Source organism: Staurois parvus, unplaced genomic scaffold (genome assembly GCF_062004578.1).
Source record: "Staurois parvus isolate SC_StPar_1 unplaced genomic scaffold, SC_StPar_1.0 ptg002113l, whole genome shotgun sequence".
Classification (NCBI taxonomy): Eukaryota; Metazoa; Chordata; class Amphibia; order Anura; family Ranidae; genus Staurois; species Staurois parvus.
Genome location: NW_028319909.1, coordinates 4,011,126 through 4,081,814, shown reverse-complemented (window position 1 = coordinate 4,081,814; position 70,689 = coordinate 4,011,126). Strand labels below are relative to the sequence as shown.

At 43.3% G+C, this 70,689-nt stretch overlaps 1 protein-coding gene across 1 annotated transcript; it reads left to right on the top strand.

Annotated features, from left to right (window-relative positions):
* The first annotated feature begins 14,676 nt into the window (after positions 1 to 14,676).
* On the top strand, positions 14,677 to 67,690 carry LOC149432748 (B-cell receptor CD22-like). Its single transcript, XM_089665033.1, has 15 exons — positions 14,677 to 14,756; positions 25,202 to 25,266; positions 26,702 to 27,079; positions 33,598 to 33,885; positions 36,501 to 36,758; positions 43,535 to 43,792; positions 45,477 to 45,776; positions 50,662 to 50,922; positions 55,217 to 55,477; positions 56,703 to 56,799; positions 58,557 to 58,626; positions 59,642 to 59,677; positions 63,618 to 63,742; positions 65,091 to 65,157; positions 66,161 to 67,690. The coding sequence occupies exons 2-15, from the start codon at positions 25,206 to 25,208 to the stop codon at positions 66,302 to 66,304; spliced, it is 2,604 nt and encodes an 867-aa protein (XP_089521159.1). The 5' UTR covers positions 14,677 to 14,756; positions 25,202 to 25,205; the 3' UTR covers positions 66,305 to 67,690.
* Positions 67,691 to 70,689: the final 2,999 nt, after the last annotated feature.

The window sequence follows — 70,689 nt, the reverse complement described above, 5'->3', positions numbered from 1 at the left end:
GCAGATGTGCAGACCTTGGTTCTCAGCTTAGGGGTGGTGGGAACTCCTAACAATGGGTGCAGCAGGTATACAGACCTGGGAACTCAGCACAAGGATGATAGGAACTCCTTACAATGGAGACAGCAGGTGCACAAACCCGGAACTTAGCACAGGAATAGTGGGAACCCCTCATAATGGGCACAGAAGGTGTACAGACCTGGGAACTCAGCAGAGGGATGGTAGGAACTCCTTACAATGGGTACAGCAGGTGTTCAGACTTGAGAATCCAACACAGGGAAGGTGTAAGCCCTCATTATGGGCACAACAGGTGTTGAGACCTGGGAACACACTGTAGGGATGGTGGGAATCATAATTGGTATCTATCCACCAGGAAGATTTGGGTGTTCCCATACAGTCATGGCCGAAATTGTTGGCACCCTTGATATTTTTCCTGAAAATCAAGTATTTCACACAAAAAAGGTATTGCATTAACACATGTTTTGCTATACACATGTTTATTCCCTTTGTATGTATTGGAACAAATATAAAACAGAGGCAGAAAAGCAAATATGACATAATGTCACACAAAACCCCAAAAATGGGCTGGACAAAAGTATTGGCACCCTTAACTTAATATTTGGTTGCACACCCTTTGGAAAACATAACTGAAATCAGTCGCTTCCTATAACCATCAATAAGCTTCTGACACCTCTCACCCGGAATTTTGGACCACTCTTCCTTTGCAAACAGCTCCAGGTCTCTCTTATTGGAAGGACACCTTTTCCCAACAGCAATTTTAAGATCTCTCCACAGGTGTTCAATGGGATTTAGATCTGGGCTCATTGCTGGCCACTTCAGAACTCTCCAGCGCTTCTTTGCCATCCATTTCTGAGTGCTTTTTGACGTATGTTTGGGGTCATTGTCCTGCTGGAAGACCCAGGATCTTGGACGCAAACCCAGCTTTCTGACACTGGGCCCTACAGTGCGACCCAAAATCCTTTGGTAATCCTCAGATTTCATGATGCCTTGCACACAGTCAAGGCACCCAGTGCCAGAGGCAGCAAAACAACCCCAAAACATCATTGAACCTCCACCATATTTTACCGTAGGTACTGTGTTTTGTTCTTTGTAGGCCTCATTCCGTTTTCGGTAAACAGTAGAATGATGTGCTTTACCGAAAAGCTCTATCTTGGTCTCATCTGTCCACAAGACGTTTTCCCAGAAGGCTTTTGGCTTACTCAAGTACATTTTGGCAAACTGTAGTCTTGCTTTTTTATGTCTCTGTGTCAGCAGTGGGGTCCTCCTGGGTCTCCTGCCATAGCGTTTCATTTCATTTAAATGTCGACGGATAGTTCGCGCTGACACTGATGCTCCCTGAGCCTGCAGGACAGCTTGAATGTCTTTGGAACATGTTTGGGGCTGCTTATCCACCATCCGGACTATTCTGCGTTGCAATCTTTCATCAATTTTCCTCATCCGTCCACGACCAGGGAGATTAGCTACAGTGCCATGGGTTGCAAACTTCTTGATAATGTTGCGCACTGTGGACAAAGGCAAATCTAGTTCTCTGGAGATGGACTTGTAACCTTGAGATTGTTGATATTTTGCCACAATTTTGGTTCTCAGGTCCTCAGACAGTTCTCGTCTCCTCTTTCTGTTGTCCATGCTTAGTGTGGCACAGACAGACACACAATGCAAAGGTTAAGTGAACGTCTCTCCTTTTTATCTGCTTTCAGGTGTGATTTCTATATTGCCCACACCTGTTACTTGCCCCAGGTGAGTTTACAGGAGCATCACATGCTTGTAACATTCTTATTTATCCGCAGTTGTGAAAGGGTGCCAATACTTTTGTCCAGCCCATTTTTGGAGGTTTGTGTGACATTATGTCGAATTTGCTTTCTTTCCTCCCTTTTTTTGTTTTGTCCCAATACACACAAAGGGAATAAACATGTGTATAGCAAAACATGTGTTAATGCAATACGTTTCGTGAGAAATACATGATTTCCTGGAGAAATATCAAGGGTGCCAACAATTTCGGCCATGACTGTATGTCTTTGTGTGTGCCAGCTCCACCTGTTACAGTTTCCATATTATGACATAAATAAATCCATCTGGGATGGTGGAAATCCCTCATAATGGGTGCAGCAGATGTGCAGACCTTGGTACTCAGCTTAGGGGTGGTGGGAGCTCCTAACAATGGGTGCAGCAGGTATGCAGACCTGGGAACTCAGCACGAGGATGATAGGAACTCCTATCCAATGGAGACAGCAGGTGCACAGACATGGAACTTAGCACAGGAATAGTGGGAACCCCTCATAATGGGCACAGAAGGTGTACAGACCTGGGAACTCAGCAGAGGGATGGTAGGAACTCCTTACAATGGGTGCAGCAGATGTGCAGACCTTGGTTCTCAGCTTAGGGGTGGTGGGAACTCCTAACAATGGGTGCAGCAGGTATACAGACCTGGGAACTCAGCACAAGGATGATAGGAACTCCTTACAATGGAGACAGCAGGTGCACAAACCCGGAACTTAGCACAGGAATAGTGGGAACCCCTCATAATGGGCACAGAAGGTGTACAGACCTGGGAACTCAGCAGAGGGATGGTAGGAACTCCTTACAATGGGTACAGCAGGTGTTCAGACTTGAGAATCCAACACAGGGAAGGTGTAAGCCCTCATTATGGGCACAACAGGTGTTGAGACCTGGGAACACACTGTAGGGATGGTGGGAATCATAATTGGTATCTATCCACCAGGAAGATTTGGGTGTTCCCATATGTCTTTGTGTGTGCCAGCTCCACCTGTTACAGTTTCCATATTATGACATAAATAAATCCATCTGGGATAGTGGAAATCCCTCATAATGGGTGCAGCAGATGTGCAGACCTTGGTACTCAGCTTAGGGGTGGTGGGAGCTCCTAACAATGGGTGCAGCAGGTATGCAGACCTGGGAACTCAGCACGAGGATGATAGGAACTCCTATCCAATGGAGACAGCAGGTGCACAGACCTGGAACTTAGCACAGGAATAGTGGGAACCCCTCATAATGGGCACAGAAGGTGTACAGACCTGGGAACTCAGCAGAGGGATGGTAGGAACTCCTTACAATGGGTGCAGCAGATGTGCAGACCTTGGTACTCAGCTTAGGGGTGGTGGGAGCTCCTAACAATGGGTGCAGCAGGTGCACAGACCTGGGAACTCAGCACAAGGATGATAGGAACTCATTACAATGGAGACAGCACGTGCACAGACCCGGAACTTAGCACAGGAATAGTGGGAACCCCTCATAATGGGCACAGAAGGTGTACAGACCTGGGAACTCAGCAGAGGGATGGTAGGAACTCCTTACAATGGGTACAGCAGGTGTTCAGACTTGAGAATCCAACACAGGGAAGGTGTAAGCCCTCATTATGGGCACAACAGGTGTTGAGACCTGGGAACACACTGTAGGGATGGTGGGAATCATAATTGGTATCTATCCACCAGGAAGATTTGGGTGTTCCCATAAGCCTTTGTGTGTGCCAGCTCCACCTGTTACAGTTTCCATATTATGACATAAATAAATCCATCTGGGATGGTGGGAATCCCTCATAATGGGTGCAGCAGATGTGCAGACCTAGGTACTCAGCTTAGGGGTGGTGGGAGCTCCTAACAATGGGTGCAGCAGGTGTACAGACCTGGGAACTCAGCACAAGGATGATAGGAACTCCTTACAATGGGTACAGCAGGTGCACAGACCCGGAACTTAGTACAGGAATAGTGGGAACCCTTCATAATGGGCACAGAAGGTGTACAGACCTGGGAACTCAGCAGAGGGATGGTAGGAACTCCTTACAATGGGTACAGCAGGTGTTCAGACTTGAGAATCCAACACAGGGAAGGTGTAAGCCCTTATTATGGGCACAACAGGTGTTGAGACCTGGGAACACACTGTAGGGATGGTGGGAATCATAATTGGTATCTATCCACCAGGAAGATTTGGGTGTTCCCATATGCCTTTGTGTGTGCCAGCTCCACCTGTTACAGTTTCCATATTATGACATAAATAAATCCATCTGGGATGGTGGGAATCCCTCATAATGGGTGCAGCAGATGTGCAGACCTAGGTACTCAGATTAGGGGTGGTGGGAGCTCCTAATAATGTGTGCAGCAGGTGTACAGACCCGGGAACTTAGCACGAGGATGATAGGAACTCCTTACAATGGAGACAGCAGGTGCACAGACCCGGGACTTAGCACAGGAATAGTGGGAACCCCTCATAATGGGTACAGCAGGTGCTCAGACTTGAGAATTCAGGACAGGAAAGGTGTAAGTCCTCATTATGGGCACAACAAGTGTTCAGACCCAGGAACACACTGTAGGGATGGTGGGAACACCTCATAATGGGCACAGCGGGTGTATAGACTCAGGAAATCAGTGCACACATCTGAGCAATAGAACCCTCCACCCCCCAAGTATGAAAACTAGTTCCCAGGTGAATTGATTCCCCAAGCATTTATCAAAACTGAAATGTCAGTTCTTGTAAATTGGCCCTTTTCAAGCCAGCTTTCCCCAAAACTGAGTTGTGTAGTGAATGGCCATTTGAATCAAGATCAGGGGCGGATTGACCATTCGAACATTCGGGCACTGCCCGAGGGCCCGGGGTCAGTAAGGGGCCCCACGAGATGCCCTTGGTACCTTTTTATAGGTTTTTTTGGGTGTGCTTTGAGTGTGGGAAAGGACACAGGGGGCCCCATGATCCCCTGAGTTGTCAGTCCACCCCTGATCAAGATCCGCATTCTTCCAAGGGTTCCAATGGTGAGATACTCCACCATAAATCATGGCACCACTGAACTGTGCAGGTAGGTGTTGGGATCATGGGCACATAATGGTTTCTCCACAATGTGCAAAAAATAAATAACTGACGTCTCATGCACCTTTGTTATGGCTTTGCCTGTGGAGGGACACAAATGACTCTAGGCAAATACGACCATGACAGTTTCCAAGAGCCTTAGGGCTTGTTCATACTACATCACCATAACCAGGAGTGGACTGACAACTCATGGGGCCCCCGGGCAATAGGGGATCATGGGGCCCATGTGTACCATGTACCCCATCCTCATTCACATAGGGGGGCGGGATCTGGGGGCCCCCTTGTTAAAGGGGCTTCCAGATTCCAATAAGCCCCCGCCCACAGCCAAAGACCAGGGTTGTGGGGAAGAGGCCCTTGTCCCCATTAACATGAGGACAAGGTGCTTTGGGAGGGGGAGCCCCCCTGCCACAAAGCACCCCGTCCATGTTGAGGGCATGTGGCCTGGTATGGTTGAGGGGGAGACCACTTGCTTATCCCCCCCTTTCCTGACCTGCCGGGCTGAAGAATATATTTAAACAATATATTTTTAAAAATATATATTTTTTAAATATATATTTTTTAAATATATGCTTCAGTTTTTTTAACATATAAAAAAGTCATTTTAACATATATTTTTACATATATTTTTCATTCAACACATTCCAAAGATGTAGATTTGTATTTTTAAAGACATACAGTATATTTGAAATGTATTTTTAAAAATATTTTTTAATACATTTTGTAATAAAATCACATTTCAACATGCAGTATATATATGTATATATTTATTGAAATATATTTTGAAATATATTGAATACATCCAAAATTGTAGCATTTCAAATATATGTCAATATATTTGGTAAGAATATTTTTAAAATATATTTCAAATATATTTTTCTTCCATGTGGGTTTACCCGACAATTTCACCATGTCATGGAGCCGACCCTGACTATTTCAGTTACGGTGACACTAAAAGCAATACTGACTTGTATAAAAATGATCTCTGACAAAAAAAAAAAAGTACTTTGTGAATTTTCCACTATTACATTCACTGTATAAATTGGTATGAGCATATAAGAGTGTGATGATTTTTTAATCAATTTTATATTTGAAAAATGTTACATTTTTGCCTTCATCTAAACCCAATAAAACATATTTTAATAGAAATATTTTGTGTTCTGTATAATTGGGTTGACTTGGATTTATTTTGCTCATTGTGAGATTGCTCAGGTCAACCATTGTTAAAAAGTATATTTTTATCTATACTATTTTTATATATTTTGTGTTAAGATCTTTGGAATGTTTAGACCTTAAAATCAACAGTATTATTATTATTATTATTATTATAATCATCCTCATCATTATTATATTACCCTGTCAATCAGGGCTTTTTACAGCGGGAATGTGGGGAAATGCAGTTCCTGCACCTCCAGAGCCAGAATGCATGTAGTGGTGAGGTGAACTGGAAGGTCTATTGTTGCTGACTGCTGGGAGATCTATTGTATTTCCTGAGGGCCTTATGTTGCTGGGGGGGTCACCTGTTGCTGGGAGGGATCTACTGTTGAGGGCAGTAGTGTATTTATGTTTGGTGCTTCCCTAGGCAACACAAAAATCAGACGCCCCCCCTACCCCCCTCCCTGGCAGAGAGAGAGAGCCTGACACCGACCAACACCAGACCCCCCACCCCACGGAGACAGCCTGACACCGACCAACACCAGACCCCCCCACGGAGATAGCCTGACACCGACCAACAGCAGACCCCCCCCCCCCACGGAGAGAGCCTGACACCGACCAACACCAGATCCCCCCCCACCTCGGAGAGAATCTGACACCGACCAACAGCAGCCCCCCCCCCCTCGGAGAGAGCCTGACAGAGAGAGAGAGCTTGACACCGACCAACACCAGACCCCCCCCCACAGAGGGAGCCTGACACCAACCAACACCAGACCCCCCCCCCCCCCTACCTCGGAGAGAGCCTGACACCGACCAACACCAGACCCCCCCCCCCTCGGAGAGAGCCTGACAGAGAGAGAGTCTGACACCGACCAACACCAGACCCCCCCACAGAGAGAGCCTGACACCAAACAACACCAGACCCCCCCCCAAAGAGAGAGCCTGACACCAACCAACACCAGACCCCACCCAAGGAGAGAGCCTGACAGTGATCAACAACACCCCTGCTCAACCCCCACTCAGGAAAGATTTCCACTACCCCCCCCCCCCAAGGCGACAGAGAGAAAGACACTCTGGATATCGTTGGGCTCTGCATACACCATCAAGCATCCTGCAGCCTCTCTCAGATCCCACCTGGTCCCAATGCCGCATATGTCCCTTCTTCCAGGGGGCAGTGCTACCCCCCTAAAATATGCCACCCTAGGCATATGCCTTGTTTGCCTTGTGGTAAATATGCCCCTGGTTGAGGGTAAGGTCTATTGTTGCCCGCCGCTGAAGGGTCTGTTGATGCTGGCTTCTGGGAGATCAATTGTTGCTTGTGGGGATCTAATGATGCTGGGGTGGATCTATTGTTATTGGGGGGTATTTTGTTATGGAGAGGGTCTATTGTTGTTGGGTGAATCTATTGCTGCTGGCTGCAGGGGATCTATTTTGCTGCTTTTCTTTTTAACAAATTTCATACAAATTACTTAGCACCACAAAGGTGGGTAGGGGGTGGAGACAAGGGACAGTGCTAACACAGACCGCGGCCTCCGCTCACCTCTCGCTATGCGGCAATGCCCAAAGCAGGGCAGACAGGAGGAGTGGCAGTCACGGCTCCAGCGACAGGCAGGAAGCGCAAATGAGGACACAGACACCTCCCTGGCCGGCCGCTGCACACAGCCGCACTGAAGGGATAACGGCGGCCTCTCTGCCGCTGGCACACTGTGACAACTCGGCGGTGGATTGGGTCTCTTTGCTGGATGGGCTGTCTCTTTGCTGGATGGCTGTCGCTTTGCTGGATGGGGCTGTCGCTTTGCTGGATGGGGCTGTCGCTTTGCTGGATGGATTGGGTTGTCTCTTTGCTGGACGGTTGTCTCTTTGCTGAAAGGGCTGTCTCTTTGCTGAATGGGCTGTCACTTTGCTGAATGGGCTGTCTCTTTGCTGAATGGGCTGTCTCTTTGCTGAACGGCCTGTCTTTTCTGGAGATAGGCAAGGTCTATAAAGACATGCATGAGGGAGTTTGGATTGGAGGAACTTGACTGGCCTGCACAGAGTCCTGACCTCAACCCCATAGAACACCTTTGGGATGAATTAGAGCAGAGACTGTGAGCCAGGCCTCCTCCCCCGACATCAGTGCCTGACCTGACAAATGTGCTTCTGGAAGAATGGTCCAACCTTCCCATAGACACCCTCCTAAACCTTGTGGACGGCCTTCCCAGAAGAGTTGAAGCTGTTATAGCTGCAAAGGGCGGGGCCAACTCAATATTGAACCCTACGGACTAAGACTGGGAGGCCATTAAAGGTCATGTGCGTGGAAAGGCCGGCCGACCAATACTTTTGGCAATATAGTGTACAATACAAGACGTCAGGCAGCACACAGCTGAACTATACAGAGATACTGAAAACATCATTAGAGGAAGTGAATGTATAACCTCAGATACAGATCGCTGCACATGGAAAGGAGTGCAAAATAAAGATAAAAACAGTATTTGTTAGATCATTTGTATCCTGTTTTTGTTGTTAAGCATGCTAGCAGCTGACCTAAGGCGATTTTGTGTACAAAATGACCCAGCATATAAATGCATAAACCAGGGGCGGACTGACAACTCATGGGGCCCCCGGGCAATAGGGGATCATGGGGCCCCTGTGTCCTTGCCCACACTCAAAAAAGCCTATAAAAAAGGTACCAGGGGCATTTCATGGGGCCCCCTACTGACCCTGGGCCCTTGGGCAGTACCTTGGCCCCCCCACCATGCATGCACATTCATTTTGAACGGCACTTGAATACATTAGGCATTTTGTACACTGCTGTGCATGCATCCGGGCATTTTGGCGCACCCGGAAAGCACAGGTGCAGCATCCAGCCCCACTGCCTGCAGCCAGGCAAAGTCTATGGTCTGAAGTACACTGCCGCTGGATGCTGTACCAAGTGGTACTCGCATCTTGGGCCCTAAACATGAGTACCACTCAGTACCGCGTTCAGCCGTGTCCACCCTGCCACAGACATTGGATACTGCGCCTGTGCCTTCTAAGCGCACCAAAACACAGGGATAGATGCACAGCAGCTAGATGTCCTCCTGTGCGAGGGATCTCAGCCCTGGTTCCAGAGGCGGACTGACCATTCAAGCACTCGGGCACTGCCCGAGGGCACAGGGTCAGTAGGGGGCCCCATGAGATGCCCCTGGTACCTTTCATTGGCTTTTTCATAGGCTTTTTTGGGTGTGGGCAAGGACACGGGGGCCCCATGATCCCCTATTGCTCGGGGGCCCCATGAGTTGTCAGCCCGCCCCTGCCTGGTTCACACCGATGCAACTTTTCATGCGATTTGTCAGTGTCTAAACACATGACAAGTCGCACCGCACCCTATCATGGGCAATGGAACCATGCTAATTGGCGCAACTCCAACTTTTGTTGGAGTCACACCAGTTTGAAAAGTAGTTCCTGCCAGGGGCAGACTGACCATTCGAGCTCTCAGGCACTGCCCAAGGGCCCAGGGTCAATAGGGGGCCCCATGAGATGCCCCTGGTACTTTTCATAGACTTTTTTGGGTGTGATTTGAGTGTGGGCGAGGACACAGGGGCCCCATGATCCCCTATTGCCCGGGGACCCCATGAGTTGTCAGTCCGCCCCTGGTTCCTGCACTGGGTTAGTTAGGGTGGCTATCCAGTGTTGTAAAGTGTACAATGGAGGGTTAAAGTGTTACTAAACCCCAGACCCTGCATTCACTATATCAGGTCTCCCCGGACCCTGCATTCACTATATCTGGTCTCCCAGGACCTGCATTCACTATATCCGGTCTCCCCGGACCCTGCATTCACTATATCTGGTCTCCCAGGACCCTGCAATCACTATATCTGGTCTCCCCGGACCCTGCATTCACTATATCTGGTCTCCCAGGACCCTGCATTCACTATATCTGGTCTCCCAGGACCCTGCAATCACTATATCCGGTCTCCCCGGACCCTGCATTCACTATATCTGGTCTCCCAGGACCTGCATTCACTATATCCGGTCTCCCCGGAGCCTGCATTCACTATATCTGGTCTCCCCGGACCCTGCATTCACTACATCTGGTCTCCCCGGACCCTGCATTCACTATATCTGGCCTCCCAGGACCCTGCATTCACTATATCTGGTCTCCCCAGACCCTGCATTCACTATATCCGGTCTCCCCGGACCCTGCATTCACTACATCTGGTCTCCCCGGACCCTGCATTCACTATATCTGGCCTCCCAGGACCCTGCATTCACTATATCCGGTCTCCCTGGACCCTACATTCACTATATCCGGTCTCCCCGGACCCTGCATTCACTATATCCGGTCTCCCCGGACCCTGCATTCACTATATCCGGTCTTCCCGGACCCCGCATTCACTATATCCGGTCTCCCCGGACCCTGCCTTCACTATATCCGGTCTCCCCGGACCCTGCATTCACTATATCCGGTCTCCCCGGACCCTGCATTCACTATATCCGGTCTCCCCGGACCCTGCATTCACTATATCCGGTCTCCCCGGACCCTGCATTCACTATAGCCGGTCTCCCCGGACCCTGCATTCACTATATCCGGTCTCCCCGGACCCTGCATTCACTATATCCGGTCTCCCCGGACCCCGCATTCACTATATCCGCTCTCCCTGGACCCCGCATTCACTATATCCGGTCTCCCCGGACCCCACATTCACTATATCTGGTCTCCCCGCACCCTGCATTCACTATATCTGGTCTCCCCGGACCCTGTATTCACTATATCCGCTCTCCCCAGACCCCGCATTCACTATATCCGGTTTCCCCGGACCCTGCATTCATTATATCTGGTCTCCCCGGACCCTGCATTCACTATATCTGGTCTCCCCGCACCCTGCATTCACTATATCCGGTATCCCCGGACCCTGCATTCACTATATCTGGTCTCCCCGAACCCTGCATTCACTATATCCGGTCTCCCAGGACCCTGCATTCACTATATCTATATATCTCCTAGATTGTAAGCTCGAAAGAGCAGGGCCCTCGATTCCCTCATGTTTTGTATTGTATTTGTATTGTTCTGTCACATGTTTTGTCCCCCTTTGTAATGTACAGCGCTGAGCGAACTATTGGCGCTTTATAAATACTGTATAATAATAATAATATCCGCTCTCCCCGGACCCTGCATTCACTATATCTGGTCTCCCCGGACCCTGCATTCACTGTATCTGGTCTCCCCGGACCCTGCATTCACTATATCCGCTCTCCCCGGACCCCGCATTCACCATATCCGGTCTCCCCGGACCCCGCATTCACCATATCCGGTCTCCCCGGACCCTGCATTCACTATATCTGGTCTCCCCAGACCCTGCATTCACTATATCTGGTCTCCCCGGACCCTGCATTCACTATATCTGGTCTCCCCGGACCCTGCATTCACTATATCTGGTCTCCCCGGACCCTGCATTCACTATATCCGCTCTCCCCGGACCCTGCATTCACTATATCTGGTCTCCCCAGACCCTGCATTCACTATATCTGGTCTCCCCGGACCCTGCATTCACTATATCTGGTCTCCCCGGACCCTGCATTCACTATATCTGGTCTCCCCGGACCCTTCATCCACTATATCCGGTCACCCAGGACCCTGCAATCACTATATCTGGTCTCCCCGGACCCTGCATTCACTATATCTGGTCTCCCCGGACCCTGCATCCACTATATCTGGTCTCCCAGGACCCTGCATTCACTATATCTGGTCTCCCCGGACCCTGCATTCACTATATCCGCTCTCCCCGGACCCTGCATTCACTATATCCGCTCTCCCCGGACCCTGCATTCACTATATCCGGTCTCCCCGGACCCTGCATTCACTATATCTGGTCTCCCCGGACCCTGCATTCACTATATCTGGTCTCCCCGGACCCTGCATTCACTATATCTGGTCTCCCCAGACCCTGCATTCACTATATCCGGTCTCCCCGGACCCTGCATTCACTATATCTGGTCTCCCCAGACCCTGCATTCACTATATCTGGTCTCCCCGGACCCTGCATTCACTATATCCGGTCTCCCCGGACCCTGCATTCACTATATCTGGTCTCCCCGGACCCTGCATTCACTATATCTGGTCTCCCTGGACCCTGCATTCACTATATCTGGTCTCCCCGGACCCTGCATTCACTATATCTGGTCTCCCTGGACCCTGCATTCACTATATCTGGTCTCCCCAGACCCTGCATCCACTATATCTGGTCTCCCAGGACCCTGCAATCACTATATCTGGTCTCCCCGGACCCTGCATCCACTATATCTGGTCTCCCAGGACCCTGCAATCACTATATCTGGTCTCCCCGGACCCTGCATTCACTATATCTGGTCTCCCCGGACCCTGCATCCACTATATCTGGTCTCCCAGGACCCTGCATTCACTATATCTGGTCTCCCCGGACCCTGCATTCACTATATCCGCTCTCCCCGGACCCTGCATTCACTATATCCGGTCTCCCCGGACCCTGCATTCACTATATCCGGTCTCCCTGGACCCTGCATTCACTATATCTGGTCTCCCCGGACCCTGCATTCACTATATCTGGTCTCCCTGGACCCTGCATTCACTATATCTGGTCTCCCCGGACCCTGCATTCACTATATCTGGTCTCCCCAGACCCTGCATTCACTATATCCGGTCTCCCCGGACCCTGCATTCACTATATCTGGTCTCCCCAGACCCTGCATTCACTATATCTGGTCTCCCCGGACCCTGCATTCACTATATCCGGTCTCCCCGGACCCTGCATTCACTATATCTGGTCTCCCCAGACCCTGCATTCACTATATCTGGTCTCCCTGGACCCTGCATTCACTATATCTGGTCTCCCTGGACCCTGCATTCACTATATCTGGTCTCCCTGGACCCTGCATTCACTATATCCGGTCTCCCCAGACCCTGCATTCACTATATCTGATCTCCCACAGTACACACAACATGGAAATGCAATTATTTTAGTAAATATAAACTGCTAAATACCTTTTCTCATCTTCTCATCAACAGTTAGAGCAGTCTTGTGACTTCTATCAGTGTTCAGCCGAGCACTGGTAAATCTTGTAGAAGGAGTTTTCATCCTGCTCTAGGAGGATGCAGAACTCCGGACCTCTGTGTGGACAGTGCTGATTGGCCCTGTGCTGATTACATGCACTCTCCCAAGAAAAAATAAAAAAAAACTCTCTAGCAATACACACCAAACTAAGCATGTGCAGCTTGCCCCAAAGGCTCTGTTGGATTGGGGGCAGTAGAAGAAGGAAAGGATCAGAGAAGACAGGATCAAACAGCCATTTTATACAATGCAGAGGATTAACCCCTTAGGTTCCACAGTGACTATAACAAGCATGCTTTGCTGCATATACAGACTGTTGCGGGTTTAGTAACACTTTAAGATTGGGTTCACACTGATGTGGCGCGGTACATCGCATGCGATACGCACAGGAACCGCACCGCGACCCCTGTGCCAATCACATGCGATTTCTGTGTGGTGCAATTTGAGCCATACATTTTATATGGTTTTTATTACAAAATATATGAAAAATATTTTAAAAAATAAATTTCAAATGTACTGGATGTCTTTATTTTATATGGTTCAAATCGCACCGCATCCGCACCAAAAAAAAGTGCAGGACCCAGAATCAGATCGCGTGGTTATTCACACCCACGCGATCCGATCCTGCACATCGCACCGCGTTTTGTGAACCGATTTTGTGGTGTTTTTAACCTAACATACGCAGCCGCTGCGATTCTCATGAACGGGGTGCGATTCTGATGCGCGGAAACCCGTTTGAATCCCGCCCCGCATCAGTGTGAACCCGGGCTGTGGCAGAGGAATTGCAGCGCAAAAGTGCAGTGATGTCATCACCCTGGTAGTCCATTGATTAATGCGACCAGACCCATCACCCAACATCCATGCTTCCCTATGGACCTGGGGCTGGAGGAATAGTCTACAGGGGCTTGTGGATTGCCCCCATGAAGCACAGGTAACAACTGAAATGCTTTGCAAGGCTTCAATGCAAAGAAAAAAATTTTGGATTTTTTTTTTTCTTGAAACATGGGTGCATTTTTTTTTTTGCAACATGGGTGCATTTTTTTTTTTGCAACATGGGTGCATTTTTTTTTTTTGCCACATGGGTGCATTTTTTTTTTTTTTGCAACATGGGTGCATTTTTTTTTTTGCAACATGGGTGCATTTTTTTTTTGCAATATGGGTGCATTTTTTTTTTTGCAACATGGGTGCATTTTTTTTTTGCAAAATGGGTGCATTTTTTTTTTTTCGACATGGGTGCATTTTTTTTTTTCGCAACATGGGTGCATTTTTTTTTTTGCAACATGGGTGCATTTTTTTTTTTTTTTTTGCAACATGGGTGCATTTTGTTTTTTTTTTGCAACATGGGTGCATTTTTTTTTTACAACATGGGTGCATTTTTTTTTTTTTTTTGAGGGCAGAGAACTTTCTTCTTTTCCCGTCTAATGACTGTACTATGAAATGTGGAGCCCCAACACCCCATCTGTACTCTGTGAACATACAGCCTCGCAATAAAAAACACAACCTATCACACCGATTTTCTAATGCTTGAATAAGCACAGATTCAATTTTAATTTTTCAGTTTCTTTTTTTTGCAAAGGCAGGAAACTCAGAGGGTGGGTACTTGGGGGTAATGCTCTACAGTTCCACTCCAACAGCACACAAGCGCTGTGGCTGAGCTACGTGAAGCAGTGGAAATCAATCGCAGGAATTGCTGAAGGGGAACTTCCAAAATCTTCAGGAAACCAGGTAAAATAATTAAGATTTAAAATCCATGGGATCAACTTTTTCTCAATGAGGATGTGCAAAGAGTTGCAAGGAAAGAGAGCATAGCAACCAATAGGATTAAACCTTTCTCAGGTTTGGAGCAGGGAGAACACTGAGAGTACAATTCTGATTGGTTGTTAAGGATTCCCACATGAAAGAAAAATATATTTTTAAAATATTCTTCCCAAATATATTGACATATATTTGAAATACTAAAATTTTGGCCGCATTCAATATATATTGATAAGATTGGTGATGTAATTTACAAATATATGTAAAAATATATGTTAAAATGACTTTTTTATATGTTAAAAAAAAAACCTGAAGAATATATTTAAAAAATATATATTCTTAACAATATATTGTTTTTAAATATATTCTTCAGATTTTTTTTAACATATAAAAAAGTCATTTTAACACACATATATATATACAGTATGTTGAAATGCATTTTTATTACAAAATATAGGAAAAATATTTTTAAAAATACATTTCAAATAAACTGTATGTCTTTAAAAATACAAATCTACATTTTTGGAATGCTATTATTATTATTATACAGGATTTATGGCGCCAACAGTTTGCTCAGCGCTTTACAATATAACAGGAGACAATACAGCAACAATACAAGAGGGTTAGGAGGGCCCTGATCCTGGGAGCTTACAATCTAAGAGGGAGGGTCTAGGGGTACAAAAGGTAATAACTGTGGGGGATGGACTAGTAGGAGGAGTAGAAGATTCCATATTAGCTGAGGACAGGATAGGCTTCCCTGAAGAGATAGGTTTTCAGAGATCGCCTAAAAGTGAGCAGAGTAGTCTGATAAATTGGGGTAGAGAGTTCCAGAGGATGGGGGGAATCTCTGGAGAAGTCCTGGAGATGAACATGGGAGGAGGAGAAAAGGGAGCTAGAGAGCAGGAGGTCGTGAGAGGAGCGGAGAGTACGGTTTGCGTGATATTTGGAGACAAGATTGGTGATGTAATTTACAAATATATGTAAAAATATATGTTAAAATGACTTTTTTATATGTTAAAAAAAACTGAAGAATATATTTAAAATATATATATTCTTAACAATATATTGTTTTTAAATATATTCTTCAGATTTTTTTTTAACATATAAAAAAGTCATTTTAACACACATATATATATATATATATACTGTATGTTGAAATGCATTTTTATTACAAAATATAGGAAAAATATTTTTAAAAATATATATTTTTTAAATATATTCTTCAGATTTTTTTTAACATTTATGGGCAGCACAGTGGCTAAATGTTTAGCACTTCTGCCTGGCAGTACAAGGGTTGTTGGTTCGAATCCCAGCCACTGCACCTCCTGCCTGGAGTTTGCATGTTCTCCCTGTGCCTGCGTGGGTTTCCCCAGGTACACCAGTTTCCTCCCACACTCCAAAGACATGCTGGTAGGTTAATTGGCTCCTGTCTATATTGGCCCTAGTATGTTTATGTATGAATGTGAGTTAGGGACCTTAGATTGTACACCCCTTGAGGGTTAGGGACTGATGTGAATGTACAATATATATGTAAAGTGCTGCGTAAATTGACGGCGCTATATAAGTACCTGAAATAAACATATAAAAAAGTCATTTTACCATTTATTTTTACATATATTTGTAAATGCATTCCAAAAATTTAGATTAAATGTATTTTTAAAAATGTTTTTCATATATTTTGTAATAAACATGCATTTCAACATACAGTATATATATAATATAATAAAAAGACAAAAACAAAATGTACACTATTGTTTCTGGGCTGTACTACGTGTACAAACAACAAATAACATACACATATATGCAGGGGCGGACTGACAACTCATGGGGCCCCCGGGCAATAGGGGATCATGGGGCCCCTGTGTCCTTGCCCAAACTCAAAAAAGCCTATGAAAAAGGTACCAGGGGCATCTCATGGGGCCCCCTACTGACCCCGGGCCCTCGGGCAGAGCCCGAGTTTCCAAATGGTCAGTCCGCCCCTGCATATATGGTGCGATATATCGCTGCGATCATCAAGAGCTGGAGAATTTATTTTGGGTTGTTCTTTGGTGGTAGGTTATGGTAGTAACAAGAAACACACAGCTAAATAAAAAAAATGATTTTTTTTTTTTTACTATTTTGGGCCAGTTTTCCTTTTATAATAAAAAGCAGTCAGGAGATATCCGTTACCATTTACCACCAATTGAAAGTCCAAATAAAATAGGGCAAGCGAGCGCAAAACATGAAGTATCGGCGGCTAGCAAACAAGGCAATCCTCAGCACCTTAGATCAAAATATAAATAGTTGGGGTATGCAGCGCCATAAATAAATGTAAAACACAAAGTCTCAGAATAATCGCTGGAACATAATAACAAACTCTTGAATATAAAAGTCTGGTGTATAATAAATGTAGCACAAATGTTCCTATAGATTGAGCACATATACAATGTACCCCAATATCAGGACCTTCAGACGTTCGTAGAATCTAGTACAATAATGTGCTTACCACAAGAACATACAATCTGAGCGTTGTATGCATGTCATCAGGTATACCATCAGCACCTGGAAAAATGGCCTGGACAGCAATGAAGACAGCAACCGGTCATCCACGGTAGACACTCCGGGGGCCTCAGCAAACACTCGGGGGTCGCATCTGGTTCACCGGTGGGTCCAACGGCGTCCAGCCTCCTGGTGGTACTTCTCCTCGGATGGTCCACCTTGCACGGCTCGTGAATAACGAGCCAAAAGGCAAAAAGCACTAATGGTGAAGTACGTCTTTATTTAGATAAACAGCTAAAATCAGTATAAAACTCACACTTAGAGTTTCAGGAATTTCTCAAACATCTTCCAAATATTTTTCAAGCTATACAAGGATCCCTGGTGGCCAGTGGTTCCCTGGTGGTTAATGGCGTCTGCTGGGTGGATCCCCTAGCAGACCCAGCAGACGCCATTAACCACCAGGGAACCACTGGCCACCAGGGATCCTTGTATAGCTTGAAAAATATTTGGAAGATGTTTGAGAAATTCCTGAAACTCTAAGTGTGAGTTTTATACTGATTTTAGCTGTTTATCTAAATAAAGACGTACTTCACCATTAGTGCTTTTTGCCTTTTGGCTCGTTATTCACGAGCCGTGCAAGGTGGACCATCCGAGGAGAAGTACCACCAGGAGGCTGGACGCCGTTGGACCCACCGGTGAACCAGATGCGACCCCCGAGTGTTTGCTGAGGCCCCCGGAGTGTCTACCGTGGATGACCGGTTGCTGTCTTCATTGCTGTCCAGGCCATTTTTCCAGGTGCTGATGGTATACCTGATGACATGCATACAACGCTCAGATTGTATGTTCTTGTGGTAAGCACATTATTGTACTAGATTCTACGAACGTCTGAAGGTCCTGATATTGGGGTACATTGTATATGTGCTCAATCTATAGGAACATTTGTGCTACATTTATTATACACCAGACTTTTATATTCAAGAGTTTGTTATTATGTTCCAGCGATAATTGAAAGTCCAATTTGTCCTGAAAAAAACTCGGTATAATCCACCTGGATGTACAAAGTAGTTGTGATGATATGGACGGTTTTACTAACACATGTCAACATTGCAAAATTGTGCTTAGGCGTTTAGATTTGTTTCACCCTTAGGCGTGAAGGGGTTAAAGATTTTGTTATGATTAAATAAGCATTTATAATTTTGTGATATTTTATATGAATAAAATGGACGTTCTCTGATCATTATTTTACAAATGTATTTATCTTTTTAAAAAATTCATATTAGTGGTCCGCGGGATTTAACCGCGTGCCGCCCAGCCACTGTACATATACGGCGGCAGGGCGGCACTCACAGGCAAAACCACGTTTTAAGACGTGTGTTTTGTAAACAAATAGGGGAGCGCGCGAGGCGCGCCGCCGCCCTATTTGTCCTGCAGATGTCAGTCGCCGGGTCACAGCCGCTCCTTAGCGGCTGTGTTCCGGCGATCGGCGGCAAACAGTGACAGAGAGCACAGCTGCAGTAGCTGTGCTGTCTGTCACTTCCCTGTCCGCTCGAGGATGAGCTGATCCAGAAAGAAGAGTTTCTCTCTTGATCAGCCTTGTCCCGCCCAGCACACACCCCCGCCCCCTAGTAAAACACTCCCCTCACTCCTATAACCCTTCCCTGCAAAATAAAGTTAACCCCTTCCTCCCCAGTGCCATTCGTACAGTGTCAGTGGGGTTTTTTTTGCACTGATCACTGTATTAGTGTTTTTGGGGATGTCAGTGACCCCAAGTCAGTACCCCCCAATGTCAGAATGTCCGCCGCAGTCCCGCCATAAGTTGCTGCCATAAGTCCCTGATCGCCGCCATAATTCGCTGATCGCCGCCATTATTAGTATGAAAAAAACCCTAAAAATCCCAGTATCTTTCCCGCCATTTGTAAACGCTATAACTTTCATGTAAACCAATTAATTTACACGTATTGGGTTTTTTTTTAGCAAAGACATGTCGCAGAATGCATTTTGGCTGAAATTTATGACGAAATTTGATTTTTGCATTTTTTTTTTTACTGGACATGTTTTATAGCAAAAAGTACAAAATATTGTTTTTTTTACCTCAAAATTGTCAGCCTTTTTTTTATAGCGCAAAAAATAAAAACCGCAAAGGCGATCAAATACCACCGAAAGAAAGCTCAATTTGTGGGGGAAAAAGGATGTAAATTTCATTTATGTACCATATTGCATGACCGCGCAATTGTCCGTTAAACTAGCGCAGCGCTGTATAGCAGAAAAATGGCGTAAATTGCAGGATTTACACCACAGTTTGTAGACGCTATAACTTCCACACAAAGCAATCAATATACACTTATTGGGATTTTTTTTTACCAAAAACATGGAGCAGAATACATTTTGGCCTAAATTTATAACCAACTTTGAGTTTACTATATATTTTTTATAGCTGAAAGTAAAAAATATTGTTTTTCTTCAAAATGTTTGGCCTTTTTATGTTTATAGCGTGAAAAATAAAAAGCGCACAGATGATCAAATACCACCAAAAGAAAGCTCTATTTGTGTGAAAAAAAGGACGTAAATTTCGTTTGGGTGCAGCATTGCATGACCGCGCAATTATCAGTTGAATTAGTGCAGCGCCAAGTAGCAAAAAGAGGCGTGGTCATTAAGGGGGGTAAATTCTCTGGAGCTCAAGTGGTTAAAACGATGAATTTAGTGGTCCGTGAGGTCCGAGAGGTTGGCGACCGCTGCTTTAATGGCATTTAAAATCTCCATCCAGTTTCCAGTTATAGTGTAGAATTTGCATAAAGACGATGTTGGTTTTTCACAATGACGCGGTGAAGAGACAGTTCGGTGATTTTGTGACCGGTATCTCACGCTTGAAGTAACAGGTTTTGCTGATACCGGAGGGCACAAACTTTCATGACCAAAAATTTTCCATCTGTGGGGGAGAAGTTACATAGACCAGAACTTGGGTAAGAAAATGATGGTCCTGCATCAGCGATCAGACAGGAACTTCACAGAAAGGAACTACACATTCTTGCACAAATCATAGATGCATCTCATTCTGCAGAAAGCAAATTATGTAACAATTGGACCATATCTCTGATAACCAGGGCCGGACTGACAACTCATGGGGCCCCCGGGCAATAGGGGATCATGGGGCCCCTGTGTCCTTGCCCAAACTCAAAAAAGCCTATGAAAAAGGTACCAGGGGCATCTCATGGGGCCCCCTACTGACCCCGGGCCCTCAGGCAGTGCCCAAATGGTCAGTCCGCCCCTACTGATAACTTGGTTGTAAAAATTGTATCTATATTCCCATGGCGGTTTCTACGGTATCTAAAGCGGTTTTAAATCTTTTGAAATGTGAGCAGTTTTAATAAAGTTTCTTTGTACTTTACTTTGGCGGTATTACACTATTTGTCCCTCATATGCTTTCTATCTATATGGTGCCATTGATATGGAGATATGGAAAATCCTGCTGGAATAGTGCCCTGAATACAGTGGAATCTGGGGGAGCACTTTAGGAGGATCCCATCCATAGGATAATTATTGAAAGCAGGTTTATGGAGGAGTGTTGGTAAGGGTATATATTCCTTACTATAATAGAAGTGGCACAGTGTGGATTTGTTTTTGGAGCACTGGAAGAGTGATTCACAGTACACAGTGTTTTGCACTAATTAATTTATATATTTTTTAATTAATTAAATTGATGCACTTGGTTCACTTTTTACACTAATTACTTTAAAAAAAAAAAATAAAACATATTTTATTTTGGATAATCACCAGAGTGTTGTCACGAATATTTTATTATATTATAAAGATAATACACTATGTGATATTTTCTTTTGTTTGAGGTTTATCGTGAGAAAGGAGGATTGAAAAGGATTTCTCAGTCTCATTTTTATATTTATAATTTTTGGAATTTGTTTGAATTTATATTAATTTTGCTTGGACTTTTTTTGGGACTTTTTCTTACCTTTTTGAATTACTTTTTTTTGGATGTTTTTTTGAATTATTTTTTTGAACTTCTTTTTGAATATTGATATATAGTTACTTCATGAGGTGAATTGTACAAGTATTTATCTATTTATGTAATTTTGGCACATTTTCACATTGTTATTTTATATCTTCAAGGGTGAAGGTTTTATTTGTGCTATGGGGAATTAAGCTTTGCTGCATATTGGTTTTTTTAATTTGTCACTTATTATACTTAAGGAAGTGGTAGTTATAGATATATATTCCCATCGCACACATTCCTGGAAATCAGGGCCGGACTGACAACCCATGGGGCCCCTGGGCAATAGGGGATCATGGGGCCCCTGTGTCCTTGCCCAAACTCAAAAAAGCCTATGAAAAGGGTACCAGGGGCATCTCATGGGGCCCCCTACTGACCCCGGGCCCTCGGGCAGAGCCCGAGTTTCCAAATGGTCAGTGCGTCCCTGTTGGAAATACGGCTCATCAATGGCAGGTGATGTAGGCAAAGCTGCTGTTAGAAACAATGGGGCCCCATACAGCCAACCTGACGGCCCCCCCAAAAAAAAAAAAAAGTTCACTATGCTTCAGTTGTAAATGAACACAGTAAGTGATTGGTACCGATCACTCATTGTGTTCATTCAGGAAAGGAAGGGGCTGGTAAATGGGACATACCGGCATACCTCGGTTTACGAATTTAATGCGTTCTGTGGGAATTTTCGTATTGTGAAAACTTCGGAAACCGAAATGCGGTTTTCCATAGGAATGCATTGAAAAGCAATTAATCCTTTCTGGAGGTCAGAAAAAAGTCAAAAAAAGTTTTATCTGTTCAAAACTCTTTATACAGTGCACTTTAAAGGCATGAAGGGACATGATTTAAAAAAAATTCATAAATGCATTGAAAACCAAGTAAAAAAAAGTATTTTATCCATTTAAAACTTTTTATAAAATGCACTTTAAAGGCATAAATACTGTACAGGGATATGAATAAAAATGAATTTATAAATTCATTGAAAACCAATGAATCCGTTCCAGAGGTCACAAAAAAGGAAAAAAAAATGTTATCTGTTCAAAACCCTTTTATAAAGTGCACTTTAAAGGCATAAACACTGTACAGGGACATGATTAAAAAAATTTTTTTAAATGCATTGAAACCCAATTCATCCGTTCGTATTGTGAAAAAAAATTGTAAACCGAGGTATTATTTTCAATGGATTTTCGTTCGTAAACCAAAAATTGCGTTAACAGAGGCATTCGTAAACCGAGGTACGCCTGTATTTACTAGACCCTTCCCCCACTCTCCATCCTGAAGGATCCTATTGTGTGCTTGCAGCTGCGGGTGGGAAGGAGGGAAGCCGGCAGCACTGCAAGGGTGGGGGCACACAGGGGGGGCCTTGGCAGGAGGGGGAACTGTATGGTGCACAGGGAGGGTGATGGGTGCGGCGGGGGGGGCAGTTACTGGAATAGATCCCCTGTCTGGCTCTCTCTGCAGCAGCTGAAAGCTAGAGGGATGGAGAAGAGAAGAAGCCAAGTTTCAGCTGCTGCAGAGAGCCATACAGGGGATCAGTTCCAGTAATTGCCCCCCCCACCATGCCACTCACCCTCCCTGCCCTCACCTGATTAACCCAGGGCCCCCCCTGCTGGCATGGGCACCGTACAGGAGGACTGGTGGTACCCCCTTATCCACGGCCCTGGCTGTGGAGACTACCAGCCCTTATCACATGCCTGACGAAGGGGTCTTGCGTGGCTCCGAAACGTTGCACTGTCTTCTGTGATGTGATCTTTTTGCAATAAAAACCTCTTTGGTCCATATTGAGAGATCCGTGGTGTGCTGGAGAATATGTACGTTTGCCTTTGTTGTGAACATGACAATTAGGACATCGGGAAAAGCATGTAACTTCGTAATCGGTCATAAAACAGCCATGGAAGAACCCATTCTAAAAAATGCTAGTGTAGCACTACCCCCTTAGGAGCCGCTGAGTTTTTGGGTCCCCCTGTAGTCCTACACAGCCAAGCAACACGCATATTTCTTCCACACTTGCACACTGGAGACAGTAAACGGTCCTTAAGCTTGTTTTTGTAGTTTTATTAAACTAAACCCACAACACTAAAATCAGTCTGTAGATGCAGTAAAGCATGCTTGTTATACTCACTGTGGAACCTAAGGGGTTAATCCTCCACATTGTGTACAAAAGGCTGTTTGATCCTGTCTTCTCTGATCCTCCTCTTCTTCCAGTGTCCCCCTCTTATCTCCTGATAAGATATATTGTGTGGAGACACTCTGCACATGCTCAGTTTGGTGTGTATTGCTAATCCCCAAGCAGGAGGCATGGCAAGGGGCCAGGACAGCCCTTAAATACAGGAGAGCCTGATCAGGAAGTGGTCAGTGTCAGGTGGAGGATGGAGTGAGAGGGCTGGAGTGTGGAGCCTGTGAGAGGGCCCAGGGAAGGGGCCTACCTGCAGGCAGGAGCTGGAGAGGAGGATCTCTCAGCCTCACCATCCCTTGAGAGAGGACCACCTGTAGTGCCGGTAAGGAGCCAGCTCAACCCACATGCTTACAGGAGAGGACTGAGTGAGTAATCCTGCACCCCCGGGCCCAGATAAGGGGAGAGGGCAGTCAGGTGGCAAACCCAACTAGCTCCTCTTCTGGGGCTACTTCGCTAAAATGGCAGTTTCAGGGTCCCCTTGCTCAGGAATTCCCCCAGGCAGCTGGATGAAGAGGAGAATTCACCTGGGGTCTGAGGAGGTACACGAGAAGGGCTGAAGAGTTCTTCAAAGGACAGACTTCATTCTCTTTGTCCACATCTGTACATATTGTAGTTGCTAAGGAGTTTGTTCTCAGGTTTCTACAGTTTCTTGGGCATCCCATTCACCCCTCAACCCCATCCAAGTTAAATATCTCTTAAAATGTTACTAAACCCCAGAGACTGCATTCACTATATCCGGTCTCCCTGGACCCTCCATTCAGCATATCCGGTCTCCCCGGACCCTGCATTCACTATATCCGCTCTCCCCGGACCCTGCATTCACTATATCCGCTCTCCCCAGACCCTGCATTCACTATAGCTGGTCTCCCACAGTACACAGAACATTGAAATGCAATCATTTTAGTAAATATAAACTGCTAAACACCTTTTCTCATCAGCAGTATATAGCAGTATTGTGACTTCTATCAGTGTCCAGCAGAGCACTGGTTAAAACTTGTAGGAGTTTTCATTCTCCCCTAATTGTCCTATGAGGCTGCAGGACTCCTGACCCTCTGTCTGGACAGTATTGATTGGCCATGTGCTGATCACATGCACTCTCCCAAGAAAAAAAAACTCTCTAGCAATGCACACTAAACTGAGCATGTACAGCTTGCCCCCAAGGCTCTGTTCTATCAGCAGATGGAATGGGGACAGTAGAAGAAGGTGAGAATCAGAGAAGACAGGATCAAACAGCCTTTTTACACAATGCGGAGGATTAACCCCTTAGGTTCCAAAGTGAGTATAACAAGCACGCTTTACTGCATATACAGACTGAGCATGTGCAGCTTGCCCCCAAGGCTCTGTTCTATCAGCAGATGGATTGGGGACAGTAGAAGAAAGGGGGGTTCAGAGAAGACAGGATCAAACAGCCTTCTTACACAATGTGGAGGAGTAACCTCTTAGGTTTCGCAGTGAGTATATCAAGCATGCTTTACTGCATCTACAGATTGATTTTACTGTTCTGGGTTTAGTAACACTTACATTTTCAGAGATTTCCTATCACTTCCTGTCTGGCTATGGGACAGGAAGTGAAGGGAAATCTCTGCAATAGGGCACAAATGGGATGAAAGAAAACTGACAGGGGTCATAACCCTCCGTTACTCTATCCAACATGAAAAAAAAAGTTTTGCCTCTAGTTCTACTTTAATCCAACAGCTGACTGAGGGCAACACAACCAGTTTTTATTTCAGGCACCTTAACATACATTTGATATCTGAATTTTTCTTTCAGGTTCATGACGAATATGAAGGGCAAGGTCATATGGACTTGTGGGCTCCTAATATTATTTCTTAAAGGTAAGCGAAAGCAGAGCAGTTAGTGGGCGAATGACCAAATACAAGTGGAGAGGGAATCAGGTCCTGTTTAATGAAAATCCAGTTCCTTCTAAAATGTATTTATTGTCTATATAGTGTATTATTATTATTATTATTATTATTATTATTATACAGGATTTATATATTATTATTATTATTATACTACAGGATTTTTTTATTATTATTATTATTATACAGGATTTATATATTATTATTATTAATTTTTTTTTATTATTATTATTATACAGGATTTATATATTATTATTATTATACAGGATTTATATATTATTATTATTCTTATACAGGATTTATATATTATTATTATTATTTTTATTATTATTATTATACAGGATTTATATATTATTATTATTATTATACTACAGGATTTTTATATTATTATTATTATTATACAGGATTTATATATTATTATTATTAATTTTTTTTTATTATTATTATTATACAGGATTTATATATTATTATTATTATACAGGATTTATATATTATTATTATTATTATACAGGATTTGTATATTATTATTATTATTATTATTATTATTATACAGGATTTATATATTATTATTTTTTTTTTTTTTTTATTATTATTATTATACAGGATTTATATATTATTATTATTATTATTATACAGGATTTATATATTATTATTATTATTTTTTTTTTATTATTATTATTATACAGGATTTATATATTATTATTATTATTATTATACAGGATTTTTATATTATTATTATTATGCAGGATTTATATATTATTATTATATTATTATACAGGGTTTATATATTATTATTATTATTATACATGATTAATATAGTGCCAACAGTATGCTCAGCGCTTTACAATATAACGGGAGACAATACTGCAACAATACAGTTCAATATAAGAGGGATAGGAGGGCCCTGATCCTTGGAGCTTACAAGCTAAGAGAGAGGGGCTGGTGGTACAAAAGGTAATAACTGTGGGGGATGGACTGGTAGGAGGAAAAGAATATTCTATTATCAGCTGAAGGCAGGATAGCCTTCCAGTGTCAGTGCTAAAAAAAAAGCACTGACACTGTACTAATGGCACTGGGCAGGAAGGGGTTACCATGAGGGGCGATCAAAGGGTTAACTGTGCGCAGGGAGTGTTTCACTAGGGGGCGGTGTCTGTGTGCTTCACTGTAATCACACTGCACAGCACAGCACAGCCACCCAGAGCAGTGTGCGCAATCTGACATGGCGGAGAACTGTTTGTAAACAAAACAGTTCTCCTCCCCGTCGGTGATCGCCTGAAATCACCGGGCGCCTAGACCTACGGTCTATTCAAGGGGGAAAACAAAGATGGAGAATTAAAAAAACCTGCAGGGTTAAAGAAGACTGGAAGACTGGTTTCAACAAAACTCATGATATCGTTGTTTGTTGCAGGTTGTTTCAGTAGAGAAGTTAAAGATGACCATGTGACCCTCCTGGATAAAGTTGAGGTCTGGAAAGGTTCATGTGCGACGTTACCGTGCAAGTACAAACCAATAGGCACCTCTAACACATTGACATGGTATTATAACACAAAATACGATGACAACAAGAAGGTTTATAATGGAACGATTGTCTACACCAACAAGGATGAGACTAAAGCGGACCCTTTGTTTGCTGGACGAGTGAAGTATGTGGGGAAGACAAACACAGAGTGCACCATAGTAATAGAAAATATTCAGAAAGAAGATGTAGGCAGTTACAGTCTGAGGCTGCTGGGCGCTCAGCCAAAAGATAAGTGGATGTCACAATCTTTAACCATCGCAGTATCTGGTAAGTAATTTGCATGGTTTATTACTATTGTTCGCAATAAGGAGGAGCCTTCCTGGAGGTCCTTCTTTCTTTTTTTTTTAATTATTTTTATTCAGATTATTCATTTTTTGTGTTCACAAGATAACAAAAAGAACACAGTATACAGGATCCCGATACATAGGAACCAGGCAGAAGACAAAAACAACAAATGAATGGCAGATCAACCGAATAACTAAATGGAATGTTCTCTGCAGGACAAATATGCAGAGAAGAGCTTGTCATTTACAAGTGAGACACATCATATTCATATATATACAGTGGGGATCGAAAGTTTGGGCAGCCCAGCTAAAAATTTGTATTAATGTGCATAAAGAAGCCAAGGAAAGATGGAAAAATCTCCAAAAAGCATCAAATTACAGATTAGACATTCTTATAATATGTCAACAAAAGTTAGATTTTATTTCCATCATTTATACTTTCAAAATAACAGAAAACAAAAAAATGGCGTCTGCAAAAGTTTGGGCCCCCTGCAGAGTTAATATCTTGTACTGCCCCCTTTGGCAAGTATCACAGCTTGTAAACGCTTTTTGTAGCCAGCCAAGAGTCTTTCAATTCTTGTTTGAGGTATCTTTGCCCATTCTTCCTTACAAAAGTCTTCCAGTTCTTTGAGATTTCTGGGCTGTCTGTCACGCACTGCTCTTTTAAGGTCTATCCATAGATTTTCAATTATGTTGAGGTCAGGAGATTGTGAAGGCCATGGAAAAACCTTCAGTTTACGCCTCTTGATGTAATCCCCCGTGGATTTCGAGGTGTGTTTAGGATCATTATCCATTTGTAGCAGCCATCCTCTCTTTAACTTCAGCTTTTTCACAGATGGCATCAAGTTACCATCCAAAATTTGCTGAAATTTTATTGAATCCATTTTTCCTTCTACTCGTGAGATGTTCCCTGTGCCACTGGCTGAAACACAACCCCAAAGCATGATTGATCCAACCCCATGCTTAACAGTTGGACAGAGGTTCTTTTCATTAAATTCTGTGCCCCTTCTTCTCCAAACGTACCTTTGCTCATTCCGGCCACAAAGTTCAATTTTAACCTCACCGGTCCACAGAACTTGTTTCTAAAATGCATCAGGCTTGTCTATATGTTCATTTGCAAAGTTCAAACAATGATTTTTGTGGTGAGGACGTAGAAGGGGTTTTCTTCTGATGACTCTTCCATGAAGACCATATTTGTACAAGTATCTCTTTATAGTGGAATAGTGTACCACAACTCCAGTGTCTGCCAGATCTTTCTGGAGGGATCGTGCAGTCAAACGTGGGTTTTGAATTGTTTTGCTCACAATCCTGCGAGCTGTTCTGTCTGATATTTTTCTTGGTCTTCCAGATCTTGCTTTAACTTCCACTGTTCCTGATGACTGCCATTTCTTAATTATATTCCGAACAGAGGATATTGACATCTGAAAACACTTTGCTATCTTCTTATAGCCTTCTCCAGCTTTGTGAGCGTCAACTATTTTCAGTTTGAGTTTTCTAGACAACTGCTTAGAAGAACCCATGGTGCTGATTGTTGGGGCAAGGTCAGATGAGTCTGGGCATTTGAAACCTTTGAGATTGACATCACCTGGTCTTCCCAGACGATGATTGAGAACAATCCATGACACTGGCATGTCTCAGCTTTGCAAAGGGGGCAGTGCATGATATAAATTCTGCAGGGTGCCCAAACTTTTGCAGATGCCATTTTTTTGTTTTCTGTTATTTTGAAAGTGTAAATGATGGAAATAAAATCTAACTTTTGTTGACATATTATAAGAATGTCTAATCTGTAATTTGATGCCTTTTGGAGATTTTTCCATCTTTCCTTGGCTTCTTTATGCACATTAATACAAATTTTTAGCTGGGGTGCCCAAACTTTCGATCCCCACTACATATATTTATAGGAGAGAGTCAAGCTCAAAACTGGAGAGCATGACCAGGGACGGACTGACCATTTAGGCACTTGGGCAGTGCCCGAGGGCCTGGGATCAGTAGGGGTCCCCATGAGATGCCCCTGGTACCTTTCATAGGATTTTTTGGGTGTGGTTTGAGTGTGGGTGAGGACACAGGGGACCCCATGATTTCCTATTGCCTGGGGGCCCCATGAGTTGTCAGTCCGCCCCTGAGCTTGACTCCGTCCCAAAGTGGAGCATCTTGGTTCATATTCACAGAAAGGAGACTGCACATGGATAGGAGTACATTTACAGAAAACAGATTCCCAAGGGTGAGAACAAACATTCTGAATAATATTCCCTGAGGGATAGTGATAGGGTCATGGGCCAACTACTCTGTTTGCCCTATAGGTGTAGGAGAAAGTCCCCCAGGGTGAGGAGGGTCATTTCCCGCAATGTTAAATGTAGAGTCTGAGACCTTCAAGCGGCCCAGGGTATTAGCCAGGTTGGATTTAGCATACCAAGCGGTGTATTGAAATGTAACCATAAGTTGATTTATTTCCGGTTGAGAGAACGTATGTTTGATAAAGGCCCTCCAATGTGTGAAAAAACGCTTGGTATGACCAAAATTTTGGACCAGGGTATCCAATTTTCCCAGGTATAAAAGTGGCTTCAGATCTTTCTTGACAGAGGACAGGGTGGGGTGTGAGGAGATATCCAGGCCTTTAGATAGAAGACATAGATGGACCCAGGAGGGTAAGGGTTTGGGCCGATCTGTGCTATGTGGGGCGGTAGGCATGAGTGGTGAGACATAATAGCGGGTCATGCGGGATATGTATGCGAGTGATGCCATAAATATAGTTGACAATAGTGATCCAGCAGGTTTGAATAGGTGAACAATGCTAGAATCTGTGGAAAAGGGTGAGCCTAGGGTCTCCGCACCAAGAACATACTGCTAGAGTCGGGGATGATCCATTCATCAATGCTGGAATGAAAGCCCTGTGAATAAGCTTGAATTGATTTTCTCTCCCATGTTCATTAATAATGATCTTGCAGATCAGAGTATAGCCCACCAAAAGCCTGGAGAGGTCATCTAACTCTGGGATGTCCTTGGACCAGCCTTGGAATAGTGAGTCACAGAACGAGGGTAAGCGGCAATCTAAAAGCTGTGAGTATAGAGAGGATTATTGGTTGCATTTGAGTGCACTATCTATCAACGGACGGGAGAGAGCCGTCCTATGGAGGTCCTTCTTAAAGCATCCAAAGCCAAAAAAAAAAGAAAAATGCAACATATTGCAGCTGAATAATCTTGAAATGTGTTGGCTGCATTTGTTTTCTGTTCTCACCTGCTGATCCACACATCCTGTTCAAGGATGACAACACTCGTTCATTCTTCTGTATCATGACAACACAAACAGGAAAGCCCCATAGGCCTTCTCCTATTGTCCATTACATAAGGGCACATGAACCCTCATTTTAATTCAGTACATTCCTGCTATGTCAAAGCAAAAAGTGACTTTTGGATCTCTTTTTCTTTCTAAAGCAGCCACAGTCTGAGAAGCCTGACCCCTGGCATGCTGCAGAGAAGAAATCTTGCTCTCTTTGTGGAAGCAGTGGTCTCTTTGCAGAGGTCATATACACAAGCTCCTTAGCAGGGGTTATTTTTTCAGTGGGATTGCCGGGGAACGCAGTTCCGGCACCTCCAGCACGGAATGCATGTAATGGCCAGGGGTGCTGGGGTGTGCACAGGGGCGGACTGACAACTCATGGGGCCCCCGGGCAATAGGGGATCATGGGGCCCCTGTGTCCTTGCCCAAACTTAAAAAAGCCTATGAAAAAGGTACCAGGGGCATCTCATGGGGCCCCCTACTGACCCCGGGCCCTTTCCAAATGGTCAGTCCGCCCCTGGGTGTGCAGGAGGGTCTATTGATGCTGGCTGTCGGGGAATCTGCTGTTGCTGGTGGGGGGAATCTTTTAATGAGGGAGGGGTCAATTGTTGCTGAAGGGTCAATTGTTGCTGAAAGGGATCTAATGTTGAGGGAGGGGTCTGTTGTTGCTGACTGCTGGGGGATCTATTGTTGCTGGAATGGGTCTATTGTTGCTGGGGGTTGGTTTTGTTCCTGGGGGTGCTTTTGTTGCTGGCAGCAGGGGATCTAGTCTACTGCTTTTTATGTAATATTTAGCAAATTCTATACAAATAACTTAACACCACAAAATGATACTTGGTTCTGTTTTCACTAAAAGGGGTGGCACTGGAAGGTGGTGGAACCAAAGGATGATGCTCGTAGGTGGGTAGGGGGCGGAGACAAGGGGTGACTCAGAAGGGGGGAGTTCCTGTACCTGCTTCTGAGTCAGACCTATAGCAAATCTGCAAATCATCAAAGTTCATGTTCCCTGCTAATTGGAGAGCACTAGCTCTGACCCAACAATGGGGTGTTCAGGACTCTGCAGAGATGTCATGCTTACCTTGATGTGTCTCAGTTCAATTGGGCTTTAACAGAACAAAAAGGAACCAAATACGGGACATTCATTGTTAAAGCGTTAGTAAACCGCTGCCTTTTTTTTTTTTAAACCTGACAAAAATGGCATGATGGGCTAGTATGCATCATACATATACTGACTACATATTGTAATGTTCTAATATTTATGTCTTTATGAAACTCGTTGGGATTTTTTTCAAAGCAGAAGTATAGTAGGTGAAATTCTTGCGCAATCTTTCTGCCACCAGCCAGCAGAATTATCTTTGTCTAGTAATGGGGACTTATTGTACCAGAGCTCACATTTTAACTTTTTTTTTTTTTTTTTCTTTTTAACTTTTAACAAATAAAATGTGATTCTATTTTTATTGTATTTTTGTATTCATTTGTGCTGCCAAAAGGTCCAAGGGTGAAATTTTGTTGTCTTGGTAGACATCCTTACATATACCCAGTGAAGTGACTGGCCTCAGGTGATACACAGAGATTATTATTATTATTATTATACAGTATTTATAAAGTGCCAATAGTTCGCTCAGCGCTGTACATTACAAAGGGGGACAGAACATGTGACAGAACAATACCAATACAATGCAAAACATGAGGGGATTGAGGGCCCTGCTCTTTCGAGTTTACAATCTAGGAGATAAAACAAATCCTCCTACCAGGGGCAGACTGACAACTCATGGGGCCCCCAGGCAATAGGGGATCATGGGGCCCCTGTGTCCTTGCTCAAACTCAAAAAAGCCTATGAAAAAGGTACCAGGGGCATCTCATGGGGCCCCCTACTGACCCCGGGCCTTCGGGCAGTACCAGAGTTCCCAAATGGTCAGTCCGCCCCTGCCTCCTACGTAAGTTGTAACTGTTTATTTACAGTCTTCTCTTCTCTGCAGCTGTTCAAAGTGCAGAGTTTGTAAAGCTTGTCTGAGGTTTCAGAAGAAAGGAGGTGGAAAGCTGAAATTACACAATGCAGAGCTCAGTGAAAAAGAGCTCTGAGGGCTGATTGGAGGGAAGGGGCACACCCCCCTCCACACAGCTCATAGGAACAGAGCTGAGGCTTTCAATCTGCTGGAGGTCCCTACCCTGTCACCATTTTTCTCTTGGTGTCAGGAAAACTTATCAAATGTGACTCATACTGATAGCAGAGGAATGAAGCAGAAGACAGAAATGACACTTAGGGCTCTTAATTGAGACAAGTACACACTATAGAGGGATATGTTTTGTTTATATTTCATGTCTGAGGTTTACAATCGCTTTAAATAAAATTTCTAAAACCTACATATATTTACCTTCACAATCCATCCACGGGCAGATTTGTATTTTATTCTCTTTGCAATTATTTGTTGGTTCCGCCAGTTTCCACTTGTGCGTTAGACTTCTGTTGACAGGCCAAAAAGGCTTTTTGGCTGCCATCGAAATTCCTGACTGCCATTGTATTGTCTCAGCATTGTCCACCCTTCTTCCAGCTCACAAGCTCCAATAGTGAAGGCCAAACCCTACAGCTTCTCCTTTTCTGCTGTAATTCCTATGCCCTATTCCTATACAGCACACCACTTCCTACCTTTAAGCCAGCTCCTGGAAATTTACGCCCATCACCCAGAGAAAAAGGAAGATTAGTGATCACATGAATTTATAAAATTAAAGTGGAAGTAAACCCCTGTGGTTGATTTTTACCCATAGGTAAGATTATAAAAAGGCCTATGATATCTCCTATTTACTAAAGAAGCAGCCGGTGATGTCACCAGCACATGCGCTCTGAAGCCCTGTGCCGTAAACAATGATGCGGAGTGACGTCATCGTGTCCTAGCCATTCATACTACTGAAGCCCGCGAACCCAAAAGGAAGACCAGTTGAAGATGGAAGCGCCTACAGTGGTGGCAGCTTGCCACTGGAGGGCTTCCTTTTCAGGTAAGTCTGCCATAATGTGCTAGTATGCAATGCAAACTAGCACATTATGACTTAAACTGCCCGGGGAAATTTTTTCTTTTTTGTTGCTGCGGTTTACTATTGCTTTTAATAGAAGGTATTTACAAAGTGACTCAAGAGACCAACCAATGCCAGAAGGTGTCATTGGGATGTTTGTTTTATGTAGCTTTTACATCTACTTTAATTCTACTTAATCTTTTTATTTTTCTCAGATGGCTCAAGCTTAAAAATTCACCCTCTATCGAAAATCAAAGAGTTGGAGACTGTTACTTTAACTTGTTCAATAAGTTATTACTGTCCATTCAACATTAGTTTCTATTGGATTGAAGACGTAAACGGGACCAGCACAACAGATTTCAAACAAGGCACTGACGAAGTAAGCACCACAACCAGCTTGACGTTCCGTCCATCGTGGAAAGACAATAAGAAGAACATCACATGTGTGCTTCACCGAGATGATGGAGAAACGGACAATAAAACAGTCCAGCTCAATGTCACGTGTAAGTTCTTCATATTGTAATGACCGAGACGTGGAAATGATAGGGCCTGACTAACACACTATGGTACCTATTTACAGAGCCTGGCAAAATAACACTGTTTTCAACATATTTTTAACATTTTTTCCACTTTTTTTTTTATTTACACTAAACATTGTGCACTTGTCAATGTTAGCCAAAATTTTTAAATTTGTACAGTGTTAAAATACAGTTCATATGCAAGACTATGGATGCAGATACACAATATTGCCATGAAAAGTATTGGGCCGCCTGCTTTTACACACACATGAACTTTAATGGCCCCCCAGTCTTAGTCCGTAGGGTTCAATATTGAGTTGGCCCCGCCCTTTGCAGCTATAACAGCTTCAACTCTTCTGGGAAGGCCGTCCACAAGGTTTAGGAGGGTGTCTATGGGAAGGTTGGACCATTCTTCCAGAAGCACATTTGTCAGGTCAAGCACTGATGTCGGGGGAGGGGGCCTGGCTCGCAGTCTCCGCTCTAATTCATCCCAAAGGTGTTCTATGGGGTTGAGGTCAGGACTCTGTGCAGGCCAGTCAAGTTCCTACACCCCAAACTGGCTCCTCCATGTCTTTATGGACCTTGCTTTGTGCGCTGGTGCTCAGTCATGTTGGAACAGGAAGGGGCCATCCCCAAACTCTTCCCACAAAACACTCCAGAGAACACGTCTCCTCTGCTCTAGAGTCCAGTGGCGGCGTGCTTTACACCACTGCATCCGACACTTTGCATTGCACTTGGTGATGGAAGGCTTGGATGCAGCTGCTCGGCCATGGAAACCCATTCCATGAAGCTCTCTACGCTCTGTTGTGCTAATCTGAAGGCCACACCAAGTCTGGAGGTCTTTAGCTATTGACTCTGCAGACAGTTGGTGACTTCTGCGCACTGTGCGCTTCAGCATGCGCTGACCCCACTCTGTCATGTGACGTGGCCTACCACTTGGTGGCTGAGTTGCTGTTGTTCCCAGTTGCTTCCACTTTGTTATAATCCCACTAACAGTTGAGCGTGGAATATTTAGTAGCCAGGAAATGTCACGGATGGACTTATTGCCCAGGTGGCCACCTATCACGGGACAACGCTTGGAGTCACTGAGCTCCTGAGAGCGACCCATTCTTTCACCAATGTTTGTAGAAGCAGTCTGCATGCCTAGAGGATGATTTTATACACCTGTGGCCATGGAGGTGATTGGAACACCTGAATCACATGATTTGGAGGGCTGGCCCAATACTTTTGGCAAACTAGTGCAGGGGCGGACTGACCATTTGGAAACTCGGGCACTGCCCGAGGGCCTGGGGTCAGTAGGAGGCCTTATGAGATGCCCCTGGTACCTTTCTCATAGTCTTTTGAGTTTGGGCAAGGACACAGGAGCCCCATGATCCCCTATTGCCTGGGGGCCCCATGAGTTGTCAGTCCGCCCCTGAACTAGTGTATATACAAGGTATATATATATATGCGGCACAGTGGCTTAGTGGTTAGCACTTCTGCCTTGCAGTAATTGGGTCATGGGTTTGATTCCCAACCATGGCGCCTCCTGCATGGAGATTGCATGTTGTTCGTGTGGGTTTTCTCCAGGTACTCCAGTTTCCTCCCAGATTCTGAAGACATGCTGGTAGGTTAATTGGCTTCTGTCTAAATTGTCCCAGTTTCATCCCTGGCCATGGGGGATCTCCTGCATGGTAGGGGTTGGGGAAAGACCTGGCAACCTACCCTGTAAAAATAATCGCTAAGAGAATTCATGGAAGAAGTCACTTGCGAGTGATGGTCCATGCAATCGCCAAGGGTCGGATACGACTGAATGGATATATATATATTTTTTTATTTTTTTTATTGTATTTTATTTTTTTTTTAACACATCTCCAGATTACAAAGGTGTGCTCAGTTGTGTGCATGGGCATAACATACAGCTGCGTTCAGATAAAAAAAAAACAAAAACATATGCATTGTGGAACTGAAATCAGACCTGTGTACATGAGCCCTTATACTGATTATTATACTAGAAATGAAAAATAAATGACAGAGATTCTAGCCTTACCCTACTCCCTTCCGCTGGAGAGTTCCCTTCACTTCCTCTCTGGTAAAACATTATTAACCTCTTCGCACCGGCCGCACGCAAATGTGCACCCTCCCGGCGTCTGGGCTTTGATGCTGATTGGCCGCACATTTGAGTGCAATTAAGAAAAACATATGTGCTGAGACCGTGCGCCCTGCGCACTCCCAGCACACGTGTCCGGTACTCACAGAAAGGTCCTGATCGAAAGAGGAGATCGGGACCTTGCCCAATCATGTGACCGCCGTGATGGCCAATCACGCCGGTCACATGACCCAAAAACCCCGCCCCACCTCCCGGCTTCTGAAACCCTTAAAAGGCCGGGAGGCGCCGGTGCCAAGGGGTTAATAGGACAGGAAGTGAGTGTAAAATGCTCTAACAGAGCCCTGCATAGCATAAACCCTGACAGAGGTTCTAACCCTTTCCTGTTCTAGCCATAACTGACAGAGCTGGATCAATACTAGTCGTGTATTTAAATGTTCTTTATTACTTGTTGTTTATTATGGGGTTTTTTTTATTACCTACAAAATAATTATGACTTTCATTGTCGTTCCAGATGCTCCCAAAAATGTTCAGATTTTTTCTAACGCCACCATAGAAATAAAAAGAGGGGAGTCGACGACTTTGACTTGTTCTGTTGAAAGCAGCAATCCACCAGACTATGACATCACATGGTTCAGAGATAATAATCAGGAACTGAAAAAAAAAGGAAGTGACGACCGACTGGAAGTCAGAAATTCAGGAAAATATTTCTGTAAGGCAAAAAACGAAATCGGCGAAACAAAATCAAACTTAATTGGAGTGTCCGAGCTGTGTAAGTAGTCGATCACATACTGGAATGTGGTTCATTTTGTTATTGGTTATACAGTGGGGAAAATAATTATTTGATCCCCTGCAGATTTTGTAAGTTTGCCCACTTACAAAGAAATGAAGGGTCTATATTTTTTATCATAGGTGTATTTTAAATGATAGAGACAGAATATCAACCAAAAATCCCCAAAAAATGTTATAAATTGAGTCGCAGTTCAGTGAGTAAAATAAGTATTTGATCCCCAAGCAGAACATGACTCAGTACTTGGTGGAGGAACCCTTGTTGGCAAGCACAGAGGTAAGACGTTCCTTGGAACTGGTTCTCAGGTTTGCACACATCTCAGGAGGGATTTTGGTCCTCCACTCTTCTTTACAGATCTTCTCTAAATCCTTGAGGTTTCTTGGCTGTCACTTTGCAACTCGAAGTTTCAGCTCCCTCCATAAATTTTCTATAGGATTAAAGTCTGAAGACTGGCTAGGTCACTCCATAACTTTAATGTGCTTCTTCTTGAGCCACTCCTTTGTTGCCTTGGCGGTATGTTTTGGGTCATTGTCATGCTGGAAGACCCATCTATGACCCATCTTCGGTGTTCTAGCTGAGGGAAGAAGGTTCTCGCCCACGTATTTTACAATACATGGCCCCGTCTATTGGTCCCTCAATGCGGCACAGTCGTCCTGTACCTTTAGCAGAGAACCAGCCCCATAGCATAATGTTTCCACCTCCGTGCTTGACTGTTGGGATGGTGTTCTTAGGGTCATAGTCAGCATTTTTTTTCCTCCAAACATGGCGAGTCAAGTTATAGCCAAAGAGCTCAATTTTGGTCTCATCTGACCACAGCACCTTCTCCCAGTCCTTCTCTGAATCATTTAGATTTTCATTAGCAGACTTGAGATGGGCCTGTACATATTCCTTCTTGAGGAGAGGGATCTTGCGGGGGATCTTGAGGGCGCTGCAGGATTTCAATCCATGGCAATGTATTGACGGCAAAGCGTGGTGACGGACTTCCGGCGTAGCACCATTTTGGTACACCTTTTCATGCAATACACCCAATACATGAGGTAAAGGCTTGTACATTTTTTACAGAATGTGAGTGCATTTTTGGCTTATCTATTTTATTGGATTAAAAACGGTTTTACACTATGGAGGATGTTTCTTTCTCTTGTTCCATGGGCTTATGAGAGAGTATTATTGTGAGGATGCCTACCTGCCTATCTACTTATGCAGGCCATAGATGGGGAGAAAAACGGACAATTTTTCTTTTAAAAAACGAAAAATCGGTCGTTCAAGCGGCCGACGTTACCACCAATGGTAAAAAAAATCGGCCGATTTTCATCCCGTCTACAGTCGGCAAAAAGTGTCCCTGCAGAGAGCTCTGCTATTTCTTTGACAGTTCCTTGACATTTACATAGGTTGCAACAATGTATCTATTTGTATCCATTTAGGATACAGATGTTTTTATTCGGAAACAAATAGATACATTGTTGCAACCGCTATAAATGTCAAGGAACTGTCAGAGAACTGTCAAAGAAATAGCGGAGCTCTCTGCAGGGACACTTTTTGCCGGACTGGAATTCCTCTCATTTTTCATTCTTCTTCATCATCATCATCCTCTTCTTCTTCTTCTTCTTCTTCATCATCATCATCATCCTCTTCTTCTTCTTCTTCTTCTTCTTCTTCTTCATCATCATCCTCTTCTTCTTCTTCTTCTTTTTCTTCATCATCATCCTCTTCTTCTTCTTCTTCATCATCCTCTTCTTCTTCTTCTTCTTCATCATCATCATCCTCTTCTTCTTCATCATCATCATCATCATCATCCTCTTCTTCATCATCATCTTCTTCTTCATCATCATCATCCTTTTCTTCTTATTCTTCTGCTTCATCATCATCCTCTTCTTCTTCTTCTTCTTCTTCATCATCCTCTTCTTCTTCTTCATCATCATCATCCTCTTCTTCTTCTTCATCATCATCATCCTCTTCTTCTTCTTCTTCTTCTTCATCATCCTCTTCTTCTTCATCATCATCCTCTTCTTCTTCTTCTTCTTCTTCTTCTTCTTCTTCTTCTTCTTCATCATCATCCTCTTCTTCTTCTTCTTCTTCTTCTTCTTCTTCGTCATCCTCTTCTTCTTCATCATCATCATCCTCTTCTTCTTCTTCATCATCATCCTCTTCTTCTTCATCATCATCATCATCCTCTTCTTCTTCATCATCATCCTCTTCTTCTTCTTATTCTTCTTCTTCTTCTTCTGCTTCTTCATCATCATCCTCTTCTTCTTCTTCTTCTTCTTCTTCTTCTTCATCCTCTTCTTCTTCCTCTTCTTCTTTTTCTTCTTTTTGTCTTCCTCTTGCAGGTCACTGCTCATGCGCAGATTTTTTATCGGTAAAAAATCGGCTGATTTGCCCATTATTGCCGCGAAAATCGGCCGATCGGCAAAATTGGCCGATTTTTTTTCCAACTTAACCGATAAAAAAAATCTGCCAAAATACCGAAAAACGGCCGAACAAATAGCCCACTAACGATCCGAAAATCGGCCAATTTTATTTTCGGCCGAAAAATCGGCCGATTTTCGACCCATCTATGGCCTGCATTACCTGTCCAGAGGAAGTAACAACAGTGGTGCTGCAGGATACCAGTGTGGTTATAGTGCCCAGGAAACCAGGCTGAAGGGAGTGCATATACAGGGAGGATCCAGAGGTGGCTTTGTGGCCCTGTGGGGTCGCCGAGCGGAGGTGAGAGGCCATTGCAGCCATTTTAGGATCACGTATCGGTATGTTGTGCATCCACACTGTATATGTTGCATGACCAGAAGGAGTGAGGCACTTTGTTTTTTTGGTTTCACAGAAATTGGGCTTTTTGCACTATTGTACCTTTGTTATAATTATTTTTTCACGTATAATATTAATATTTTAGTATTTTACCAGAGTGTCTTTTACTTTTTTGAGCACAGAGTTTTTTATCCCTCAATAGGGATTCACATTATTTATGCAATATATTTCCTATCAATATTGGTTTGTGTCCCAGTTTATTGGGTACCAGGGGTCACGTCATTTGTGGTTGTATCCCTATAGGGATTGGGTTCACATTTATTATTATCATTATTATATCACTTTGCATAGGTCACTTTATTTGGTCCAATGATAGGACCTCGTGTGATTTGAAGCACGTTTAGTCACTATGTTATATTGGTATATATTTATTGTATGTAGCGCTACACTATTCTATATTGTAATCAGGGGCGGACTGACCATTTGGAAACTCGGGCACTGCCCAAGGGCCCGAGGTCAGTAGGGGGCCCCATGAGATGCCCCTGGTACCTTTTTCATAGGCTTTTTTGAGTTTGGGCAAGGACACAGGGGCCCCATGATCCCCTATTGCCCGGGGAGGAGATTTACTAAAACCGGAGAGTGCAAAATTTGGTGCAACCCAACGTGGGCTCCTACGAACACTTGACTTTTACTCTTGAACTTCGGAACCTCTGTACAGGATGGGGATGGGGTGCAGATTTGTTTGATTGCTATGGGAGACAGAACGTGGCATAGGGAGTGCCGACAACATCTCCCTCACGGCTAGAGGCAGTTCCACCTATAACAGGTACACGCTATCGACAGGCTGCTCGCGGACTGTACCTTCACTGCCCATGGCAACCACACGTGTGACTTGTGTTAGGATGACTCTTAACATGCTGACTCTTTATACCCCATGTGCTAGTGACGCAAACTGAACACTCAAGGTAGAACTGTGCCGGTTACTTGCAATGCAACCCTTCAGACCAGGCAGTATCAATTTTTTCAGATGCAGCATGGGGGTCCCCCCAATCCCTACCAGGCTCTTCGGGTCTGCTATGGATTTTAAGGGGAACCTCATGCTTATTTTTTTTTTGCAAACGGCATGGGGTCCCCCTCAAATACATACCTGACCCTTAGGTCTAGTATGGATTTTAGGGGGACCCCCATGTCTTTTTAAAAAAAGATTGGTGTGGGGTTCCCTCAAAATCCACACCAGACCTCAGGGCCTTTTTTAAAATTCTGGCATGGAGTTTTCCTTAAAATCCGTACCAGACCCGAAGGGACTGGTATGGATAAGGGGGAACCCCCACACTGTTTTTTTTTCCATAATTTTTAATTCCCAGCATGTTTTGATTATATTCCGCTGGCACCTGATGAGTCGTCCATTGTTAGGACGCCACGGCTGGGCTGGCTTCCTTAACCACTTCCAGTCCGGACACTTGCACCCCCTTCCTGTCCAGGGCAAATTTCAGCTTTCAGCGCTATCACACTTTGAATGACAGTTGCGCGGTCATGCAACACTGTACCCATATGAATTTTTTACCATTTTTTACCAAGCTTTATTTTGGTGGTATTTATTCACTGCTGGGATTTTTATTTTTTTTGCTATGTAAATGAAAAAGTCCAAAAATTTTGAAAAAAAGTGTTTTTCTTATAAAATGTTGCAAATAAATATTATTTCATCATAAATCTTAGCCAAAATGTATTCCGTTATCTTTGTAGTAAAAAAAAAAAAAAAAGCCAAATTAGTTTATAACCAAAAATTATAATTTTTAAACATTTTTTTTTACATTTTTATTTTATTTTTTATTTATATTATTATTTATGTGGGGTTTTTTTTACATACAGTCACCCAGGGGCGGACTGACCATTTGGAAACTCGGGCACCGCCCGAGGGCCCAGGGTCAGTAGGGGGCCCCATGAGATGACCCTGGTACCTTTTTCATAGGCTGTTTTGAGTTTGGGCAAGGACACAGGGGCCTCATGATCCCCTATTGCCCGGGGGCCCTATGAGTTGTCAGTTTGCCCCTGCTGTCACCCTAGCAGTACAGTGTCACCATGGTGACACTGTACTACATGTGGGGGGTGATGGAGATTTTTTTTTTTTTACACTGATTGCTTTTACACCGATAAAGGCTGTAAAAGCAATCATTCCTCCTTCTCTCTGGCTGCATTCTTGCAACCATTGAGAACTACTGAGTGAGCTGTGATTGGTCACAGCTTGTCACATGGTACAAGGCTGTTGTGCATAGCCTTGTACCATGTGATCTCTGTGATCATTCACAGATTTCACACGTAGTAAGCAATGATGTCCAAAGTGACATCTTGCTTACTACTTTGCATGTGATCACTGATTGGCCAATCAGTGATCATATGATCGGGAACTCGTACAGAGGTCCCGTCCGCCGATCGGTGTTTCACTGTGTCCGGAGGACACAGCGGTTACCAGATCGCGGTTCTGCACGTTCCCAGGGAGCGTGCCCAAGTAGAGTGCAGGGTGGCCGTTTATAAACGGCCACCCGACCCTGCAGTGCCACCGTCTGGCCGTTTATATACATGGGCTGGAGGCGGGAGGTGGTTAACAACCTCTTCTTTTCTCCATGCTCCATGTGGCACACAGAGACACACAACTGAAAGGTGGAGTCCATTTTTCACCATTTTAACTGGTTGCCGGTGTGATTTCTATATTGTCAGCTTCCGGTAATTGATAAGGGTGAGTTTAATTACAAATTACAGGAGCATCACAAACTGGGAATGCAATTATTTTTTGAAGGTGCCAATAATTTTGTCCAGTCCATATTTGGGGTTTTGTGTGGAATGTGGCAGATTTGACTTTTTGTTTCTCAACTTTTTTGTGTCATACCAATACAAATAATGAATTGAACATGAGAATGCTGGAAAAATTTGTATTTGCAACAATTTTCTGGGTGAAGTGGTGCATTATCTGACAGAAATGCAGGGATTCCAATATTTTTGGCCATGCCTGTATGTGCTGCCCTGGCATACATGTAAAAGGTAGAGTCCATGTGCTGAAAGGTTCATCAGTGGCATTTCCCAGCAGCTGGTGTCTTCAGGGACAAACCCCAGATAATAGAGGACCTTCTACATCATGACAGCATCAGGCAACATTCTACACCCTGCTACTACCCCCAGGAGTGGATTCCTGATCTTCTCTCCCCTCTCTCTACAATCCCAGGGCTCAATGCTCTGGACCACTGTCCCTCTATTATATCACAGGATCAGTGCTTGGACCTACAGATAACCCTCCAAAACTAGAAAACCAGGAAAGGCATTAACCCTTACCCTCCCGTCCAGGGAAGAACATGTTTCAACCTGCCTACAGGTTTCGGGTCTGGTATGGGTTTTAAGGAAAACTCCATGCCAGAATAGAAAAAAAGACACTGTGGATTTTGAGGGAACCCCATACCAATCTGTTTTTTAAAAATGGCATGGGGTTCCCCCTAAAATCCATACTAGACCTAAGGGTCAGGAATGTATTTGAGGGGGACCCCATGCCGTTTGCAAAAAAAAATAAGCATGAGGTTCCCCCCAAAATCCATAGTAGACCTAAGCGTAAGGTATGGATATGGGGGGGACCCCACGCCGTTTGAATAAAAAAAAAAATTAGCATGAGGTTCCCTTAAAATCCATACAAGGGCCTGGTATGGATTGGGGGGGGACCCCCATGCTGCAAGGTCAAAAGCAATTTCTTCATCTCAGATAATTAACCACCGACCCCAATAATCTTCGCTATCTGTAAGGAGGGTGGTGAGGGGAGATCTTCCCAATGACCTTAAATATAAGGAGAATTTTTCCCAATGACCATCACACTATTGTCTCGTTAGCAGTTATTAGATGGGGTTCCTGGAGACTGGGAAGCTATTTCAAGGGTTCCTCCATGTTACAAAGGCTGGTAAAGGCTGGTCTATGGACATCGATAATGCCCTCCTATCTTATTCCTAAATTTTTTGTGTGATAATTTACAATGTTTTCAGATGCTCCTGAGAAACCAGTTATTAAGAAATCTAGAGATCCCGAAGAAGACAAGGATTTCACGCTGGAATGTTCTACCAAAGCAAATCCCCCGGTCTTCCTCTATGTCTGGTTCAAGGATGGACACGAGTGCCACAACCACACCAGTAGTCAGTTTACGATCTACAAAATAAAGGAAGACGATTCTGGATCTTATACATGTTTAGCTCGTAACGGGGAGGGAGAAGAAACGTCTGACGCGCTAGACGTGAAAGTGATGTGTGAGTATTACACAGAGCTGTATTTATGTCATTGATCATATAATGTTAACCACGATGTTGACTTAATAAAAGCAATGCAGAGTTTTCCCATAGCAAGGTGTCGCTGTACTGACCGCCATCCGATCTTCATGCTCATTTGAGTTTAAATCAGCTTGATACATTCCAGGAGCTCAAAACAAAAGGTGTTCTCTGTCCAACAGATTGTTTGTTTTCTAAAGCAGCTACAGCAAAGAGTAGAAAGGCCTGTCACCTGCCAGCGTGCAGCAGAGTAGGATGCTTTCTCTCTGTGTGGAAGTGGTCTCATTGCATAGGTCCCCTACTGAAGCAGAGCAAATGCTTTACAATCAAATTCATTATCCTTGCTGACTCATTAAGTCTAAAAAAAGCTGTAGACCTCTGCAGAGAGATCACTGCTTCCCCTCAAAGAGCAAGGGTACTTCTCTGCAGAGCGCTGGCATGCTGACAGGCTTTTCTTTTCAGGCTGTGGCTGCTTTCTAAAGAAAACAAACTGTTAGACTTTGCACACCTTATATTTTGATGCACCTGGCTCCTTCTGCTTACTACAGGTTGTATTTATCATCTGCATTGCTCCCCTCCTCCACTGTGGCTCCTTCTCCTTACTATGGGTTATATTTGTCATCTGCACTGCTCCATTCCTCCTCTGTGGTTCCTTCTGCTTACTACTGGTTGTATTTATCATCTGCACTGCTCCATTCCTCCTCTGTGGTTCCTTCTGCTTACTACAGGTTGTATTTATCATGTGCATTGCTCCATTCCTCCACTATGGCTCCTTCTCCTTACTACAGGTTGTATTTATTATCTGCACTGCTCCATTCCTCCGCTGTGGCTCCTCCTTACTACAGGTTGTATTTATCATCTGCACTGCTCCCCCCCTCCACTATGGCTCCTTCTTCTTACTGTGGCTTATATTTGTCCTCTGCACTGCTCTGATCCTCCACTATGGCTCCTTCTCCTTACTACAGGTTGTATTTATCATCTGCACTGCTCCACTCCTCTACTATGGCTCCTTCTCCTTACTACAGGTTGTATTCATCATCTGCACTGCTCCATTCCTCCACTATGGCTCCTTCTCCTTACTACAGGTTGTATTCATCATCTGCACTGCTCCATTCCTCCACTGTGGTTCCTTCTCCTTACTACAGGTTGCATTCATCATCTGCACTGCTCTGCTCCTCCACTATGGCTGCTTCTCCTTACTACAGGTTGTATTTATCATCTGCACTGCTCCATTCTTCCACTGTGTTCCTTCTCCTTACTACTGGTTGTATTCATCATCTGCACTGCTCCATTCCTTCACTGTGGTTCCTTCTCCTTACTACTGGTTGTATTCATCATCTGCACTGCTCCATTCCTTCACTGTGGTTCCTTCTCCTCACTACAGGTTGTATTTATCATCTGCACTGCTCCATTCCTTCACTGTGGTTCCTTCTCCTCACTACAGGTTGTATTTATCATCTGCACTGCTCTGCTCCTCCGCTGTGGCTCTTTCTTCACAATATTTCCTCTCGGCAGGCTGTGTACTATCATCAGCAATGTTCTACTCCTCCATGGTGACTCCTTTCCTCCTTGGCTCTGGCTGTCAGTTGTGAAAATAAAACTGACCAAAAACTGTCATAGTTTCCCATTATTTTTGAGTAATGGATTTTTTTTTTACTTTTTTTAGATGCTCCCAGGTACCCAAGGGTAGTCCTAGAGCTAGACAGACCAACATTAAATAAAGAAGACAAGATCATATTTGTTGGAGAAGACAAGGTCATGTTTGTTGAAGGAGACAAGGTCCTGTTTCGATGCGAAGTCAACAGCAGCAACCCAGAAGTGACCACCACTACATGGTACAAGAATGGAAGCAATAAACGAATATTTAGTCAACCTGTAAAGGCAGAGGATGCTGGGAACTATACTTGTGAAGCTACAAATTATGTAGGAAGTTCTATGTCACCGAAGGTTTTCGTGGAGATATATTGTAAGTATGGGATCCACCTTCCATGAGCCAGCAAGTAAAGTAGGCCTGTCATTAGCAAATGATAGAGACATAAGAGAAAGCACCTTATAGCAACTCAAAGTGCTTTTCTAACCTCCCTAGTGGTCTGATTATGTCAGTACATCTGAGAAAAATAAAAAGATTAAGTAGAATTAAAGTAGATGTAAAAGTTACATAAAATAAACATCCCAATGGCGCCTTCTGGCATTAGTTGGTCTCTGGAATCAGTGATTATTAACCTCCCTAGCAGTCTGATTATGTACATATTTCTGTGCTCAAAGCGGTACATTTTTTTGCATGGAAATATGTCATTTTTTTATTGTCGGCCTGTAATTCTTAGCATTAACTCACTGAAATCTGTCCGAACAAGAGTCTAGTAAACATCTCGGGTAGGATAAAATTTGAAACACGAAATCATAAATTATATTATAATAAATAATCATAAAAAATAATAATATAATAATAATAAATTTAATTCAATAATATAATCAAACCAAAAACACTGAAATTTGAAACACGAAATCATAAATTATAATAAATAATCATAAAAAATAATAATATAATAATACATTTAATTCAATAATATAATCAAACCCAAAACACTGAAATGTGAAATATAGCGCCAAGTTCGCACATCGCTGAGCTCAGTCGCAGAATCGTTTTCAGTGTCTGATGAGGAATTTCCCCCACGAATCATTATCACTCAATTCTGCAAGTGGTTCTGATTTACTATCGCTGTTCTCTAGCCGGTCTAAAACCGCTTTTGACCTAAATGGACGCTTTTTGGACGCCATGGACGTTTCTCAGTTTCCAGGCAGAAAGAACAGTAAAAATGCAGGCAGGGCGCCGGACAAAGCACTCGGGACAAAATGTATGTGAAATGGTTTGATACAGGAATGTTATACTATGTGATTTTAGTGATTTTAGTGAATGTCACTTTTAAAATTTTTGAATTTCCCGCCGTTACCGTCCCCCGTACGTCCCGACGTCGCAGGGAACGGAACCCGGAAGACAGATGCCGGCATCGGCCGGAGGAGATGGCCGGGGACACTGCAGGGGGGGACATCGCGGTAGCGCAGGACAAGGTAAGTGCTGCAGGGATCCCCGAGCAACGCTGCAGGGTAATCCTGAGTGTAGCTCGGGGTTACTGCTTCTGGTACTGAAAGTTAACCCGAGCTACACTCAGGAATACAGCCGGGGGGGTTAATGTTATGGTCCAGTTGACAAAACAAAAAATCAGCTCATAGTGCATTCATGAAGAGAGCGAGACATGATGCAGCTATGAGGGGCGCCCACTACTGGAGAATACTGAGAGAAAAAGGAGTCTTTGTGTCCCGTGATCATCCGAGACATCCGATAATGGTAAGTATCCTAAAGGATTTTAGCCACGTAGCCTACCTGGCGGTATTCCTGAGTGTAGCTCGGGGTAAAGTTTCAGCACCACAAGTGGTAACACCGAGCTACACTCGGGATTATCATGCGGTGCTGCTCCGCGATCCCTCGGTCACTTACCTTGTCCTGCGCTCCCGCGATGTCCCTCCTGCAGTGTCCCCGGCAATGTCCTCCAGCCGATTCCTGCATCTGTCTTCTGGGTTCCAGAGCATCAGGATGTACGGGGGACGGAACTGGCAGCAAATTTGAAAATGACAAAAAGTGACATTCACTAAATACACTAAAATCACATAGTATAACATTCCTCTATCAAACCATTTCACATACATTTTGTCCCGAGTGCTTTGTCCGGCGCCCTGCCTGCATTTTTACTGTTCTTTCTGCCTGGAAACTGAGAAACGTCCATGGCGTCCAAAAAGCGTCCCTTTAGGTCAGACGCGGTTTTAGACCGGCTAGAGAACAGCGATAGTAAATCAGAACCACTTGCAGAATTGAGTGATAATGATTCGTGGGGGAAATTCCTCATCAGACACTGAAAACGATTCTGCGACTGAGCTCAGCGATGTGCGAACTTGGCGCTCTATTTCACATTTCAGTGTTTTTGGTTTGATTATATTATTGAATTAAATGTATTATTATATTATTATTTTTTATGATTATTTATTATATTATAATTTATGATTTCGTGTTTCAAGTTTTATCATCCCCGGGATGTTTACTAGACTCTTGTTCGGACAGATTTCAGTGAGTTATTCCTAAAAATTACAGCCTACAATAAAAAACGCCAAATTTCCATGCAAAATAATGGTACCGCTTTCAGCACCAAAAATCAGACCGCCAGGGAGGTTAAGGACCACGCCATTCCTGTTTTTTGTTTTGGTTAACATGTAACAAACAATTTTTTTGCTAGAAAATACCTTAGAACCCCCAAACAGTATATGTTTTTTTAAAGCTAGAGAATAAATTGGTGGATTTTGCAATTTTTGTTGTCACATTGGTTTTTCAAATGCAATTTTTGGAGGAAAAAAATACACTTTTTTGAATGTTAATGCAAAAAAAAAAACCACAATACACAACCCGCTTTTTTGTAAAATATAAAAGATGATGTTATGCCGAGTAAAACGTCACGCAGTAAAACGGCATAAATTTTACTATCCATAGGCGACCCTTTAACCACTTCAGGTCCGGACACATTCACCCCCTTCCAGTCCGGACACTTTCCCCCCCTTCCAGTCCGGACACTTTTACCCCCTTCCTGTCCAGGCCAATTTTTCAGCATTCAGCGCTATCACACTTTGAATGACAATTGCGCGGTCATGCAACACTGTACCCATATGAAATTTTTAGCATTTGTTTGAGACAGATAAAACTTTATTTTGGTGGTATTTATTCATCACTAGGATTTTTTTTTTTTTTTGCTATATCAATGAAAAAGTCCAAAAATCTTGAAATGAAGTGTTTTTCTTATACAATTTTGCAAATAAATAATCTTTCTTCATAAATCTTGCCCAAAATTTATTCAGTTATCTTTTTAGTAAAAAATAAAATAACCCGATTTAGTTTATAGCCAAAAATTATAATTTTTCAAAATTTGTTTTTAAATTTTTATTTTATTATATATGTTTTTTTTGTTTGTTTGTTTACATACTGTCACCCTAGCAGTACAGTGTACAACTGTACTACTTGTGGGGGGGTGATTTTTTTTTTTTTTACACTGATTGCTTTTACACCCATATAGGGTGTAAAAGCAATCATTTCTCTTTCTCTCTGTCTGCATTCTTGCAGCCATTGAGAAATACTGTGTGAGCTGTGATTGGTCACAGCTTGTCACATGGTACAAGGCTGTTGTGAATAGCCCTGTACCATGTGATCTCTGTGATCATTCACAGATTTCACACGTTGTAAGCAATGATGTCAGAAGTGACATCTTGCTTACTACTGTTCATGTGATCACTGAATGGCCAATCTCACACAGAGGTCCCATACAACGATCGGTGAACCGCTGTGTCCCAGGGAGCGCACACAGGCAGGGAGCGGGGAGGATGTTTATAAACGACCACCCGCCCCTGCACTGCTCCCATCTGGCCGTTTATATACATGGAACGGACGACGGGAAATGCTTAAAAGCTTTTACAGGTTACCACTTTAGACTTTCGGAGGAGGTCTGGTGCTAGAATTATTGCCCATGACCTGATGTTCACCGTGATACCTCACATGTCTGGGATGATCGCTTTTTGTGTGCATGTGGGACCAATGCCTGACCCGCAAGCATGAGGGGACAGGGGCACTGTATTTTTTTTGTTATATACTGTTGCATAAAAAAAAATGTATCACTTTTATTGCTGTCACAAAAAATGTAAATATTCCTTGTGACAGCAATAGGCCTGTGACAGGTACTCTTTATGCACCCTCGCAGTGCTGCCGACTTTGCTCCTCTCCTTCCCACCAGCAGCTGCAAGCACATAATAGGATTCTTCAGGATGGAGAGTGGGGAAAGGTACGAAAAAAAAGTCACATTTACCAGCCCCTTCCTTTCATGAACGAACACAATGACTTATCGGTACCAATCACTTACTGTCTTTACTGATATATAAAGCATAGTAAACTGGGTACTTGTCTGTTAATTCACCGGATTTATTTATATATATATGTATATATATATATATATATATATTTTTTTTTTATATATTTAAATAAAACATTAAAAAAAATATATTTTATATATTTAAATAAAACATTAAAAAAAATATATATTTTATATATATATATATAGAAAAACAGTTTACGGTACTTGTCTGTTAATTCACCGGATTTATTAATATATATATGTGTGTGCATATATATATATATATATATATATATATATATATATTTTTTTTATTTTTTTTTTTTATTTTTTTTTTTTTTAATGTTTTATTTAAATATATAAAAATATATATATATATATATATATTTATATATATATATATATAAATATATATATACATATATATATTAATAAATCCAGTGAATTAACAGACAAGTACCGTAAACTGTTTTTCTTGGGGTAAGGGGCCCTGTCAAGTTGGCTGTACGGGGCCCTGTGGTTTCTAACAGCAGCCCTGCTTCTAGTGCAACAGTATAAATAAGCCATCCTTGAGCCCCAGTTCTTGCCTAGGCTGAGATGATGTCAACAGTTTGCTGCAGGCTGAAGAAGGTATTTCCTCAGTCTCCCCTCTCCCAGTAATTAGCTGGCAATATTGTAACTTTCTAACAAAAACAAGATGAGAGGGAGGCTGATCTGTGTCAAACATTTGTTAAAATATCCTAAAATTGCACAGTCACCAGGAAAGTAGGTGGTGACCTTTTGTGATGGCCGAATAAAGATGGCTCTGTCCTCCAGGAGACAAAAGTGATGTCTCTCTGCAGTCTAAATTGTACAAATTTGTTACATAAATACATTATACAGATCACTTGATTCTGCTTTTTTTTCTAGACCCTCCGAAAGGTGTAGACATTTGGGTTCCAAGCAAACCTGTTAAAGAAAATCAAAATATCCAATTAAGATGTTTATCAAAAACAAGCAATCCAGGATCCAGCAGATACGAGTGGTACAAAGATGGAGTTCTGCTCAGAAATTCAACTAATGATGTTTTGCCGCTGAACTTAGAATGGACCCATACTGGACAGTACTCATGTAAAGCTCTAAATGCCATCGGGTCTGGCGTGTCACCTCAGAGACATATTGATGTCCAATGTAAGTACCTTCTCCTGGTTTTCATATTGTCATTGTTGTATTTTAGAAAGTCCATCCCAGGGGCGGACTGACAACTCATGGGGTCCCCCGGGCAATAGGGGATCATGGGGCCCCTGTGTCCTCGCCCACACTCAAACCACACCAAAGAAAGCTTATGAAAGGTATTCATGGGGCCCCCTACTGACCCGGGGCCCTCGGGCAGTGCCTGAGTGCCTGAATGGTCAGTCCGCCCCTGGTCCGTCCAGTAGTTCACAAATCAGCCCCTGGCTCCTGGAATGTCCTAGATGCTGAGATCTCCCTGCTATAATCCCCCTTTATTCCTGCCCACCTGAGACTTTTGGTGTCCTCATCCACATTTTTACACTTTATCTTCTCCTATTACATCCTACATAATATAAAAATTAAATGAAAATGTCAAAGTGAGGAGTGGGAACCCCTCATAATGGGCACAGCAGGTGTGCAGACCCGGGTACTCAGCACAGGGATGGTGGGAACCCCTCATAATGGGCACAGCAGGTGTGCAGACCCAGGAACTCAGCACATGGATGGTGGGAACCCCTCATAATGGGCACAGCGGGTGTGCAGACCCAGGAACTCAGCACAGGGATGGTGGAAACCTATCATAATGGGCACAGCGGGTGTGCACACCCAGGAAATCAGCACAGGGATGGTGGGAACCCCTCATAATGGGCACAGCGGGTGTGCAGACCCGGGAACTCAGCACAGGGATTGTGAGAACTCCTCATAATGGGTACAGCAGGTATACAGACCTGGGAACTCAGCACAGGGATGGTGGGAACCCTTCATAATGGGCACAGCAGGTGTACAGACCCGGGAACTCAGCAGAGAGATGATGGGAACTCCCTTCAATGGCACAGCGGGTGTACAGACCTGGGAACTCAGTTCAGGGATGGTGGGAACCCCTCATAATGGGCACAGCAGGTGTACAGACCTGGGAACTCAGCAGAGAGATGGTGGGAACTCCCTTCAATGGCACAGCGGGTGTACAGACCTGGGAACTCAGCTCAGGGATGGTGAGAACCCTTTATACTGGGCACAGCGGGTGTACAGACCCGGGAACTTGGCAAAGCCCCATAGAGGTATAAGAGACTGCCACTCTCCACTATCTACCAAAAACCAAAGCATATATTTTTCAGATATCTTGTAATATATAAAAAAACACATTTCAACATACAGTCTATATATATTTAATATATATATATATATATATCTATATATAAAGATATATATTTAAAAATACATTTTCAAACACACTGTTTGTCTTTAAAAATACATTTAATCTACATTTGTGGAATGCATTTACAAATATATGTAAAAATATGTTAGAAATTACTTTTTTATGTTAAAAAAAATCTGAAGAATATATTTTAAAAATATATTTTAAAAAATATTTTTCATATATTTTGTAATATATTAAAAATGCATTTCAACATGCAATATATATATATATATATATATATATATATATTTATTTATTTAAATATATTGAATATGGCCAAAATTGTAGTATTTCAAAATTTCAAATATGTCAATATATTTGGGAAGAATATTTTTAAAATACATTTAAAATATATGTTTCTTCCATGTGGGGAATACCCCTCAGGCAGCAATCAACATCAAACCAGAACAGGTGCAGACCCTGGCTCGCCACCACGTAACATGCATCAGGAAGAAAGGTTGGCCGTAAAGCATAGAAATGATGAAATACGTGCATATCATTTATTAATCCATAGGACACCAAAAGCACCAGGACATGTACACGTGTACATGGATTTTAACGGTTTATGGTTTCACACGATCGCATGCTTAATCACAACAAAGAAAGAGTTGGAAATGCTGTCTTATGTCGGCATCAATCAATAAAGCACACCTGTCCTAATCAGCATTCTCGAATCTCCGAGAAACGCCTACGGGTACATAGATACATAGTTAGTCTGGCTGAAAAAAGACAAAAGTCCATCCAGTTCAACCATAGAAAAAAAAAGGTTATAATCCTACACCCGGGTGGCACAGTGGCTTAGTGGTTCGCACTTCTGCCTTGCAGTAATTGGGTCAAGGGTTCAATTTCCAACCATGGTGCCTCCTGCATGGAGGTTGCATGTTCGTGTGGGTTTCCTCCAGGTTCTCCGGTTTCCTCCCACACTCCAAAGACATGCTGGTAGGTTAATTGGCTCCTGTCTAAATTGTCCTAGTTTTATCCCTGGCTATGCGGGATCTCCTGCATGGTGGGGGTTGGGGAAAGACCTGGCAACCTACCCTGTAAAATAATTGCTAAGAGAATTCATGGAAGAAGTTGCTTGCGAGTGACGGTCCGTGCAATCGCCAAGGGTCGGGTATGTCTGGATAGATAGATAGATAGATAGATAGATAGATAGATAGATAGATAGATAGATAGATAGATAGATAGATAGATAGATAGATAGATATGAGAGAGAGAGAGAGAGAGATAGAGAGAGACATGAGATAGATAGATAGATAGATAGATAGATAGATAGATAGATAGATAGATAGATAGATAGATAGATAGATAGATAGATAGATAGATAGATAGATATGAGAGAGAGAGAGAGAGAGATAGAGAGAGACATGAGATAGATAGATAGATAGATAGATAGATAGATAGATAGATAGATAGATAGATAGATAGATAGATAGATAGATAATAGATAGATAGATAGATGATAGAGAGATAGATAGATAGATAGATAGATAGATAGATAGATAGATAGATAGATAATAGATAGATAGATAGATAGATAGATAGATAGATAGATAGATAGATAGATAGATGATAGAGAGATAGATAGATAGATAGATAGATAGATAGATAGATAGATAGATAGATAGATATGAGATAGAGAGAGAGAATGATAGAGAGAGACATGAGATAGATAGATAGATAGATAGATAGATAGATAGATAGATAGATAGATAGATAGATAGATAGATTAATTAATAGATAGATATGAGAGAGAGAGAAAATGATAGAGAGAGACATGAGATAGATAATAGATAGATAGATAGATAGATAGATAGATAGATAGATAGATAGATAATAGATAGATAGATAGATAGATAGATAATAGATAGATAGATAGATAGATAGATAGATAATAGATAGATATGAGAGAGAGAGAGAGAGAGAGAGAGAGAGAATGATAGAGAGAGACATGAGATAGATAATAGATAGATAGATAGATAGATAGATAGATAGATAGATAGATAGATAGATAGATAGATAGATTAATAGATAGATATGAGAGAGAGAGAGAATGATAGAGAGAGACATGAGATAGATAGATGATAGATAGATAGATAGATAGATAGATAGATAGATAGATAGATAGATAGATAGATAGATAGATTAATAGATAGATATGAGAGAGAGAGAGAATGATAGAGAGAGACATGAGATAGATAATAGATAGATAGATAGATAATAGATAGATAGATAGATAGATAGATAGATAGATAGATAGATAGATAATAGATAGATAGATAGATAGATAGATAGATAGATAATAGATAGATATGATAGAGAGAGACATGAGATAGATAATAGATAGATAGATAGATAGATAGATAGATAGATAGATAGATAGATGATAGATGATAGATAGATAGATAGATAGATAGATAGATAGATAGATAGATAGATAGATAGATAGATGATAGATAGATAGATAGATAGATAGATAGATAGATAGATAGATAGATAGAATCCTATACCCACAGTTGATGCAGAAGAAGGCAAAAAAAAAAGCCAGCATATAATGGTATAAAGTGTGTAGAACATGTATAAACATTGTGTTGAAAAGGGAAACAAAAAGAAAGCAAGTAAAACGTATAAATGAAAATAGGGATATACATCATAAACAAACAAATGACCCCAAAAGGTTACATAGATACAACAATGCCATAAACATCATGGATATACATATATACAAAAATGATACATCCATTCATAAAATCATATCATAGTCTGTAAAAGATCAAAGTCCGTACAAATTCAGACAGATATGTATCAAAAAAAGTTCTTCCAAAAAATAGAGCACCCAATACATAGGAAGGAAGCCTAAGGGAAAAGAAGAACATGATGTATAAAAAAAGAAAAAAGGACATACGTCAAAGAGAAATGCCCACTCCCACACTTGTCCATTCAGAAAAAAGGGGCGTCTGCAGGCTTTGGATAATTAAAATCGGTATGAAAGATCTTGAGGAAGAAATAAATGACCAAATCATTTGTCCTTTTTTTTTTTTTTTTTTTTGGCAGATGCTCCGAAAAATGTAACTCTGATAGTCAGCCCCGGAGATCACGTGACTGAACACACGGATGTGAAGATGATGTGCACCAGCAGGGGCAACCCACCTATAATTCATTACGCATTTTATATCGACAATATCCCTTTGAACAGCGGAAATAACTTTTTTGAGCTGAAAGGAGTGCAAATAAAAGACACCGGGGAGTATTCCTGCTCGGCACACAATTATGTTGGTAACCAGAAATCGAACGTAGTCTCTCTACGCGTCTCATGTAAGTGTCGGCTCTGTAGATTAGTTTGTCTCCATTTTATTTCTCCAGATCTAATTCTTGTGTGAGTGTGCCAGACGGGTGTTCACAAACTTTCACCCATATAGTGTGTAGCACTCCTCTAGATAGCCAGGAGGAGCTCTTTTTTTTTTTTTTTTTTTTTAGAAAGGCTGAGTAGCAGCCTGGGCATGAGACGGTGGGTCAAATTTAGGACAGGGCTGACTGCTCTGCAGGTCAGATCCTTGATACCTACCCCTGCTCAAGAAGCTTGAGAAGTTTTTAGAAGGCAGTGGATGAGGGTGAGGAGGGGGCCAGCTCTGCTCCCCCACTCAGTAGTAACCCCCAGCTCTACTGATCCCTCACTCAATTTTAACCTCCAGCTCTACTGATCCCCCACTCAGTAGTGCCTCCAGCTCTGCTCCCCCACTCAGTAGTACCCCCAACTCTACTGATCCCTCACTCGGTAGTACCCCCAGCTATACTGATCCCTCACTCAGTAGTACCCCCAGCTCTACTGATCCCTCACTCAGTAGTACCCCCAGCTCTACTGATCCCCCACTCAGTAGTACCCCCAGCTCTGCTCCCCCACTCAGCAGTACCCCCAGCTCTACTGATCCCTCACTCAGTAGTACCCCCAGCTCTGCTCCCCCATTCAGTAGTACCCCCAGCTCTACTGATCCCTCACTCGGTAGTACCCCCAGCTCTACTGATCCCCCACTCAGTAGTACCCCCAGCTCTACTGATCCCTCACTCAGTAGTACCCCCAGCTCTACTGATCCCCCACTCAGTAGTACCCCCAGCTCTACGGATCCCCCACTCAGTAGTACCCCCAGCTCTACTGATCCCCCACTCAGTAGTACCCCCAGCTCTACTGATCCCCCACTCAGTAGTACCCCCAGCTCTGCTCCCCCACTCAGCAGTACCCCCAGCTCTACTGATCCCTCACTCAGTAGTAACCCCCAGCTCTACTGATCCCCCACTCAGTATTTCATTTAGTGAGAGGGGATTTGATTGGCATTCAGAGCACTTAAAAAAGGGTCTTCAATGCCACATTTTGAAGCAAGGTGTGAACATGCTATTAAATTAGTTTTTTTTTTTTTCTAAAAGGATAGAAGCTACTGTAATAAGTGGATCTCACATGTCCATACACTTTCAGCTTTAGGTACCTCTGTTGTGCCATATGATGCTTCTCAGTATCGTGTCAAAGCTCTGTACTTCTGTTTTGCAGACGGCCTGGCTACTATAGGGAAGTTCGCATCCATCGCGGCCTTTTCCTTCATCGTCCTACTAATTCTTATTTTTCTGATTGTTCGATTCAGAGTAAGGTAAGCTGTTAGGGGAAACCCCAAAAAACATTCAGACCATCCAAGGTCAGCTGACCAAAATGACAACACGCCCGATCCACTGCCCCATTCATTTCAATGGGCTGCCCAACGTCACACTGAAGAAGTTCATGCACCTTTTTTTAAAAACCATTCTTGCCATACCAAGGTGTGTTGGGTACTGTTAAGAATGAATGGCAATGCAGCACGCTCGCAAAAAGGAACATGCACATAGAGAAGCACAGGGACCCAGTGATGATGTCACTGGGCCTAAAAAAAATGTGTGCAATGAGAATGGAAAGTTTATTTAAAAATGTTATTATCAAGTTGGTGAAGGATGGGGGGGAGGGCTACGAATAAAATGTAAATATTACATAAGCCCCGGTTCACATATATGCGGCCGTGATGGGCCGCATGTTGCGAGGGCACGAGAGCCCATTCATTTGAATGGACTCCCGTGCCCCGGGACACGCAGGGAAGAAGTCCCTACACTTCTTTGGGAAACGCAGCCCACGCGGGAACCTCGGTTCTGAGCAGGGGCAGACTGACCATTTTGGCAATCGGGCACTGCCCGAGGGCCTGGAGTCAGTAAGGGGCCCCATGAGATGCCCCTGGTACCTTTTGTAGGCTTTTATGTGTGTGGTTTGAGTGTGGGTGAGGACACAGGGGCCCCATGATCCCCTTTTGCCGGGGGGCCCCATGAGTTGTCAGTCCGCCCCTGGTTCTGAGTACGGTTGCATTTTCCAATGCGGGCAGCGTGCCCTTAGAACTAAAGGCACCCGCCCGCGGGTCCGCATTTCTCTGTGCGGGGGGTGTGGCTGCACGGACTTTCTTGTGGTTCCGCAGCGGCACCACCCACACAGATGTGAACCTCGCCTAACAGCACATTGATGATTTATTTAACCACCTCCCGTCCGGCTGTTGTATACAAACGGCCGGACGGTGGCACTGCAGGGGCGGGTGGCTGTTTATAAATGGCCTTTCCGCACCCTGCTTGTGCGCACTCCCTGGGAGTGCGCAGCACTGCGATCCGGTGCCCACTGTGTCCTCCGGACACAGTGGAACACCGATCGCCGTACGGGACCTCTGTGTGAGGTCCCGATCATGAGATCACTGATTAGTCCATCAGTGATCACATGCAGAGTAGTAAGCAAGATGTCACTTGTGACATCATTGCTTACTACGTGTGAAATCTGTGAATGATCACAGAGGTCACATGGTACAGGGCTATTCACAACAGCCTTGTACCATGTGACAAGCTGTGACCAATCACAGCTCACTCAGTAGTTCTCAATGGCTGCAAGAATGCAGACAGAGAGAAAGAGAAATGATTGCTTTTACAGCCTTTATGGGTGGAAGAGCAATCAGTGTAAAAAAAAAAAAATCTTCATCACCCCCCACAAGTAGTACAGTGTCACCATGGTGACACTGTACTGCTAGGGTGACAGTATGTAAAAAAAATAAATAATAATAATATGAAAAAAAAATTTTAAAAAAAGTTTAAAAATTATAATTTTTGGTTATAAACTAATTTGGGTTTTTTTTTTTTTACTAAAAATATAACGGAATACATTTTGGCCAAGATTTATGATAAAATACTATTTATTCGCAAAATTTATAAGAAAACACTTTTTTTTCCAAAATTTTTAGACATTTTAATTTACATAGCAAAAAAAATAAAAATCCCAGTGGTGAATAAATACCACCAACTGGAAGTGGTTAATGACATTTTATAATAATTTTTTTTTTTTTAAACCCAGCATCAGCAATGCATTTTGTAGAAGATCACTTGATGACAAAAGCGAGTCTTCATTTTTCGTTATGAAGAAGGTAACAAAAACTGTTCTGTATATCATCATTACATAGTTAGTCTGGCTGAAAAAAAGACAAAAGTCCATCCAGTTCAACCATTAAAAAAAAAATAAAAAGTTATAATCCTGCACCCACAGTTGATCCAGAGGAAGGCAAAAAAAACAACAAAGCACGATCCAATTTGCTCCTGCTGGGAAAAAAATTCTTACTGATCCCCTGAGAGGCAATCGGATATTCCCTGGATCAACTTTACCTATAAATCATTGTGTTGAGTAGGGAGCCATCTATTGGGCGTTCACTGCAATTGCACCCTTATCAATGAAGAACAAGGAAGCGTCTCATGTTTGCTAAGAATAAAGGTTTCCCATAAACCACTGCAGCCTTATTATTTTAGTGAATATAAACTGCTAAATTCTTTTTATCATCAGCAGTATGTAGCAGTCTAGTGATTTCTATTAGTGTCCAGGAGAGGACTGGTTAAAGCTTGTAGGAGGAGTTTTTATTCTCCCCTGATTGTCCTATGAGGCTGCATAACCCCTGGCCTTCTGTATGGACAGTGCTGATCACATGCACCCTCCCAAAGAAAATAAAACTCTATAGCAACACACACCAAATTGAGCATGTGCAGATTTGCCCTCAAGGCTCTGTGCTATCAGGAGATGGATTGGGTCAGTAAAAGAAGGGGAGGATCAGAGAAGATAGGATCAAACAGCCTGTGGAGGATTAACCCCTTAGGTTCCACAGTGAGTATAACAAGCATGCTTTACTGCATCTACAGACTGATTGTACTGTTGTGGGTTTAGTAATACTGTAAGTCGGGTGCAGGTGTCAAACTGAGGATCGGGGAGCTCCTCACTATCTATTTAAATTGATGGTGGAGGTGAAATTTGGTGGTATTTATAGCGGACCTATCATCAGATACATATTTCACGTCATCGGCGGCATGTTTAATAAATGTAAACACTTCCATGTATGTGTTACCTGAAATCACAGTATTCCCCCTCACAATGCCTTCATCTGCTTTTCTCTCCAGAAGGACGAAGCCATCATTGTTCAGCCATCATCCAGAGTAAGTATCCACTTCCTGGGCAGAGATGCCGGCTCAGAGATGACGCACATATGTAAATCCTGGTGTCTACACAGTTCTTGGCTGTGTTCACAAATGTTTGACACAGATCAGCCCCTGCTGCAGCCTCTCGCCTTGTATCTTGCTACAAAGTTACAATGTACAGCCCGAGCGATCGCTTGGCGAATGAGAAAATGCCTCCTCCTGCCAGGTGACATCAGAATACTGTAACAATCTGTATGTACAAGGGCGGACTGACAACTCATGGGGCCCCCGGGCAATAGGGGATCATGGGGCCCCTGTGTCCTTGCCCAAACTCAAAAAAGCCTATGAAAAAAGTACCAGGGGCATCTCACGGGGCCCCCCACTGACCCCGGGCCCTCGGGCAGCGCTCGAGTTTCCAAATGGTCAGTCCGCCCTTGTGTATGTAATATGTGTATCTTAGCGGTTACAAATGTATCTGGGGAAAAAATACAAACTATAGGAGAACTAATGCAGGCCACGGGTCGAATTCCGAACAAATTTTCTTTCGAAAATCTGAAATTTCGTGTGTTTTGTAATCCAAAGGTGCCCCCATTGATGTCAAAATTCGAACAACCAAGCCTTTAATTTCATATCTTGCTACAGAAAAGAATTTTTATGGCCAAGAATTTTCTTTTCTTCCCAATTCGCAGCTCATGCTTGTTGTTCCATTATATTTTTCACGCGATTTTTCCATCAATGATTCAAAATTCGTTCGTTTTTCAAAAAATTTTCAACATGCTCGATCACTCAAATTCGATGGCCACCTGAAAATCGTCCGTTTCTATGACCCACTAATGGTGTGAAATTCGAATGAAAATTCTTAGAAAACATTTGCGAGAGGAAATTCTTTTGGAATTCGACCCACATATGGCTGATTTAGGCAGGTCATACACGGGTCGAATTCCTAACAAATTTTCTTTATAAAATCAGAATTTTCGTGCGTTTTGTAATCCGATGGTGCCACCATTGATTTCGAAGTTCAACCAACCAAGCCTTTGCTACGGAAAAGAATTTTCATGGCCAAGAATTTTCTTTTCTTCCCAAATCACAGCTCATGCTCGATTATATTTCTCGCACAATTCTTCCATCAATGATTCGAAATTCGTTCATTTTGACCCACTAATGGTGCGAAATTTGAACAAAAATTCTTAGAAAAGATTTGCACTCACAGTGAAGGCGCACAATTTCAAAGTCAGAATCAATGTGACCGGGTGTAACAAACATTGATCTAGGTATGGTTTCTTTGTTTTTTCTTTTTTCTTTATCATCTTTTTTCTTTCTTTGTTTTTTATTTTATTTTTAATATTTATTTATTTATTTATTTTACAAACTTTTTTTTTTTCTTTCTTTGAAAGGACAGAGAAAGATACAATGTATAATATAATGTATACAATGATGTATACAATGTATCTCTCTCCTCCAGAGAGAGAAAACATGGGAGGGCGGGCTTTACAATGACTGATCACTGTGATAGCCAATTAAAGGCTATCACAGCGATCGAGTGACAAGAAATCATACTAGCGATCGGGTGACAAGAAATCGCACTAGCGATCGGGTGACAAGAAATCGCACTAGCGATCGGGTGACAAGAAATCGCACTAGCGATCGGGTGACAAGAAATCGCACTAGCGATCGGGTGACAAGTAATCGCACTAGCGATCGGGTGACAAGTAATCGCACTAGCGATTGGTTGACAAGAAATCATACTAGCGATCGGGTGACAAGAAATCATACTAGCGATCGGGTGACAAGAAATTGTACTAGCGATCGGGACCCGGCACTCATGATGAGACCCCGGTCTCTGTGCTTGGAGCACAAAGGGAAATACACAAATATGCGGCCCCATGGCATAAAGCCTGTGCAGAGACACCGCATATTTGCGTTAGGTCAGCATCATGAGGGTTAAGGTGAAGAAAAGAAAACGGGGGAAAACATGCACTGGAACGCTTTAAAAGCAAATAAAAAATGCACCGTATCAAAAGAGAATAAAAAATACACCGGAACGCATCAAAAGCAAATCAAAAATGCATCGAAACGTATCAAAAGGGAATAAAAAGTGCAGCAGAACGTATAAAAAGAGAATGAAAAATGCACCGTAATGTCTCAAAAAAGAATAAAAAATGCACCGGAACACATCAAAAGCGAATCAAAAATGCATCGAAACATATCAAAAGGGAATAAAAAGTGCAGCAGAACGTATCAAAAGAGAATAAAAAATGCACCGGAACACATCAAAAGCGAATAAAAAATGCAACGAAATGTATCAAAAGGGAATAAAAAGTGCAGCAGAACGTATAAAAAGAGAATGAAAAATGCACCGTAATGTCTCAAAAGAGAATAAAAAATGCACCAGAAAGTATCAAAAGAGAACAAAAAATGCACCAGAACGTATCAAAAGAGAATAAAAAATGCACCAGAAAGTATCAAGAGAACAAAAAATGCACCGGAACGTATCAAAAGAGAATAACAAATGCACCAGAACGTTTCAAAAGACAATAAAAAATGCACCGATACGCAACAAAAACGTGCCAAAACACACATGCAGAAATGCATCCGGAACGCATCCAAAGCAAATCATCATAAATGTGCATGCAGAAATGCATCCAGAACGCATCCGGACTGCATAAAGCCTGTGCAGAGAGGCCACATATTTGTGTTAGGTCAGCATCATGGGGGTTAAGGTGAAGAAAAAAAAAACGGGGGAAAAAATGCACTGGAACACTTTAAAAATGAATCAGAAATGCACCGAAAAGTATCAAAAGAGAATAAAAAATGCACCGGAAAGTATCAAAAGAGAATAAAAATTGCACTGGAACGTATCAAAAGAGAATAAAAAATGCACCAGAAAGTATCAAAAGTGAATAAAAAATGCACCGAAACATTTCAAAAGAGAATCAAAAATGCACCTGCACACAACAAAAACGTGCCAAAACACGCATGCAGAAATGCATCCGGAACGCATCAAAAACAAATAAAAACACTGGAATACGTCAGAAATGTGCATGCAGAAATGCATCCAGAACTCATCTGGACTGCATAAACCCTGCGCAGTGAGGCCACATATTTGTATTAGGTTGGCGTCAAAGGGTTATGATTAAAAAAAAACGGGGGGAAAATGCACTGGAATGCATTAGAAACGTGCATGCAGAAATGCATTCAGAACGCATCTGGACTACATTTTTATGGTGTAAACCGGTCCTAAAAGATCCTCAAAATAAAGTTAGTTATTTCATATCAAACATTTTAAAAAGTCTAAACTTTAAACCCCACCCCTTCACCACCAAACCACACACCAATTCATCAAGCCACTCCCATTGATGGGAAAGACCACACCCATTCCCAAAGTACCACCCTCTTAAAGGGTTAGTTCACCTTTACCAACAAAAAAAACCTGCCAGTGTAGATAAGGGGCATCTGTAGGTAAAAGTAAACTGTGCAGCTCTGACTAAAGTTGAAAAATGCCATTGCAATACATGTAGGTGATTTATGTGCCTCCTGAAGCCTGACTGGAATACTCCCAAACCGTTGCTAGGACGTTGCTATGAGAAGCCTAGTCGTTACTGCCCACCTCCACCATCACAGGAGTGAGCTCTCCGACTCTGAGCTCAGAGCTACCACATCAGGAGAGTGAAAGCACATGTGAGGGGCTTTGAATCAGAGGAAGAGCTTACTCCTGTGATGGTGGAGGTGAGCAGTAACGGCAAGGTCTCACTTAGCAACGTCCTTAGCAACGTATTCACAAATGGCCTACACTTGTAGCAAGGGCACTATTCAACTTCAACTTCAACCATTAGTTTTTATGTCCAAACACCCCTTACCTGTATAATTGTCTCCGATTTAGAACTGCCAAGATGAAGGGTCCAGGGTCATACCACCATTGGACCAACGATGATGACCTGACCTTCATTGTATTTTACAGTCACTCAATGAGCCTCCTGAGAATGCAGGACATCCGAATCCATCCATCTACAGCTCCACCGATCAGCTGAATTACTCCAGGGTGAATTTCTCAGCTCCCTCCAGGAGATGGATCAACCAATCCAGGTCAGCCGCATACGTAATGACAACAAATCTATAGATTCCAAACATACATTCATTTCATTAATCCCTTCATGATGGAGGTAAAACAAATCTTAGTGTCACTGAACCCACAACAGCATGCAGGTTATACGCACTGCGGAACCCAAGAGGTTAATCCCCCTCAGGGCGGGGACAAGGGGTGGGCAGGAGGGGCGGCTGCCCTGGGCGCAGTGTGAGCTAGGGGGCGCTGCATGGAGAGCTTCTACCTACAAGCTGGCAGGACTAGTGACAGCGGCTTCAGAGTAACAAACATTTGTTGTGCGGAGGATGAGAGTATTACTGCTAGGAGGGGGAGGGAGGAGAGTATTACTGCAAGGAGGGGGAGGAAGGAGAGTATTACTGATAGGAGGGGGAGGGAGGAGAGTATTACTGCTAGGAGGGGGAGGGAGGAGAGTATTACTGATAGGAGGGGGGAGGGAGGAGAGTATTACTGATAGGAGGGGGGAGGGAGGAGAGTATTAATAATAGGAGGGGGAGGGAGGAGAGTATTAATGATAGGAGGGGGAGGGAGGAGAGTATTAATAATAGGAGGGGGGAGGGAGGAGAGTATTAATAATAGGAGGGGGAGGGGGGAGAGTATTAATAATAGGAGGGGGAGGGGGGAGAGTATTAATGATAGGAGGGGGAGGGAGGAGAGTATTAATGATAGGAGGGGGAGGGAGAAGAGGATTAGTGCTAGGAGGGGGAGGGGGGAGAGGATTAATGATAGGAGGGGGAGGGAGGAGAGGATTAGTGCTAGGAGGGGGAGGGAGGAAAGGATTACTGCTAGGGGGGGAGGGAGGGGATTAGTGCTAGGAGGGGGAGGGGGGAGAGGATTAATGATAGGAGGGGGAGGGAGGAGAGTATTAATGATAGGAGGGGGAGGGAGGAGAGTATTAATGATAGGAGGGGGAGGGAGAAGAGGATTAGTGCTAGGAGGGGGAGAGGATTAATGATAGGAAGGGGAGGGAGGAGAGGATCAATGCAGAGAGAGGGAGGGAGAAGAGGGTTAATGTTGGGGGGGGGGAGGGAGAAGAGGATTATTGCTAGGAAGGGGAGGGAGAAGAGGATTAATGTTGGGGGGGAAGAGGATTACTGCTAGGAGGGGGAATGGAGGGGGATTGGGGGGAGAGGATTTGTATTGGGAAGAGGAAATTCAGGGTGGCAGTAGTGTATGATTTATTTTAGTGGGTAAAATTTGGGGGAGGGGTATTTGTGGTAGTTGTAATAATTGGGGGGATTTGTGCTGGGGGGAGATATATAATAATATAAGTAATACAATGATATAATACATACTCAGTGTCTGACGTTCTTCCCGTGTTATCTCTTTTAGTGCCGCGGCAGATGATGACATCACCACAGTTTACAGTGTTGTCAGAAAAGTGCCCAATGCAGCCGAGGTGAGTGTACACACGGGATTATCTGCACCATATCCATGGGACATCTGGACATTCCTTATTGGTCCTGAAGAATGATTCTAGAGCCTGTATAGACTGTCTGTATTCTGTACACAATTACAATGAAAATAATTAAACTGCCCCCCTAACGTAGACCTCCAGGATAACTGCTAAACACACAGATAAAACAAGAGAACAGTTTGAATGGTAATGGGTTTGTATTTGTGTCTATCCAGGCCTGAGATTTTCACGGCTCTGCCACACAGCACAGTTCTTACTAGTAGGACAGGAGCCCTGATTTTTTTTTCCTCTGCAATAAAAACCTATGATCTAAAAAAATCCAGCATGCCAAATGATCAATCAATGTTTGCTCATGAGTGCCGCCTATCAGTGCCCATCAGCGCCACCTATCAGCACCACCTACCAGTGTCCATCAGTGTTGCTTATCAATGCCCATCAGTGCCACCTATCAGCCCCACCTATCAGTTCCCAGCAGTGCTGCCTATCAGTGCCCTTCAATGTCACCCATCAGTGCCCATCAGTGCCACCTATCAGCCCCACCTATCAGTTCCCAGCAGTGCTGCCTATCAGTGCCCTTCAATGTCACCCATCAGTGCCCATCAGTGCCACCTATCAGCCCCACCTATCAGTGCCCTTCAATGCCACCCATCAGTGCCCATCAGTGCAGCCTCATCAGCACACATCAGTGAAGGAGAAAATCACTTATTTACAAAACTTTATAACACTTTTGGTGTTTTTTTGTTTGTCTAGCAAAAAAAAACACACCCAATGATGATTAAATATCACCAAAAGAAAGCTCTTTTTGTCTCAAAAAACTGATAATAATTTAGTTGGGTACAGTGTTGCATGACCGTACAATTGTCATTTAAAGTGCAACAGTGCTGAAAGCTGAAAACTGGCCTGTGCAGGAAGGGGGGGAGGAATGCTCAGCAGGCAGGTGGTTAAGTGAATGGCATTGATATGTATTCCCCACTTCTTGTTCTAGTATGAGAACATTGACTCGTCAAGCAGAGCCTGTGAAGACTCCCAGGATGAAATCCATTACTCCGTCATTGCCAATCTAAATAAAAAGGCCAAGGAACAGGAGCGGGACCCCAAAGTGGAATATGCCAAGCTGAGACATTCATGAAGTGTGTTGTGGATTGCTTTCAGAATATTGTGTCAATGGGTCAGTTCACCCACGAGGGTGGACCCAAGTGGCTGGATCATCCAAGGAGCTCCTGGCTCCTTGGATGATCCAGTGGTGAGATCTCCCTGACTATTCTTAAATTGATCCCCTGGGAGTTTTGGTTTTTCCCATCTGTCCTTGTGTGTTCCAGCCCCTCCTGTTACTTTTTCTATATTATAAAATAAATAAATCCAGCAGGGATGATGGGAGCCCCTCATAATGGGTGCAGCAGATGTGCATACCCAGGAACTCAGTACATGGATGGTGGGAATCCTTCATAGTGGGTACAGCTAGGGTCCGGACAAGGGGTGGACAGAAGGAAAAGGTGACCTGGGTGAAGTGGCGCTATCTGGAGAGGGGGCTCTGACAGCCGATGCATGGTATCTGAATGACAGGAGTGATGCTGACATCACTCCTGTCATTCAGAACAGAGCACAGTGTAGGACTGTGATAGCTGCTGGAGGGAGAATACAGGACAGTGCTGTGTTGAGAACACAAGACACCTCTTTCTCAGCACAGATGCCTCCAGAGAGTGGGCAGGCTGCCTTTCTTGCCAGGGGTGTAGATGCACTACTGGTGCACAGGGGCAGCCCCGGGGGGGGGGTGCATAAGTATGCTATGGCACCCTGATAGCACCTCCATCTCACAGTGATTTGTTTTTCTTTTTTTTAATGGGCAGCGCTGCGGTACCACCTCCCATCAGCCGCAGTCATAGTAGTTGGTTGCTAGGACTGTCTAGTGACCTATAAACCAAACAAGTGCTTGCTCCGCCTCCAGTCATTAGCACCACCCCAGAGGAGGAGGAAGGAACTTCTTTCTCCGGACCTGCTGCCAGTGCCCTGCTTCCCAGCTTTACCAGTAGAACATAAGGGAGTGGACTGCTATGCAAGAGGGGCAAGAGACCTCTAAAGACCCTGATTTAATCTTGGGTGGTGGCTCTAGGGACCCTGATGTAAGCAGGGGGAATCTGAGGATCCTAATGTAAGGGGGGAGGGGGCTGTGGACCCTGTTGTTAGGGGAAGGTCTCTGGGGACCCTGATGAAAGGGGGGAAAGAGGACTGTGGGTACACTGATTTTAGGAGGCGACTCTGGGGATTCTGGGGACTGTGATGTAAGGGTGGCGGAGGGATTTTGGGTACCTTGACGTAAGGGGGGGGGGACTCTGGGGACCCTGACTTAAGGGGAAGGATCCTGATTTGGAAGTGGGACTCTGGGGACCTGATAAAAGGGGGGAATGGGGACCCTGATAAAAGGAGGGTGACTCTGGAAACCCTGATGTGGGGGGAGGGGGGATTCTGGGGACCCTGACTTAAGGGGGAGGACCCTGATTTGGAAGTGGGACTCTGGCAACCAGATGAAAGGGAGAAGTGGGGATTATGGGGACCCTGATGAAAGGGGGGGAATCTGGGGACCCTGATGTTGGGAAGAATTCCGGGGACACTGATGTTAAGGGGGGTTCTGGGGACCCTGACGTAAGGGGAGGGGGCAATTTGACACCTTTGTCCTGGGCACTGCGTCAATGCGGTGCAGTTCCCGTGCGAATCACATGCGATAAACCGCTCCGCATATATGTGAACCCGGGCTAAACTACAATATGAAGAAGATCCTATGTATGCCCATTGCACTCATAGAGTTAGACTGAGGCCCATCCTATAATGAATGTATTTATGAGCATATCCTCCATATTTGCTTAAAGTATATACAGTATGTATGGCCCAAACATTTTTAGTTTTGGATAGGGAAGGGTTAATTTTTTTTTTTTCGCTGCTGCTGTCCCACAATGGAGATTTACCTTCACTTCCTGTCCAAGAGACACAATAGGAAGTGCAAGGAAATGTCTATTAAGTTGGGGAGTTCCCCATTTGTCACTAGAACAGGTGATCCAATTGGAAGAATTACGGTTTCTCTATGCTCTGATGACAACTTGATTATTTTAGATTTCCCGGCATTTTCTGTCTGGGTGAAAATGGCCAATGGGCCAAAGGAAGGGGGCGGACCTACCCAGCAAAGATATCTATCTATCTATCTATCTATCTATCTATCTATCTATCTATCTATCCCATATCTATCTATCTATCTATCTATTATCTATCTATCTATCTATCTATCTATCTATCTATCTATCTATCTATCATCTATCTATTATCTATCTATCTATCTATCTATCTATCTATCTATCTATCTATCTATCTATCCCATATCTATCTATCTATCTATCTATTATCTATCTATCTATTTATCTATCTATCTATCTATCTATCTATCTATCTATCTATCTATCTATCTATTATCTATCATCTATCTATCTATCTATCTATCTATCTATCTAACATCTATCTATCTATCTATCTATCTATCTATCTATCTATCTATCTATCTATTATCTATCTATCTATCTATCTATCTATCTATCTATCTATTATCTATCTATCTATCTATCTATCTATCTATCTATCTCATATCTATCTATCTATCTATTATCTATCTATCTATCTATCTATCTATCTATCTATTATCCATCTATCTATCTATCTCATATCTACAGTTGCAAGAAAAAGTATGTGAACCCCTTGGGATTACGTGGAGTTTTGCATGAATTGGGCATAAAATGTGCTCTGAACGTCATCTAAGTCACAACAATAGAAGAACACAGTTTGCTGAACATAATACTACACAAACATTAGATGTTGCCATGGTTTAATTGCACATAACATGTAAACATTCACAGTGCAGGGAGGAAAAAGTATGTGAGGCCCTAGCTTAATGACTTCTCCCAGAGCTGATTGGAGCCAGGAGTAAGCCAACCTTGACTCCAATCAGTGTGATGATATTGGATGTGTTGCTGACAGCTGTCCTGCTCTTAAAAAACACACACCTGTTTTGGGTTTACTGGTTTCAAGAAGCACTGTCTGATGTGAACCATGCATCGCAAAAAAGAGCTCTCAGAAGACCTACGATCAAGAATTGTTGACTTGCATGAAGCTGGAAAGGGTTACAAAAGTATCTCCAAAAGCCTTGATGTTCATGTGTCCACGGTAAGACAGACTGTCTACAAATGGAGAAAGTCTAGCACTGTTGCTACTCTCCCTAGGCGTGGTCGTCCTGTAAAAATGACTGCAAGAGCACAGCGAAGAATGCTGCATGAGGTAAAGAAGAATCCCAGAGTGTCAGCTAAAGACCTACAGAAATCTCTGGCACATGCTAACATTTTTGTTGACACATCTACAATAAGGAAAACATTAAACAAGAATGGAGTACATGGGAGGACACCACGGAGGAAGCCATTGCTGTCCAAAAAGAAGATTGCAGCACGTTTGAAGTTTGCAAAAGAGCACCTGGATGTTCCACAGCACTACTGGCAAAATATACTGTGGACAGATGAAACCAAGATTGAGTTGTTTGGGAAGAACACACAACACTATGTGTGGAGAAAAAAAGGCACAGCACACCAACATCAAAACCTCATCCCCACTGTGAAACATGGCGGAGGGAGCATCATGGTTTGGGGCTGCTTTGCTGCCTCAGGGCCGGGACGGATTGTTGTCATTGATGGGAAAATGAATTCCAGAGTTTATCAAGACATTTTGCAGGAAAATGTACGACCATCTGTCTGCCAACTGAAGCTCCGCAGAGGATGGGTGATGCAACAGGACAATGACCCAAAGCATACAAGTAATTCAACAAAACAATGGCTGCAACAGCACAGAATATACCTTCTGGAGAGTCCTGACCTCAACCCGATTGAAATGCTGTGGCATGACCTTAAGAGAGCGATTCACACCAGACATCCCAAGAATATTGCTACATTGAAACAGTTTTGTGAAGAGGAGTGGTCCAAAATGACTCCAGATCGTTGTGCAGGTCTGATCTGCAACTACAGGAAACGTTTGGTTGAGGTTATTGCTGCCAAAGGAGGGTCAACCAGTTATTAAGTCCAAAGGTTCACATACTTTTTCCTCCCTGCACTGTGAATGTTTACATGTTATGTGCAATTAAACCATGGCAACATCTAATGTTTGTGTAGTATTATGTTCAGCAGACTGTGTTCTTCTATTGTTGTGACTTAGATGACGTTCAGAGCACATTTTATGCCCAATTCATGCAAAACTCCACGTAATCCCAAGGGGTTCACATACTTTTTCTTGCAACTGTATCTATCTATCTATCTATCTATCTATCTATCTATTTATTATCTATCTATCTATCTATCTATCTATCTATCTATTATCTATCTATCTATCTATCTATCTATCTATCTATCTATCCATCCATTCAGTTGTGTCTGACCCGTGGCGATTGCATGGACCGTCACTGGTAAGTGACTTTTTCCATGAATTCTCTTAGCA

What these genes read in the sequence shown, in the direction of transcription:
- LOC149432748 (XM_089665033.1), top strand. Translation starts at nt 25,206, where the DNA reads ATGACGAATATGAAGGGCAAGGTCATATGGACTTGTGGGCTCCTAATA. An exon ending in AGTCTCTCTACGCGTCTCAT is followed by an intron (nt 55,478 to 56,702) that starts GTAAGTGTCGGC and finishes TCTGTTTTGCAG; the next exon opens with ACGGCCTGGCTACTATAGGG. An exon ending in CATTTTTCGTTATGAAGAAG is followed by an intron (nt 58,627 to 59,641) that starts GTAACAAAAACT and finishes TTTTCTCTCCAG; the next exon opens with AAGGACGAAGCCATCATTGT.